Source organism: Cupressus sempervirens, chromosome 8 (genome assembly GCF_028749045.1).
Source record: "Cupressus sempervirens isolate cs-2001-9-10 chromosome 8, ASM2874904v1, whole genome shotgun sequence".
Lineage (NCBI taxonomy): Eukaryota > Viridiplantae > Streptophyta > Pinopsida > Cupressales > Cupressaceae > Cupressus > Cupressus sempervirens.
Window position 1 is genome coordinate 369613974 of NC_143125.1, and position 72089 is coordinate 369686062.

Here is a 72089-nt window from a genome sequence, read left to right on the forward strand (position 1 = left end):
CATTTTCAGTTTTTGTTCACATTCTGTGAAAGATGGTGCTAGCTCATGAGAAGAGCGATTGTGCGGGACTAGCGTTTCAGCAGTAGATAATGTGTTGATAGACATGGAGTTGTCGCCGGGGACAACCACTTCAGTACCATTAAAAGGGAACTTAATGCACTGATGGTATGTAGAGGGTACTGCTTGCATATCATGAATCCATGGTCGTCCCAACAACAAGTTGTATGCAAGTGGTATGTCTAAGACTTGGAAAATGACATTCTTCTCAACTGGACCAACTCTGATTGGAAGTACAATTAGACCTTTAGAAGGCCTTTCAACCTCATCATAGGCCTTTATAGTGATCTTGCGCTTAGGATCGATGGCAAATTCAGACATGCCCAATTGTTGGATTACATTGAACGAAATGATATTTAACCCTGCACCATTGTCTATCAAGACTCGACGAACACGGGTACGAAAGATTTGAACTTCGACATGAAGAGCAAGGTTATGGGGATGACTAAGAGCTCGGTCATCTTCTTCAGAAAAGGTGAGATAGTGGGGCGAGGAGATGTGGTTCACCATAGCTTGGAATTGTTCCGCATCAATATCTGTGGGAACATTGGCAGAACGTAAAGCTTTCTCAAGGATATCCCTGTGCAAAGGAGATAACTCTAGTAACTCAAAAATGGAGATTTGTGCTTGTGTGCATTGCAGTTGGCTAACAAGATCATAGTTGGAGATCTTGGAAGTAATTGGTTTCTTAGATGATGAAGCATTTTTAGGATCATTAGCAACTTTTAGGACAACCTTAGATTGCCCCCTAGTGACAACGTTAAGTGGTTCACCCTGAGAAGATGAAGACTTAGCCACTTGGAGTACCACCTTGGGTCTAGTATCAGTATGATCTTGAGGAGTGGATCGTGTCCTTAAGACCACTCTTGGTCGTTCATCTTTAGCGTCATAATTTGGCCAGTTGTCATTGTTGGAGCTTGCCATACATATGTATTCAACAGGCTCAAGCATGCTTATAACATTATCAGTGTTAGTGTAAGCATAACTAATTTTGGCGTCATGATTCTTTTTGGCAGCTACCCTTGAGGTCTCACCCTTTTCGTATTCAGGTAATGGTTTTTGGAAAGCCTTATGATCAGTATTCTTAACAAGGCCATCTGTAACAACTTTTCCAGCTTCGATGAGGTCTTGAATTACATCTTTGAGTTTGAAGCAATTCTCTGTGTTATGTCCTTTACTTTGGTGATAGCTACAAGTATGATCTTCTCTCCACCATGGGGGTCTAACAGGTGGATCGTAAGGACGTGAGTTGTCTGGTAAGGTAACCAATTTGTTTGCAATTAAGGTTTTTAAAACCACTTCATAAGGTTCGACCATAGGTGTGTAAACACGTCGCTTCTTCACAAATTTAGAGCCTTTGTCAAAGGGTTGTGGTTTTGAACCTTCTTGTTGCTTTGCTGCATAGATGGCATTGGAAAGGTTAAACACAGGCTCCTTAGTCTTAGGAGTGTCCCACTCTAAACCATTCTATCCAAACGATTCCATGAGTTGGAATGCTTGGATGCCGGCTTAGAGCTCCCTATCCACGGAGTGCAAGAGAGTATATTTTAAGAATAAAAAGGCTCTCAGATGAGCCTTAGAGATACTCTTCTTGCTAGTAAACCATGCAATGGGAGGTTCCAAAGACAAGATGCAAGAATGCAAATGTCCCAAGGAGTTCCTCAAGGATGCAATGCAAATGAAGATTAAGCTAGAATGAGAATGTCAAATGCAGCTATGCTAAAACATGTATGAGAGTGTTACAATACCCTTATTAAGCTATGTGAGATTAAGCTACATGTAAAAATGAAAGCTAAGCTAAGATGCTATGGTATGAGAGAATGTAGACAAGAAATAGAAGTTCTCCACAAAGCTCCAAAGAAACCTGTTAGAAAACCTGCAGCATAACAATATTCAAAAAATGGATATGATTGAGGGGGAAAGCTCTCTCCCTTTTAAAGATGTATGGACGGTGGAGATCAAGATGAAGATGGTGGATGATCAACGGTGGAATTCAAAAATAGGAGTGATCCATGTGCACACACAAATCAACCAATAGAATTTAAGTTGACTTGTCACATAAGACAAAAGTCACAAAGCCTTTTCTTTTAATTGCAAAATAGAAAAAGGACTTTATGTGTGCACTTTAAGTGGGTTAGAAGAATGGGGTCTTTTATTTAATTAAAAGGGGACATGTTCTTTTAATCAAATAATAAACTTAGGATAGCATAGTCAAACTATAGGTTATAATCAAATAAATTGATTATTAGCAATTTGGCTTAGGTAAGTGATTAAATTAATTTAGCCAAAATGTTGAAAAGGGGGCTAATAGTCTAGATGACCATTTTTAGGTGATTACACCTTCTACCAAGAAGGTAGTCATGTTGCACAACCAATCATTTTGGTTTTCATTCTCTTTTGGTTGCTTGCCTTGTATTAAGAGAGCAACATCCTTAGGTGTCTTAAAATATGAGACCATTTTCTCATGAAATCCTTTGCCTCTCACAAGCTTGGTGATTTTAATATCAATGTCATATTCCATGACCTTGGTGATCCATCCAACTCTCTTTTCGTTGATATCCTTGTTCAGAAGGAACTCCTTTACACCTGCATGTGGAACTAAGAGTTGGACCTTGTTATGGGATAGAAGATGTATGAACTTTTTGAGAGCCCTTACAAAAAAAAGAACTTTCTTCTCTACATGGTTATATATACTCTTATAATCTTAATCCCTTTACTAAAGAAAGTAATGTACTACTCCAAATTCTCTTTATTTAACTATGTTAAAACAACTAATATACTTTATTCTCCTCTGAGAGAGTAGATGATGAAATCCCTATCAAAGTTGGGATTGACAAGAGTTGGAGCAGGTGTAATTTATTTCTTGGTCTCCTCAAGATTAGCCTTCCCTTCTTGGTCCAAGTGAGCATCATATTCTTCTTCAACATGGTTGCGAGAAGTTTCATTGTAGAAGCGAGATTAGGGATGAACCTTCTCACAAAGTTGATCCTACCAAGAAAACTTTGCAATCCTTTCTTGTGGTTGGTAAGTGGGAGAGAGAGAATTGCTTCCACCCTTTCTAGATCTATCGTTAGCCCATCTCTTGAAACAATGTGTCTTAGGAGCTTTCCTTGATCAGTGGAAAACACACACTTTTTTATATTTAGAGACACATCATACTCCCTACATTTGATGAACACTTGCCTCAAATGATCAAAATGATCTGTTGCATGCTTTGAATATACAATTATATTGTCAAGATATATCAACACAAAGGTTTTCAATACACCCTTAAAAGCCATCTCCATTGATTTTTGGAATGTAGCACCTATATTGGTTAGTCCAAATGGCATTTTACAATAGGCATAATTACCCTATTTAGTAGTGAAGGTTGTTTTTTATTGGTCTGAATCCTAAACTAAGACTTGGTTATAGCCTGAAAAGCCATATAAGAAGAAAACCTCTCTGAGTCACTAACCTTGGATAGAATTTGTTCCATACAAGGAAGGTGATGGTGAGCTTTAAGGGAAGCCTTATTAAGGTCCCTAAAATCTACACATAATCTAATTTCTCTATTCTTCTTTCTAACATGAACAAGATTAGTTAGTCATGAAGAGTGCTTAATACGAAAAATGATTTTGGCTTCTATAAGTTTGAATAGCTCATTTCTCATTAAGGGTTCAATCTTGGGATTGATCGATCTTTTCTTTTGTCTAACAGGATTTGCATCATGGTTTAAATCTATAGAATGCTAAAATAATCTTGGGTCAAAACCTTTTAAGTCTTCATATGTAGCACCTATATTGGCTAGTCCAAATGGCATTTTACAATAGGCATAAGTACCCTATTTAGTAGTGAAGGTTGTTTTGTATTGGTCTGACTCCTAAACTAAGACTTGGTTATAGCCTGAAAAGCCATATAAGAAGAAAACCTCTTTGAGTCACTAACCCTGGATAGAATTTGTTCCATAGAAGGAAGGGGATGGTGAGCTTTAAGGGAAGCCTTATTAAGGTCCCTAAAATCTACACATAATCTAATTTTTCTATTCTTCTTTCTAACATGAACAAGATTAGTTAGCCATGAAGAGTGCTTAATAGGAAAAATGATATTGGCTTCTATAAGTTTGGATAGCTCATTTCTCATTAAGGGTTCAATCTTAGGATTTTTCGATCTTTGCTTTTGTCTAACAAGATTTGTATCATGGTTTAAATCTATAGAATGCTAAAATAATCTTGGGTCAAAACCTTTTAAGTCTTCATACGTCCAAGCAATAACATTACTAAATTCTTGACATAAATTAATGAAAACTTCTTGTTCAATCTCAATGCATACCTTTCCCAAGTTAAGAGTCTCCCCATTAGCAATGGTGACAAGCATATAGTCATCCCTCCTTTAATCAAGTTTGAGCCTCTACTTCTTACGTGATCATCATAATTAAATATGCCCTCTAAAGTGACTAGACCTTTAGGCAACTTGTTGGAATTAAGGTTCACGATCTAATATCCATACTGACTTTATAGCTTAGACTAATTTTTAGCAGAGAACTATACTTCATTTTGCAAATAATTAACAATTTGTAAATCAGAATCAAATACTTGCCAATTCGTGTAATTATCTAGGACAACAGGCCTTACAACAAGTTTGATCTATTGTTCCTTTGTATCAGCAACACTTTTCGGTATATCATAGTGAGCACCAATTGCTACAAGTCTATCGGCATGCTTGTTTTTATTTCTAGGAACACTTTGAATATCAAATGCTTGGAAGCCCTCAAGTAGATCCAAAACTCTATGCTTATATGATTTGAGAAGGTTGTTCTTCTTGACATTCTAATTTCTAATTTGATTTACGACCAACTTTTTATCCCCAAATACTTTCAAGAGCTTTATACCTCTTATTTGCACAAGTTGGAGACCTTGGATCAAGGCTTCATACTCAAGCACATTGTTAGTACAACTGAATTGGAGTCTAAATGAAAAGTAATATTTCTCCAAACTAGGGGAAACAAGCATTACACCAGCACCTTAACCATTTTGGTTCCTTGACCCATCAAAGAACATATTCCACAATCCATTTGTATCTTCTTTTGCTTTTATGAGATTGGGAATAGGAGCACCCTCTTCAAATATACAATAAGTTCCAAGGCTCGTCTCTTCAGCTTCTTATATTGGATCAATTTGGAAAGCATTAGCCCATTCATCTAAAATATAATCAGGAAATTCTATTAAGAGAGTAGCATGATCATGAGTTATGCATTCCTCATCCTCTTCATGGATTGTGCAATTCATATTTATGGGGCTAGGAGTATAAGTCTCTATGTGATTAAGGGCTAATGGTTCTGACTTTATGGAAGCCTTTGTTTCATATCTAGTCCTAAAGAACATGTAGGACCAATCAAACACAATATAACCACCAATTTGTGTAGTAAAATCCCTAGATAGGCAAATAACAAAAGGTGGAGGAAGCTCAACGACTGATATGTCTTGTATAATAGTACAACTAAGACATGCATGTAATGCCATCTCTATATTTTTAAACACTCCTATTGTTGGAATAGAGCTACCATCCAATTGAACAACTCCCTTAGACATTGGTTCATATTTAATACCAAGAAGATCAACTATACACCTGGGCATCACTGAGTTGCTAGCTCTGGAGTCTATCATACAATTGCGAACCAATTTATCTCCTATAATCAAAGAGAGATAAAAGGGGGAGGCTTAATCTTCTTACTTGCCTCTTTTTCTCTTGTAGGTTGCACAAAGCTTGTTGCTCCATCCATGGTAGTTGGTTCGTCCACTCTGCACTTTGATAGTCTTTAATTATTGTTTTAACAATTCCAATTGAGACAACATTGTAAGATCATCCCACGTAGGAACACTGATATTGATCCTCTTCATTTGATTTACAATGTTGAGAGGAGTGTATGTTGACTTGGCTGGAAACTTGGTGACTACAGGGTTTGGTATATGGATGGGAGCAAGATGTGGCTCTTTACTCTTCTTGTTGTTCTAATTTTGCAATGGAGCATCAATATTGTGTAGTACATTTGCACTTATGGCAAGTAGGACAACCTTTGCAGCCTGATTTGATGAAGAGGATGGTGCCTCCTCTACTTCTCTCATTTTGCTTCTAGTGTTGTGAGCTATTCCATCATTACTGTCATGATTTACATGGCAGTAATCTTCAGGATGATAATTCATGAAAGTGTAGTCCCTTACTATTGGGATTGAAAACAAATAATGGGTTGATTAGCATCATATTGATGCACTCCTTTTTGCTCTTGTGTAACCAAAGCTTGAGAAGGTTCCACTTTGTGGCATATACATTGCTCATATGAAAAGTTACAAATTGAACAATATCCTTGTTCTTGAGCCAAATTATTTTGAGCAACTACTGTCCTTACTGAATTTGCAATTGTATTTGCAGGGGATGCATTACCCATTAGTCTATTTTGGTTAAATGGGGCTTGACCATAGTTTGGCTGCCTATTGAATGGATGATTTTGATGATTGGGCTAAAAGGGCCTAATACCTTGAGCTTGTTGTCTCTCCAAAGTCACCAATTTGTTGTTCATTTTTTGCATCATTTCATTTTGATCATGAAATCCTTTATCCATATCATAATTATGATCCTTAATTTTATCCATATTTTGCATCATTTTTTGCATCATGGCCTTAATTTCATCCATCCCATTTGAAGATGTCGAAGCTGAAGGAGCAACAACAAGGGGTTGCCATGTAGTTGTAGTTGGGATGGGAGCCATTGTAGGTTGGTGTGTAGGCATGTCAAGAAACAATGGCGTTGGAGGCTTTGGAGCTAGCTCCCCACTTTGGATCAAAGTATTTTATGCCATTATGGAAAATTCATATGCAACTGGTAGAGCATTTCCTCCCAAGGTCTGTAGTGTGGTAACAATTTTTCTATTGAAAGCTCTAAGCTAATGCAATAAAGCATTACCAGGGAGAGGCTTTACTATAGCAGGAATTTTATCCCATGTTTTTTGAAATCTATAGTTAAAATTAGTCATGCATTCATGGGGTACTCTTTTAATTGTAGTTAGTTGCTCCATAAGTGATAGATGATCACTCTTATCTTTGAAATGCTCACACAATCTTTCCCCTAACTCATCCTAGTTCTAGATAGAGTTATGTGGCAATTCTCTAGACCATTTTAAGGCTATTCCCTTCAGTAATGAAGCTAATAGTCTAATAACAACATCACCTCTATAATACCATGTATATTGCAGATATTTGAAACTTCCTGAATATGTTCTATTGGGGAAATTGAAGTTTCACTAGTAAAATCTGGTAGACTTTTAAGAGCAAATACTGGGATATCATGTCTTTGAGCTAAAAAAAGAGGTTTTTCATCATTGAAGGTAGCAACCACATGATTTCTAGGGAGGTCCACGTGGAATAGTGATCTATTCAAAAGAAATGATGGTACCCTAGGTTGTGATCTATCTATTGGAGGAGTAGAAAGGGATCTAGAAGGTGTATGCACTACTTTTAAACTACTAACTAATGATAGATAAAGTCTACTTCTCTTTCTTCTAAGATTTGGAAATGAAAGCTCGGTAAACTGAAAATTACCTCTAGAAGATGCCCTTGTGTGAACCTTGGGCATGAATTGTAGCAATTATAGTATGAAAACCAAGATGTAGAGATGGAATTAGCATGTGCTTGAATGTGAGCCTCTTGAAGGTTGTAATGCTAAGAGCAACACTATCTTCTCAGCATTGAAGTTAAAGTCCTTATTTTGACACCAGCAAACCAATAGACTTTGTAGTAAGCTTGAATGTAGTCTCACCGAGCATGCCAAAAATGATTGACACAAAAGTCTGTACCCTCACCCGATGTGTTATCCCCAAGCAACCCTGTGTAACATGGAAACAATCTCAAAAGTATGGGACTTTGTAATCATAGATTGAATCTCTAGAGAAGCCAACTTCCTCATAATCTACGTGCACCTAACTAAGACTTAGAAGGAAAAATGAGAAGGCAACACAATTTAAAATGTTGAAGGGGAAAAGCGGTGATGTACCGAATATATGTTGATCTACTTTTTTCCAAAAATTGCACTAGAATCCAATAGGATTCACAAGACATACCACTATCTGTATTCTTTCAATCTTAACACCATACAAAAGCCAAGAAATAACATAAACATGAAAGGAATACACATATTCACTTAACATATTAGTTAGTTAAAATGAACATATACATAAGGTGCTGCAATTATCAAAATACATCCGCAAAAATGAGGCATCCAAGGTTGCACAAATTTAACTAGTTGAGAATGGATGAGATAGCAAATATTTCTATTGAATAAGAAGCAAAAGCATTTACAGAGGATAAATCTACAAAAGATCAGAAAAAATATATCCCCAGAGTAACAACAAAACTTGCCTTTATAGGGTGCAAGCATAACCTAGATACAACCTTGAGTTAAAACTCCAACTAGGTGGAGTTGAGTTGTAGAGGAGGGCAATAACTGAGTATCAGAAGAAATATAATCATGAAGTGCAATAGTTGCTAGAAGTGACAAGTTGAGACCGAAATAAGTGCACCTAATCGCAAGAGATCAAATCACTGAAATTTGATCATTTCATGCATTAAAGAGGCATGGAGTTCAATGGCATTGTACCAATCAAGGCCCAAGAAGTAGTTGGGCATTGAAGAATTGGCCATGGACAAACAAAGTCGCTGAGAAGGATAATTTGTAGAGTTGACTGCGGTGGGGGGATCTGATTTTCCCAAAATTGAATGTTGGTTATTGATGAAGGTCTTCTCTCTAAAGCAGATGACCCAGATGTGACATGAATCTCCCAAATGATAGATAAAAACAAAACCATTAATGTAGATCCTCTCCTCAATATGGACGACTGAGATTTAGTGAGGAGACCCCCAAGATGTGTTGTATCTAATGGATGTTATGCCATTCCTGTCTTTGGAGTCTTGCAAAAACTCCACAGCATGAAGAAATGTTAGAATGGCGATGCATGGTAAGATCTCACATAATCCTAGGCTTTGGAGTCTCATAGAGGTTTTGTTGTGTGAGGAAACTTTGGAATGGAGACGCATGGCAACATCTTACACTTTCATGAAAATGGGCGGATAACTCATGATAATATGGGAGATGTCAAATCTGTAAGCCGATTAGCTCGACCAATAACAAATCAAGCTAACATGAAATGTTAGCCATTGACCTGGTGCAATGTTAACCCAAAACAAAGAATCCAACTTGCAAAAATTATCTCAAATCAATTATCAATGTCAGGCTAAATGGGGGGCACAAATGGCCAACACTTATCAAAACTGTTATTGAACATAATCTAAAGATAATTAATTCTTGCAAAGCTTATTTAGGCTTGATGGAAATAAGAGATAATGATAAAAAAGTAGGAATATCTTTGTTCATAATGATATGCATTGGGCATTAATTGGGAGAGTTCTGTAAATGTGAAGTCTAAGTGGGTGTGATCAATCAATTCCTCGAACTATACATTTCTTTGTTGTCTCTCTATATTCAAAGAGCTAAATATTTTTATAAATATGAATGTAATTGTATCCAAAAGTGAATAAAGTTATTTCCCGCTTACAGAGTGGATGTAGCCATTTATGGGGAACCACTATAAACTTGGTATTTATGTGTGTTGTTTTTATTATTTTTGTTGCTTTTTTATTTTAACAATAATAAACTGTCAACCAAACAAATATCAATATAATTTTGTGACTTTGACAAAATGGAGACTCCTTAGTCATTGAGTCAAAATCAAAGAGATATCAACACAAACTCATGTTATTTTTATTATTAAACTACATAAAATCCTCTAATATTAAAAAATTGAATATTTTCCCCTAATCATATAAGTTTTTTCCAATTTCATGATTTAATTTTCTCTCCACCATGTTCCATTGTTTCCTCCCCTTGAACTCTTATCCACTATCCCACCCACTTTTAAAAACAAAGCATAAATAAAAAATAAAATGCCTTCTGATGTGTGACCAACATGACATGTGGGTAGTAGGTATGATGATCTTGTTGTATTACCCCTTCACTAGTATTTTATTATTGGTTGAATACTCAAAACATTCTCATTTGAACCTCTAGTGACCAATTATCATGAGGAATCTCTCTCTCTCTCTCTCTCTCTCTCTCTCTCTCTCTCTCTCTCTCTCTCTCTCTCTCTCTCTCTCTCTCTCTCTCTCAAATGTAATTGGAGGATGTTGCTAATGATGCATCAGTTTCTCCTTCTCCCTCTCTATATATTGAGATATCAATCCCTCATTTTTTTTCTCCCTCTTTGATCATCTCTCCCTCTCTCCCTACTTATCTTTATACCTCTTTCCACATTCTTCTATATCCATTTAGGTCAATCTTTTCATTTCTCCCCCCTCTTTATCTCCACATCTCTCTCACTTACACACATAATTTGGTATCTCCTTCCCTAATTACATCTCTATATATCTATATCTCCCTTTATCTAGCACTTCTCTATCAACTTACATCTCTATATATAGGCCTCTCTACCTATATTTTAACATTCTTTTTTATCTCTTTGTTCCCCCCCTCTTATTGTATCCCTCTTTCGACATCTCTCCTCTCTCTATTCTAACTGTTCTCTGTACATCCCTTTCGTTCTCCATATTCATCTTCATCACTCTCTCTATTTCTATCCCTTGACTCTATATCTTCCTGATTCAAAGGTTTTTCTTTAATCACATTTGGATCCATGTAAGTCTATGGAAGGTTTATTTAAAGAAATGCCAACTTTATTGAGACTTCTTTTACACAAATTATTGGTATTAAATGATATTGAGAGGGTGGGGGGGGCGTGGGGGTGAATCAGTACAACAAGTAAGCTACTCTTTCAGACTACTGATCAAACATTACTTTCTAAAACATTAATCAAATTTAGACTTTTTTTACACAAATTATTGGCATTAAATGGTATTGAGAGGGTGGGGGGGAGGGGTGAATCAATACAACAAGCAAGCTACTACTTCAAACTATCGACCAAATGTTATTTTCTAAAACATTAATCAAATCGAGACTTTTTTTACACAAATTATAGATATTAAATGGTTTTGAGGGGGGGGGGGGGGGGGGGAGGGTGAATTAGTACAACAAGTAAGCTACTACTGGTCAAACATTACTTTCTAAAACATTAATCAAATCAAAACTTTTTTTACACAAATTATTCATATTAAATGGTATTGGGGGGGTGTGAATTAATACAACAAGCAATATACTTTCAAACTACTGGTCAAATGTTACTTTCTAAAACATTAATCAAATGATTACTATAATAAACAAACTTAAACCACGAGTCAATCACAGAAGCACAACACATAACACTAGCATTTTGGTATCGTGGAAAACCCCTATTAGAAGGTAACAATGGAGATGATACCCACAAATCTTTCACTTCAATTAAAAAGTTGTACTATTAGGAGCTTACAAATACCCTTTTTGGGGTCCACCCTATTAGGAGTGTTTTGTACACTATTAGGAGTAAAAGAAGATTTGTTAGGATCCACCTCAGTTAGAGGATTTGGAACTCTTTCCGAGAGTCCATCTTGGTAAAGGATTTACAATAAAAATACGGTTAAGGTCCACCCATTTAAGGGATTGCCTTCATTGTAACTATTAGGTGATAATGACTTGAATGATCTATTTGTAGCACTACTTTCCTATCAGATCCTTTCTATTTTGCTCACACTATAGCTTCTTTCTTCTCCATCTCCACTCCTTCACTTGTTGTAATCACATATTCTTTGCATTCACCTCTCAATGTCTCTACTCTATTTCTCTGTTCTCATTACTTCTCGTACTCATGACTCTCCTTCTTAAATCCATGCTTATTCTTTTTTTGCTTAATCTCAAACCTTCATTCACATTAAAAGGTTGTTGCACTCATAAGTCTTGTCTAATTCACATATTCATATGTTCTTAACACATTTTCGGTCACTACATTGAATGCCATTAGGTCTTCTTGTGCAATTCCCTAGAGTAGTCAAAATGTGTTTGATCTACACTTGCTTCATCTTGAATCTTCTCACCTATCTTGCTTCCATCCATTAATTGTCAAGTCAGTATTGCTTGATTAAGGAAAATTCATCATCACTTCTTTGTCTTCAACTGCATCAATCCTATTGATTATTGTTTTGTCACATATAACATATGAACATATTGACCAATCATGTTTTGACACATAGATTCTTGTTTACCTCTCATCATTATGAGTTTCTATCGCAATCTTGATTTATATAGACATCATTGAATATCCTCCTATGATTCCTCGTCTTAATTTATGCTTGCTCATGTCTTCTCCTTGATACATCAGTTGTGACTAAGTGTCATCGATCATCTACCTTGTAGCCAATCATCACCTCTTGTTAATGCCAAATGCCAACACCAACATCATTTTGAAACAACTAATTTTCCTTTGGGACTTTCGTTGCACAAACAACATCATTTGCTAAATAACTTGACTATTGACATCACACAAAACACAAATGTATAAAAAATAAACGCTTTTCCCCCTATTTTACTTTCCATACCTCCTTAAATACACACTCCACACCACTATGTAGCTTATTGATTAATAATAAAAATAAAAGAAAAACCATGATAGTAGATAGTTTAGTCTAATAATTGAAAACTCAAAATTCTTTATTGAAAAAAGGCTCCTCAAGTTAAAACCGCGACCTAGATGCTCAACATCACTAATCAAGAATTAAACCCACGTCCTCAATTTGTTAAGATGATAACTAAGAAAAAGAAAAAGAAAAAGACAAAGAAAAATAATCCCAAAAATCATTGACCGCGAGGTAGAGTGGGATTCTTTTTAACTTTAAAGGCGTATCATTATCCTCTTATCAAGATATATTCGAAAATATCGAAAAACAAGAATGTGCGTGTCAATTTTGGCAAAGAAAGCAATGAGGTGGACCCCGCTCTGTTCTATTCCATTCGCAAACGCGTCGTCAACGCGTTTGCCGTGTTCTCGTTTGTTTTTATGCTTCCTATATAGTTCCCCACAAACCTCCTGATTTCTAACCTTCGAGGCGCCAAATTTACATCGAGGGATATAGATTTTTCAGAGCGTTGTGATTTCCGGTAAGCAATTCCTACCTTACTTTCAAAATGTTATTCGCGCCGCTTTTCTTACCGTACCGTTCAGAATTCAAAATCGTGGCGATCGATTGTGCTTTTAACTCGAGAAATCCTATGAAACAAACTCGGAAATCATGCATCTGAAGAACTGTTGAATGGCATATGACAGACATCATATTAGAACAACAGCTGTTGAAAGGGCGGATGTATTGTTTTCAAAACCCTTGCGGATCGCGTGAATGTGTATGATATAGAATGGAAGCAATTCTCTCCGCTGCTATTTGTTTAAATTTGTTGGTTCCGTGTATGGAAAACCAACGTTTTATATGCTTAAAGAATCTAAATTAGAGGAGTTTATTGATTGTATGAAGGCTTCCTCTATTTCTGGAAGTCAGGTAAATAACTCATTCGTCAGATGTACAAATACTGCAATTTGTTTCGGTAATATTTAACAACTGAGGGTATATATCGCTAGATTCGTTCATAATGCAATTCGACCATCCTTCAAATGGGGTAATGCACTCAGAAAAATATTGATCTCTTATCGTTTTTGGTTCGCCTTGTACATCTTTGGAGGGCTTATTCTCTGCCATGCTCGCAAGTTGCACATTTGTTAGTTCCTCTGTTTGACATCTAGTTGTTTATTTCGATTTGATAGTTAAAGAGGAGACACATCATTGTACAGAGATGCCAAAAAATGGAGAGCTAATTTTAAAAATCTAGCTATTGGTGGTATGGTTCTGAGCTAACCGCATGCAAATTTGAAATTCCATAAGCCTATGCTCGGATCGTTCTTCAATACAAATCTCGATGTATTTCGAAATATTAGTAATTCGTGGTGGTCAGTGGAACAAAACCAAGGGAAAATTTGAAGGTTGGCTATTCCATCATGATTTCAAACAAATCCTTGCCGCCCTTGCTCGTGTTGGGTTCTCTTTAAATGTTTCGAAATCAGCTGAAGCTAAGTCGTTGGTGGAGGATTCCATTTGGTTTCTATTTCATCCCTAAATATATTCGTCTGATAAGTGGGTTAACTCATAAAAAAATTGGATTTGGCTAAAGGAAACATACATTTTATTGGATTAGGTTTTTATAATGAATGCAATCCTGAAATCATAACAGAATGGATAACAGCAAGCTCTCAGAGTTGCCAAACGACCCCTATTAATTTTGAAAGAGAGTCTACATGACATGCATCTGATTAGAATGAAACCTCAAACTCTATCTCGCCCCGTAGCATATTTGATTGCGTCTATGGTATAACGCAACTTGTGCAACTGCTGAAATATCAGTCGCAGAAAAATGGCATGACGCAGCATCCTGTAAGACAAATACACTTGGAACTTTACAGAGGACAACCATGTAGGAAATCTGAGAAATAGAATACCAAACCATGTGCATAACTGCTTTTTTGTTTGCCTTGGAATCAGATTACCATTCACAATATATACTAAAGTGAACTTCTTATTGTAGAGGGGTTCGAATCCGTCATGTTTGCGTGTTGCACTAGAGTTTTTTTCCCTTTGTTTGACATCTAGTTGTCCTTTTAGGCGCTTGTAGATAAAACTAACTGGCACTTTGGTCTGAGATCTATCTTTTGTTTTGGTGGATACCTTTTCGATAGATGTAAGTCTTATTATCAGTGTGGGAAATGTAATTGAAGTTAATAGTAGTATATACGTGAGTTTAATTTAGTGTTGCTTGGTGGTATTATGATTGTGTTTTTTCTTCATTTGTTTGTTTTCTGTGATATTTTGAATGAATCGATGAAAATGATTTGCCAGGTAGATAGGGAGATCAAATTCTATTTTTAAGGAGATAGGTGATTCATGATGTTGAAATTTAACGGGCTGTCTAACTAATTTGACAGGTAGTCAAGATTTGATGTGCATCTGCTCTTAGTTCCGCTGTTGAACACTGTTTTGCCTTATAAGAGTTGAATCTGATTCCATCATTCTGTTACAGTAGCCGTTGAAAGAGAAGGAAGATAAGTGCCAAACACTGTGATAATTGTGCATCCTTGAAGCTCAACTTCGCTATAAGAAATATTATCAGTTATATTGGCTTGCACTAGTGACTAGCTCAGTAAAGAATGGGAGGAGGTAACAAAAAGCCAGAGGAGGGTGAATATGGGGACAAAGGACTCTTGTCAAATATAATGGGAGGTATGCATTCAGGTTATCCTCCTTCGGGATATCCTCCATCAGCCCCTCCTTCTGGATACCCTCCTTCAGGTTACCCTCCTTCAGGATACCCACCTTCAGGATATCCTGGTCCACAAGGTTATCCTCCACCTCAGCAAAATGCACCATATGGTTACCCTCCTCAACAAGGTGCACCACCTCCAGGATATCCTCCATATGGTGGCTATCCAGCGTCAGGTCATTCTTCAGGTCATCAACAGCCTGGTATGTTTGCTAAATGCTAGAGCTGAGATTTTAATTTTACTAATTTCTTTTAGAGGAAGCATTAGGATTTGATTTATTCTTGAAAGAGGAATGATATAATATGTATTTACTAAGTGGGATATAGGAGTCAAGGATAAAGACTTGACTTTTTCATATATGTACTATTTATTCGACAATATGTTTTTCTTTTTATAATTGATTTGAACATAGAATAAATAATTGAAATTAAGTATTGCATAAGTTTATGACAAATCTAGTTCATCTTTATCTGATAATCATATCTTTAGTGTGCCATTACAACCGGTGCTCTATAGGGCTAGAAATGTGTAAAGTTATTCTATAGATTAATTCAGCTAGAATTTAGATTTGCATAGAATTATAAGCATTGAAGATTTGAAATACTTTCGATTAGCTGCGATGATGTTTTTGTTTGACAGTCTCATCTGGTGCCAAGAGCCAAGCAGCAAGCATTGTCAGGGAAATACTAATAGCAACTCAAGGCATAAATTTTTGAATAAAGTACACAATATAATACATTTGGTGACAGTGATGTATTATTACATGAAAGATAACATCATGTCAACTAGCTGTTTACGTTTATTCATCTATAGATCTGTTATGGGCTTATTCATATGGTTAAATCTGATGATTTTCATATAATACAAATACATACTGAATTATCATCTGGAGAGTAACAGTCCAAAACGAATCTCAATTTATTTTCTGACACTCCGATTATAACTGTTATGCCTCAATATTCTATTCTAACTCATCCAATAAAGTTGAATGACATCTGCCCATTCCAATTCATTTTACACAACTAAAGTTCTTTGTTCTTTTCTTTCATCCATGACTGCATTTATATCTGATGGGGGATTTGTTTGTTTTTCATGTCTGGAGATTCATGAGAACATGGTGTTCAATAATCTGTCTCGAGAGATTTGTTGCATATTTCAAAGCAGATGTTTATTGAGTACGATGTCTTCTATAAGACAGCTTTTTAGGGGCCTTTCACAGTTTAATTTTGTCCACAGTAGAGCTAACGATACCATTGCATTTTCTATCATGTGTGCCAAGCTGTGATGGTCAATACTCTTAACTTGGCAATCCTGGCTATTTGTCGCTTGGTGCTGCATTGTAGGGTACAATTATGATCACTACCACCATTCCTTGTGGCACAACACCGATGTTGTTGTTTCATTTCTGTGGATTTATGGGCACATGAAGTTCTATAGTCTAGCTTGATAGCTTCTTCATTACATTTTTCAACATTATGCTGCAGATTGTAAAGCAGAGGCTTTGCTGGGCATAACATCCTCTACAAGACACATGATTAAGGTCCTTTCAACATAATATTTTGTACTGTACCTAGACATGCTATTCTATTATCTGTTGTCTGATGTCTTACCTTGACTGTGCTCAGCATTTGTGACTAAATGTTGCTTCTGTAGTGCCAGTATAGGACCAGGACTAATCCTCACTGCACCATAATTCTCTGTATCACTTATGATGCATCCATCTAGTCCTCTGATGACAGAAATTCTCATTTCAGCATTTTTGGCCTTTCTAATCCAATTTTGATGAGAAGACCATAACCCAGTAATTTGCCAACAAGGTTATAAAGTCTTCTTGCCACCCTTGCATCCCATTTGTGGGGATTGTTGGAATAGTAGAGGAGATTTCATGCCAATTTGTTCATAGGGTCATTGTACATACATCCCATTGATCTGTCATGTAGAACAACAGAAATAAGGTTTGTGACATTTATATTAGAACTCCTAGGAAAACATGTTTGAAGAGAAAGATGGTTGGCTTGAAGAAGAAACTCACTGATGTGTCCCTACCTTCAACAACTCCTTAAGGAAGTCCCTGAGACAGTCTGCTGAGCTGGCTTGGTCTGCAAACTTGTGATTGTAGTTGCGTCCCTTAGTTTCACTACCTTAGTTTGTCTTGTATGTTTTTGATTAAGGCAAAATAGGTTTTGAAGGGGCTCTGAAATCCTGTACAAAATAGAGCTAAAGATTTAAACCATTGCAGCCCATATGAAGAAACAAGACAAACAGAACAAGGCCAGCCAAGAACAAGAAGCCAGCCAACAAGAGACAGCAACAGAAGGATAAGAACCAAAGCATAGAAAACCAAAAAAACATAGAACCCAGACAACACGTGCCAACTATCCCATTTTCTTCAGAAGCTCAGCTGCCTCAAGCTCAAGCTCAAGCTCATCCATCCTTGCGACATATTGCTTGAGTTGCTTGACTTCACCAGTGGCAGCAGAGGCCATCTTCCTGGTGCTGGATCTTATTCTTTTACCTGGACCACCCTGGCTCTCATTGTGCTCTGTATCATGAACAATCTTAACAATTGCCTTCTCCTCTAGGGAACCTTCCAACTTGCTGACAAGAATTTTAACATGATCATTAGAAGCCTTCAAGATTTTGAAGCTCTGATCAGCAATGCCTTTGAGAGTGTCTTCCAATCTAGCAACCCTGCTATTCAATTCAAGAACTTTGGCCTCCAGCCTCTGAAAGGCAGCAATATCCATCACCGAACTCATAGCCACACCAGCCCTTGCCCCATCATCATTGTCCTTCTTACTATTAACTCTGCTCTCAAAGGCCTTCATCCTATCATTAATATCATTAATCTCATGAAAAGGCCCCTTAATGGCCTTGAAATTATCTAACATACCACTCCTAGCAGTAAGCAACACATCCATCCGAGGCTCTTTGCTGGAATCACTGAGAATAAGCATAGAAGGATCGATAAGCTCTCTGAGATCAACATTACCAGACTCCTCACCCCTCATGGCCAACTCCATATTTTCACTGACAATACCCAACTTCATGGTACTCATATCAATATTCCTCCACACAATTTTCTTCAGCATAGGAGGTTTCCTAATTGGGGAATTGGAAGGATGATTCATCATAGATCTTATGGTAGGCCTCAAGTGAGACTCTTTAACAATCTTCTTATCATTTTTGCTGGGGGTCTTTGACACAACCTTTTTCTATTTCTTATTCTTCATAACAAGGGAAGGGGAGGTCTTTGACTTTCTGCAACCTTCCGGTTCCTCTTCATCCATATCCATGTCATCCTCCTCCTCATTGTACTCCTTGTCTAATGAAATGACCATTATAGTGATCTTATGTTTTTTACTTTCCTCCTTAGCAGATTTCAAGGGACGTTTGGAGGAAGAACCCTTACCTTTACCCTTGGTAGTGATGGCCTCAGGGTCCTTAGAATGCATATCTTCATTGTCCTCAGTTTTAGAGAAATGATGTTGGGAAACATAATCATCATCCTTTGCCTCAGACTCACCGTTATCCTTAATTTGTTTTCCCATGGAGTGAGTTTTAAAATATTCATAAATTAAAAGCATCAGGCCATCATGTAGTGGAGTTTTAGTAATCACACCATCCCTAATCCCATGAATGCTGGCATTCATAGACGTATACAGGTAAAAAGGAATGGAAATCTTGATAGTATGCGTGAAGTGATTCAAAATAACGTAGTATGTCTTACCATCTTTAACCAGGGCCTCCTGCTCATCATCCTCTTTAGGGAACACCTCAATAGTGGCCTCAAAATCTTCTTGTCCTTGTAGAATTTCTTCCCAACTATGAGAATCCAAAGACCTCTAGATAGCTCTCGTTCCAGCTATTTAGAAAAATCTCGGTCACTTCAAGTTTTCCCCACGCAACGTCTCCATAAACATTAAACAGTGTAAGACCACCTTATGCAATATCTCCCATAGCTTTGTTCTTCTTTGCCATATCTCATAGTTGGGTGGCTCCCTGCATCTTCATTGGTTACCCATGCTTTTATTTTGCAACTCATACTCCAAAAATATAACATAGGGACATAGGGACAATTGCGATCAATAAATTGATTGTGAATAAAAATGAAGGAAATAGTGGTAAAAATCACTCACAAAATGTGCGAGCAAAAGGGGAAATCAATACACATCTCGTCCTTGCAATTCCTCATATACCTTGTAATCATTAATGCGTCACCTCTAGGTACGATCAACATCATTGAGAAATTTGCCTTTTTTACCATTGATCAAATCATTTTAATACTTGATATGAGCTCTATAGGGAGGGCCATATTGCCGTGCCACCTCATCTTGCTATTGAGTCTATCAACCATGTTAGCTAAGGAGTGAGTGACCATGTTGGACTCCTTATAAACATGGGAAATAAAATAGTTATCCATAGTGGTAAGGATGTCTTTAGTCCAAGAAGGTTTAAAAATTCTTTTCAAACAATTGATGATATTTTTTGAATCACCCTCCAGCCATAGATTGGAAACATCCATGTCCTTAGCCATTCTAGTAGCTTGAAGAGCCACCATCACCTCTGCATAGTGGTAAGTCTGCTTTCCTAAGGTAAGCGCCATTGTAGCAAGGCATTGGCCAAAATGATTTCTTAACACTCCCTCACACCTAGATAGCCTAGGATTTCCCTTAGTTGCCCTATCAAAATTAGCCTTGTACTAGTCAATAGGAGGAAAGAGCCACCTTCTGTCCCTTCTACTACAACCATTAGGGTTAGCCTTATGCATAGACTTAATCAATAGATTAAAGTTAGAGAATCAACCCACAAAACAAGTAAGGTTTTCCAAGATAGCATTGACTATCTTAAAGAAGACCACCTTGGGAGAAGAAGATTTGTCTCTAAAAATCCTGTTGTTGTGCTCTTTCCAAATCCCCCATAAAATGTAAGGAAGAGAAAGGAACCAAAATCTTTTAAAGTTAAGAAAAGGCCGAAAAGAAAGGGACTATTGGACAAAACAATCAGATAGGTTAGAGGGGAGAATACAAGGGAAATTTAGCTCACTAAAAAAGACACACACCAAATATCTCTGGAAAAAGGGCAATGAATAAAAAGATGACTAGTGGACTTAACATCAACACAGCACATGATCCACATATTAGGAAGATAGAAACCCCCTTTACACAAGTTATCAATAGTGAGGACTCTATTTTGAAGGAGGCTTCAAAAAAATATGTTAACTTGTGGGATTAGACCAGAGATCCATGCCTTCGCCCGACAAGGTGGGGAATTAGGGATAATAGACAAAGGTGATGAGATGAGGCCACAGAAAAAGACCCTAAAGGAGTAGCAACCTAAACAAGGGTATCTTGCCTACAACAATGACAATGGAAGACACAATAGACATCAGGGGCACCAACCAAGGAGAGATCTCACATAAATTCAGCCAAGCCCCATCTAGCCAGTAATTATCAACATGAGAAATGAGAACCAAATGTAGCCTTGCAAGCATCTCTCCACACATAAAAATCTTCATAATTAACTAGTTTGCTAATTGGAAGCCAATTGCCAACCTTGCATTTAACGTTCATCGAAGCGGTACCTCTAGCTTTCAAAATATTCTTTCGGATGGAGGAGTCATTCAAAATGTTATTAGAAGACAAAAACTCTTAAAAGGACAAATTGCTGTTGAGACATTTAGAGTCCAAAATATCTCTCCACTCTCCCTTATTATTAAATATTCTTTAGACTTGCTTAGCCACAAGGGCTTGATTAAAGTTTCTTATCTTTCTTATACCCAATCCTCCTCTATTCTTAGGATGGTAGCCCATATCCCAAGAAATAAGGGGAAGCGCTCTGTGTTCTTCAGTACCCGACCATAAGAGCCGCTTGTGGATTCTTTCAATAGCCTCCACAAATTTAGAAGGGATAAAGATCTGATGAGGGCATAAGTAGGGAGGTTCTAAAAGGTAGACTTTAGAAGTTGGAGTTTGCCAGCTTGACTCAGCGGAACTCCCTTCTAACTAGCTAGCTCCTTATTGAATTTATCAATTAGGCTACTCTAGAACGAGTTCGGGGGTTTCAACCCAAGAGGGAGCCCCAAGTAAGTAGTCGTCAGGTCCGCGATATTACAACCCAATATATCAGCAATGCGACCTTGTCTATCAAGGGGAGTGTTCATGAAGTACAAAGAGCTCTTATCCTAGTTAATCAGCTGACTAGAAGCCCTAGGATAGCATTTAAGTGCCGCTTTGATATTTCTGGCCTCCCTAATAGAAGCTGCCCCACCAAGAATAGTATTGTCAACAAATTGTTGATGAGAGAAGGCGGATCCCACAGAGGATGACTTAATCCCCTCCAAACCCTTAGAAGCAATACCAACAGCTATCATCCTCCCAATACATTCAGCAACGATAACAAAAAGGATAGGGGATAAAGGGTTGGCTTGCCTTAGTCCCCTAGAAGGCTTAAAGAATGGAGGAATGATTTTTCAATATCAAATTCCAATCTGAATTGTTTCCAATATTATGTAGGAATGCTTTTAAAATATCAAGTTCCGATCAGAATTGAATGTTTTGATCTTGCAAAGCCAAAATGGCCTACTTCTTTGTTAAGCAATTCAGTGGTGTTGATAAGATTATTGTAGTTGTGTTGAAGATGTCAACTTGGGTCTCACATCTTTGGTAAGCTTAAAATCAATGCCCAAATGAAGCATGATTTTTCATTGGTTGACAATCTAGAAAAGTTTTTTGATTTTCAGCTTGTTTACAAAAAATATTATTCATTAGCCACTATGAGGAGTACATGGAATATTAGCAATTTTGTGAAGATATTTTATGAACTTCCAAGATGTCCACGTTGGTCTCATGGTTGTGAAAAGCTCACAATCAATGTTCAATACAAACATTTTTTTCTTTGTTTGACACTTTTGAGAAATTTTTCAGGTTTTCTGCAAAAGTAACATGGCCTTTTAAGCACCACAAGGATGAATTTTTAGCAATTTTACAAAGGAAATATTTTGATTCTTAACAAATTTGATCATGCCCACATTGGTGGGAAGCTTACAATCAAGAACCAATACAAGTATTATAAAGTTTCTCATTGGTCGACTCTTGTGAGAAATTCTTCAGCTTAATGCCCAATATCAGCATTATTTGAATTTTTCAGTGGTTAACACATGTAAAATTTGTCAACTTGTATGTAAAAAAGGTATTATTTTTTCAAGCAACTTGAGGAAGAGTACATGAAGTCAACTTGTATGCAAAATGTGCTATATTTTTTTAAGCACTGTGAAGAAGAGTACATGAAGTCAACTTGTATGCAAAATGTGCTATATTTTTTTAAGCACTGTGAGGAAGAGTACATGAAGTTCTGTGTAATGTCCCCTTTTTGGGACATTAGAAAAGTTAAAGACATATTCATATAATATTAAAATTGACTTGGAGAGCGTGGACTCAGATTATAAAAGGTCAATTTAATAATTATAAAGTGGGCTAAAAATGACAAGGAGAGATAAGACGAAAAACCAGGAAGGGAGTCAAGGATGTTGTTGTAGTTCTTAGTTTGAGACTGGATGCAATTATAATTAGAGTTGTACAGTCTATAGGTGCAGTGATATTTCATAGATTTATATGGGATTCTAGGGATCTAGTTGATAGATGGGTTGTAGAGTGATACCTTGCTTCATAGTGTGGGTGGAAAGCTTCAGCTTTCAGTCAGTGTGAGTACGTAGCTCCTCGTGCCGATAGACAATGGACACAAACCCATTGTTTGTGGAGACATCACTTTAGGTGTCTTGTATGCGCTTACAGGTTCTTCTCTTAGTGTTCCTATCTGATTTTTAAACTATGTTTAAGATTGGATTTTGAATGTTGGTTATTGTATTGCTGTTGTATAATGCAATAACATGTTTTAAGGAATTTTGTGAGAGTATAATGGTTTTATATTGATTGTTTGTAACACATTTTTATATGCTTGAATCTTGAATATTATTTTGAGAAAGAATGGGTTAATATCTATTGGAGAATCTAGTGATTTCTATTGTTGTTTTGTAATACATTTGCCTATGTTTAAGTTCTGAATATATATTGAAGAAGGAATTGGGTCAATATCCGTTTGGGATATTTCAATGGTATTAGAGCTGTGCATCCTGCCATCTTGTGAGGTTATTGATTTTATCAAAATAAGATATGTTATTGTTGAAATACACACCTTATTGAGGACAAAACCCCTTAAGGAGATTGTGGAAACTGGATGTAGCCCCAGTTTCACTTCTAGTATTATTAGAATCAAGTACAAAGTGTGAAGGTTAAGATTTTATTTCAGTCAAGTCCTTCTAGTTCAATGGAGTTGTTTAGTATTGACGAGATGGATGGTGGAGCCGTTTGGTAGTCTTAAAGTCAATTCAAATACAACATTCAGTATAGGGGAGTAGCTTACGATAGCAGCCATTCAAAAGGCAACTCTGCAATAACCTCTGACTAATATGGAGATCAGCGGGCGACATTAGTAGAGTCAGGGAAGAAGTCTCAACCAAACCAAGAGGATACTAAGGGAAGTTAGGCTGCCCAGGCCAAAGTTGGTTGGTCTGGACGGACAACAGTGAATAGCTACAACATTGGATATGAAGGCAACTGGTAAGGGTGTGGGGTTATAGTGTGAGTAGCAGCAACAGACGTGGGTATTGGTGGTTAGGTGTCCAACATGGCAAGCATATCACCCACGAGCTAGTAAACCTTGTGAGTCATTGACAGAAAATAGCTAGAACACCATGTGCCTCCCTGCATACGGGACCACTTTAGAGTAGACCATGTGATTGTCATTCCCCCAGGGCAATAACTAGTGGAGTGCAGTCTGAAGAGTCTTAGCTTTTTGAAATCCAAGAAGTAGTGCATCAAATTACAATCTAGTCATTGCCTGTAAGGGGACATTTAAGCTTTCCAATTTGAGGTTAACAATTAGGTAGTTTGAATTACAATCTCAATTCAGAATTACAATCATAATTAGTATGCTGGAAGTGATGAGGTTAGAATTCATGGTTTGAAAAGTCAGTTGAAGAGTGGGGAAATGTCAACCTAGAAAATTAGTTAACAATATCTCAAGGCAACAAGCAAATTCAGCACAAAACATTTAGGACATTCCTTTGATATAAAATTATCCAAAATGCTACAGCAACGTTGTTAAAGATCTAGGCACATTGGTTTTCTTCATCCACCTTGATAATTTGAGGAATAAGTTAGAGGTAGCTAATGATGTAAAAAAAATAAAGGATCTTGATAAAATCATGAAAGGTACCATGAAGCTACAAGAGCAGTTAGCCCAAAAATTTGAATCTGATATAAGAGTGGAAATACTCAATATTTATAGAGAGTATAAAATTTTTTCCTACCCAAATTTCAAATGACTTATCATTTAGTGATTACATTGATTTTTACCCAAAGCAGCAAAATAAGACTGATATGGCAAAAAGGAAGTATTTGGAATTGGTTCAAGATCTCCTTGCAAAAGACCAGTGCAAAAAATTGTATGAAGAATTTTTAGCGGACTAAAATCATCTAATAGAGGGTTTTGAAAAAGAAGATCAATTAACTACCATTGGTTTACAGCTTTCCCATGATCACATAGAAGATGTTACACAGGGTGCAAGTTTCTACGTTGGTAATTTGTAGGTTGGCTTTGACAAGTAGGTTGATAAGGTTGGTTGCACATGAGGTAATAGTAGGTTGATGAGGTTGGTTGTACACGAGGTAATAGCAGGTTGGGGTCTTTGTATGATGAGCCTTTATATACTAATGATATATGACAACACTTTGGTCTTTGCATACAAATCAAGAGAACAAGGAAAGAAGGCCTATGATTTTGAGAGGTGTGATGAACCATTTATCTCTTATGCCCATGACATGAATTCAGAGGAACAATCCGAGATGATATTGCAAGACAATTAACCACTTCAACATGACAATAATGAAATGCATACTTTAAAGAGCCAGCTAAAGGTTAGTAAAGACATGTTTGTGGCATCTTTGGTACGTTATGACAACACTCACAAGATGGTTGAGGATCTCTACAGGAGGCTCAAAAGGGAGTGGAAGGAGATGGGCTTGTTGCTGATTTGTAGGTGATCAAAACAACTCTTGAAACTATGAAATCATATTATTTGTGTTTGCTTTCCGACAAGGATTATATTCTTAAGGTTGTTGGAATATATGTTGATCAGTGGAGTAAAGAAAAGAATAAGATTATGGAGCTCAAAAGGGAGCTTAAGGATGCTCGTGAGGCATTGGATGATACTCAATTTATTCTTCAAGAAGAAGAAATCAGTTCAGCATCATGAATCATTTTCAGGAACATGAGGGAAAAGAGAGGCAAAAGTTTTTCCAAGAGGTAATTGATGAACTTGGTAGCATTCAACAGACTTATGACTTGGACAACTATCCCAAAAGACCAAGTACCGAATCTTCAGATCACAGTCAGCTTACAGACAACTCCATGTTTGGAGTGGATGCTGATTGGATTTTCGATAATCCCCTTTTTGAGATAAATGAGGACACTCTTTTTGATTGTCATGAAGAGGATGATCTCGACTTGAGAATTTTGGATCCAGTTATAGTTTTTAGCGGCGAATCTTGGTCGTAGGATTGGTGTGGTGAATTGACTATGTTCGCTTGCCCTTTTTTCAGCCCAAATATGGTTCCCAATTTGAACCCATACAGGAGTTGGATGGATTTCATACATTAGCCATTGAATAGATCTTGGTGGAGAGTTGATGAGAGTCATGTTTCAATCACAAGGAATGGTTTTTCAGCTTCATTTTTATTCATAGTACCTATGTACTTAGAGGTTCTCCAGATTGATGATGACAGTATGGTATTTGATGCACCCATGGTGTTATTTTTAGCTTTTCAGCAGCTTGTTTCTTACATCATGTATTTAGGTCGGTTCATCATGATCTATTGGGTTATACATAGCTCCTGGATACATTTCTACTTCATCATATCAGTTGGTCATGACAACAAGGTTTGGGATCCAGGTGTTGACCATATGTATCTATGGCTTGTTGAGGATTTTGTTTTAGTTCTTCTCAGTTTGAGACTGGATGCGATGATAATCAGGGTTGTACAGTCTACAGGTGTAGCGATATTTCATAGATTTATACGGGGTCTAGGGATTCGGTTGATGGATGGGTTGAAGAGTGACACCTTGCTTTGCCATGTGGCGGGATTTGTTTTGAGGTTGGGCTACAGGCTACTTGCAGATTCATATGGGATCTTGGTACTAATTGTTTGACGACAAGCAATCTTGAGGAGGGAAGATTTGTAATGTCCCCTTTTTGGGACATTAGAAAAGGTAGACATTCATATAATATTAAAGTTGACTTGGAGAGCGTGGACTCAAATTATAAAAGGTCAATTTAATATTATAAAGTGGGTTAAAAATGTCAAGGAGAGATAAGAGAAAAAGCCAGGAAGGGAGTTGAAGAATCATAGCTGTGAGGATAAAAGGAGAAGAGGCTCATTTATTTAGGATACTTGATTTATGATTCAGATTTCAGTATCTCTCTTGCGAGAGTTATTCAGAAAGCTTTAGCTTTCAGCCTGTGTGAGGACATAGCCCCTCGTGTTGGCAGACAGTGGACGCAAACCCATTGTTTGTGGACACGTCACTTTAGGTGTCTTGTATGAACTCACAGGTTCTTCTCTTAGTGTTCCAGTTTGACTGTAAAACTGTGTTTAAGATTGGATTTTGAATGTTGGTTATTATATTGCTGTTGTATAATGTAATAACATGTTTTAAGGAATTTTATGAGAGTTTACTGGTTTTATACTGTTGGTTTGTAACACATTTTCATATGCTTGAATCTTGAATATTATTTTGAGAAAGAACGGGTTAATATCTATTGGAGAATCTAGTGGTGTCTATTGTTGTTTCGTAATACATCTGCCTATGTTTAAGCTCTGAATATATATTGAAGAAGGAATTGGGTCAATATCCGTTTGGGATGTTTCATTCCGACAATTACAAATAAAATTTGTGACCTCCACACACACCTACAAATTTGTGATACAATACTTGTGGCTTTTCTTCATCTATTTGCCAAGATAGAGTTTCTCACCATGCAAACATGCGAAGATATTGTAATGCCTACTTAGAGAAAAAGGCCAAACAAAGCCAAATTGTTCAGTGTAGAATCAATCCTTCATGCACAACATTGTGAACATCCAAAGACCCCAGCACTAAATTGGAAAGAGGAGTAGGGGAATAAATCAGTCTCTAATCCACAACAAATCTGAATGTCACAGGTATTAATTAACCGTAAAATACACATTAGATCAAGCCCAAGCAAATACATTAATCCATAAGCTACTTGTTCACATCTTTGCTATCCTTAACTTTGAGGAACAATAGTACCTTTTCTACACCCAGAGTATTGGATTGAAGCCAATTGTTTTGTGTTATCTTCGACGATAAGAATTAAATGAAACATCATCATGCAAGATGCAGTCAAATGCTGACCAAGGCTTAAAGGACATGCTCAAATCTAATCAGTAAAATGGCCCATCAAGAGGAATATATTAAGTTTCCTGCTAATGCACAGATTAGTATGAAGACAATCCTAAATCTAATACAAGCACCTATGATGTAGAGCCATTGGAGATGATGCAGGAGGATCTACATTTAGTAGGGACCTGGCAAAACAATGAATACCTTCTGCACTATTTGAATATGGTGAATGGTTACAATTGAAAATTTATGAGCGTTACTACAATTCAAGGGAATGTGGAAGAGAGCATCATTTATAATAAGGACCGTGATTAAGATTAAGGGGCAATAAAGGTCAGAAGAGTATCGTTTTTTTGAATGACTGTAGAATATAATTAGTATATTCATTAATAAATGAAAGGAAAATGAATTAACGGAAGGAGAGAGAGGAGGCCTATGTAAAAGTGTGGTCTGGCTGCATGAATTGAAGGAATCGTTGACAAACAAAAGAGTAGGCAACAAAGAAGGAAAGAAAGAGTGGTGTGAGTCTGAAAAGGGTATGATCTACCCAAAGGAGAGGGACTGCGTTGTGGTGAGAATTGGGGAAATGGGATAGAGGAGAGCATTCCTTCAGAGGACTGAAGGAAAATTTATGTGTAGGCACTGTGATAAGAGACACTGATGTTTTGAGAGAGGGCAAAGAGGGAGGCCATTTTTGTAATATAGAGTTTTCTTGTCTTGAAGTCTATGTATGTGTTTTCTGTTTATGTTGCAAACTTATTTAGTATTTGTGAAATCATAGATGGCAGAGAGCTCTTTGTATTGTTAAATGTCCTTTGTGTTGAATATGCTTGCAGCTGGAAGGGTGTGTTTTTCCATCGCATCAGGAGAAATTTTTAATTTTCACTTGGTAAACCAATATTTCTACGACTCTAATGACACACACATTGGTGGACTGCAACATGGTTTTGTAAAGTCAACAATTGAATGACTTCATCTCAAAGTTCCTTTTAATACCAAAGTTACTTTGGCATTTATCGAGCAATACTTGCAAGCTTGTGTTTGATATGCAAAAGATTTGGTTGCTCATGGTTTGGTCAAAGGCACTAAAGCCGTAGAGTAATCATGCATTGGTAGTGTGCCAAGTTGTGCATAGAGAAGTGGCAATGTGTTAATATGTTACAATTAGAATTAGGAATGCCAATGTGTAAGCAAAGATGTCCAGATGTTGTGTATGGTAGAATATCAGGTCAATTTTGGGTCTAGTATTGTTGAGGTTCTCCATTTCTGAAAAAATAACTCGTCACAGACCTATTGGGTGAGATCTAATGCTATATCTAAGAACCCGGTAGCCAAGGGATATGATCTGGCCAAGGCCTTTCTTCTCTAAAACTTGATTGTCTTAGTGCTAAGGAAACATTGTCCTTGGAATTTATGTATCAAATATCGATCATTGAACAATAATTTAAAATTATGAAGAATCAATCCACTGTTTGACATTGATAAATGTGTACATTTGCTTCAAGGTGTGCAATATTGCACCAAAACTGATATGAAGTTGGGCTGTTTGGAAGGCAACCATAAGAACTAAAGATGAATTGTATGAATGATTTGTATCCTTTTGCTTTAACTAATGTGCTAACATTGTTCATTGGTGCTGAATGTGACATATTCAAGCTCCTCCATTGTCGCTAGCTTATCCATTACCATTTACTTGGATGGTATTCATATTTTGCAAGAATTGAAAAGTACATGTATGTAAGATATATCTGTGTGTGCTTATGTATTTTTAAGTTCATATGTATATGTATGTGTATGTCTGTATATATACTTGTTACATGTATACACACATACACATATATAATGTATATATGAGGTACATAATAACACCTAGATACACACACACAAATATGTATAGAATCTATAGATACATAATAGCATCTATAGGCACACACAATCACATATGTATGTATATGTAGTATATACACAGTCATGCTTGCACTTGGTTCCTAAGGTGGATACAGAGATATGGATGCATGTTTTTATTCCGGATAGACAAATTAATTCGGAAGTATTCATCTAGCTTTTTGACTGTGAGGATTTTCATTATTTGTCTTGTTGGCCATTAAGCTACTATATACTTCATACTAAATCCTTTCAGTTCCTCTAAATAGAACAAAACTGTGCTCTCTCTTTGTCTTCTAAAAGAGCAACAGTTTATACCATTGTTTCTTTTGCCCATTCATTTAAACTATTATGTAGAACATGCTAAATGCTTTCATTTCCTCTAAATAAAAGAGCTTAACTGTGCTATCTCTCTGTCTTCTAAAAGAGCAACAGTTTATACAATTGTTTCTTTTGCCCATTCATTTAAACTATTATATAGTACATACTAAATCCTTCCAGTTCCTCTAAATAAAAGAGCATAACTGTGCTATCTCTCTGTCTTCTAAAAGAGCAACAGTTTTTACAATTGTTTCTTTTGCGCATTTATTCTGTTATTTAGTAATGTATCAGATTATTTTGTCCTCTGTGCTACCATCTTGGCCTGGTGGTGCAGGTCAAATCTCTACAGTTAATGGCTAACAAAGAGGTTGGTTAATGAGATTTTTGCATGAATTAAACTGGGACTTGCTAACTACTCACATAAAAAAATTAAAAAATGCTTTGACCGTTGATTAATGTTATTTTCAGGGCATGGCATGGGTGGATTTGGAGGTGTTCTAGCTGGAGGCGCAGCTGCTGCTGCAGCAGCTTATGGTGCTCACCAACTTGCTGGACACAGTGGACACAGTGGACATGGTGGATATGGTGGACTTGGCGGTTTTGGTGGACATGGTTATAAACCGCATGGTAAGTTTGGAAAGCATGGAAAGCATGGTGGCAAGTTTGGGAAACATGGAAAAGGTGGGAAACACGGAAAATTTAAGAAGTGGAAATGACTACATGGCTTTGGAAAGTTTAAGAAATGGAAGCATGGCTTTGGGAAATTTAAGAAATGGAAATGACTGTTTTAATAATATTCAATAAGTGTAGGGTGGGATGATAAATTTATGGATTTATTATTACCTAGTTTTAGAAATGGAATCTATTTTAACAAAAACAAAATGTTCTTTTAATTTACTGGAATGGTCGTCTTGGTTAATGAGATTGTTGAACTGACTTGTATATAATTACAGCATACATTAACAAGTTAGATATAATTATGATTGATTTGTTTTGTAAATTTTAAAAATCTGAGATCGTTCTTTTATTGAAAATAACTGAATGAGCTGCCGCTGAGCAAAAAGATTGCTGTTGCAGATCCGGTCTGGCACACAATCTAAATCTATGAAAAGGAATGTTTCCACAATTCTGTATGATTTTTTCTCATAAATGTTTTTTGAATAGCAACGAGTGATTTTTTCTTCGTTCTGATAATGGATAACTGAATGTAATGCAGACAATTCTCATATAGTTATATAGTTGATTCAGAAACACTTCCCATCCTTTTCATCTTTGAGTCAACATAGATGATATTTGAGTGTACTTTTTCTTCATTCTGATGATGGATAACTGAATGTAATGCAAGCAATTCTCTTATAGTTATATAGTTGATTCAGAAACATTTCCCGTCTTTCTCAGCTTCGTTGAATTAAAGACAATAACCGAGTGATCCTCTTTAAGAAAATTCTCACTCTTTAAGAATATGAGATCACTCTTTAAGAATATTCTCATATAGTTGATTCCAAAAACACTTGTCTTCATTGAATATTTCTTCAGATGATGTATATTGTTTGTGACACTTTCATCTTCATAGATTTTAATGGGCTATTCCTATTCATCTATTGAATTATTCTTCAGATGATGGATACTGACTGTGACAGTTTCTCATCTTCATAGATTGTAATGGGCTACCGTAGATCTGTGGTATTCATCTGTACTTTTGAAAGCATGCTAGAAAGACTTTATTGAGTTGCCCTTGAATTCTTACTGGATCAGTTTCTACACTCTGGCCTCCATAGGAGTTGGAAATTTATAGCTTGGCAATAAAAGAACTAGATGTAGCATTTGGCTTTCTAATAAAACAGGTTATACTTAAATACAACAGGGGGTATGTTATTTCTGATCCCAATGACTAGAAACGATCCGTTAACCGCTTTCAGACTAATAAATTTTGGAATCAATCCTGTGTGATGCCTGCCACAAGGCCTGCCTTAAACAGCTCAAGACAAAATGCACTGTTGATCAAAATTCAAAATCTCAAAACATTAAGTTATTTTTTCTTTATAATCAGCACAGTTTGTGATTGAAAACAGAAAAAAAAATGTTTTGGTGAATCTGGAAATCAGAAGTTTGACGATTTTTTATCCTTGACGCATTGTGTGGAGCGGGTGGCCTCATGATAATTTTTCAAGGGGGACTATAGGTTTATTTGGAATATACTCTTATAATAAAATAGGAGCTCCGACATTTTAGCCCCCTCAATTTGAATGGGTGAAATTGGGGTGGGGCTGGAAATAGCCCCACCAAGTTAAGGAAGAAATCTGCCACTTTTCAAAACCTACTATTTATTTTTCCACCAAAATGATATAATCCTGACAAAGAAATTTATGAAGAAATTTAATTATTACTTTTAAAATTTATAACACTACAAGCTTTTTAGGTCGAACTACTTTTTTAAGATACCCATGGGACCCACACATTAAGGTCTGATTGCTTAGTGGAATGGCGGGGGACTCTTAAAATCCGTTATACCTTCAGCTGTTGTTTCTGTTCACCAGGCAAACCCTTAAATGTTAAAGATCAGTTCCATAAACCGCAACAGTTAGCAGTCACTTTTTCAATTCCCGTTCATAGGCCAAATCAAATTCAAATCACAGTTGCCGCGCTACAGAAGTTTGAATAGACTCAACGAAAGTGGTACCGTGGCATCAAACAGGATAAGGATATTTCTGCAAACGAACAGAAGGGAACACTAGTAAAAAAAATGTGGAACCATAGAATAGGCACGTTAAAGACAGAAATGCCTCCAACTAATGCAGTATCGCAAATTGGAATTCTATTTAGTGCAGCATAAATAGAACCTTATGTGATGCGGTGTACTTATCCACGCTCTGATCGGCCAGCGTGGAGGACACCGATCTGTAACAGCCCATCTCGTCTCCCTGTCTCTCTTCATACGAACTACGCCAATTCATGAAAATCACTCAGAAAAACTCCTATCCAAATATTGCGCACGCTCAGAAATGTGTACCATAAAGTGGGGTGTAGTTAGAATTTATTTATAGTAAATTTTTAGTTTTATTCATGTCAAATTTGGCAATTATGATAGATAAACCTTCGCTTAAATTTTACATTGATTTAAAATATTATCTGAATTGTGTGCTTGCGTGTTCAGTTAACTGACTATGCTTTTGAAATAGGATTTTGAAATCTATTAATAAATATTCCTTTGAATAAATATGCTTTTGAAATGGGCCCTTGAGATCTATTATAGATTGCTAGAATAAATCTTAAGAATGTTAAAATAAATATTCTAGAATTTCAAATATACTTTTGAAACAGGCTCTTGGGATCTATTATAGATTGCTAGAATAAATCTTAAGAATGTTAAAATAAATATTCTACAATTTCAAATATACTTTTGAAACAAGTTCTTGAGATCTATTATAGATTGCTAGAATAAATCTTAAGAATGTTAAAATAAATATTGTATAATTTTTTTTAATGTTAAATCATATTATTATTAATTTATGTCAAGTAATATTATTATAAGGTGGTTGTTATTAAGATTTTTTATAGAAATTATATAGTTAATATAAAGTTTTACATTTAAATTTTTTTTTGTTAAAATAGATTTTGTAACTATTAAAGTATGCGTTTAAAAGAATAATTGTATTGAGTTGATGAATTGAACATATTTTAAGGCAAATTTATAAATTCTTAGTATCAAATTTATAACTATTAGAACAAGAGTCCTAATGCAAGAGTTCTTTCCTAATGTAAAGATGTAACTTTGAATTATTTTATGGTTTTTGAGTGATTGGAAATCATATTTTTTCTCACGCTTAGTTTATATAGCTGAATAGATTTTGCAATAATATAATCACCCAAAAATGGTCACCTAGACTATTAGCCCCCTTGTAGCATTTTGCTAAAATTATTAAATCATTTATCTTGATCAAATCTCAATTTTTTTATTTTTTATTTCAATTATATTCTATAGTTTGACCACTATATCCGAAGTTTTTATTTAATTAAAAGGAACATGTGCTCCTTTAATTAAATAAAAGTCTCATTTCATCTCTTATCCAAAGTTACATATAAAGTTGTTTTCCCATTTTAAAAATAAAATGAGTCTTTTTATGATTGGTGGAAATGATCTTACACACAGATCCCCACCTTTGATTAGATATTCTTGTTCTCATGATCTCTATCGTGCGTATTTCTTTAAAAGGGAGAACTGTCTCCTCATCTAAGGATCCATCTTCTTTGCATTAGTGTTATGTTGCAGGTTTTTTTATAGGTACTCTTGAAGCTTTCGAAGATCTTGTGGCTACACTCTCATTCATACATAACATAGTAGGTTAATCTCATATTGCATTGGCCTAGTTTCTTTAATGCAATAGAGTAGCACATTTAGCTTAATTAGGGGGCTTGTAACACTTTCATATTGTTAGTTTAGTTTGCAATCATTGCATCTTATATAGCTTAGTTGCATTTCTACATAACATTTTGAGGTAGTTCTTAGACACTAGTATCCTTGCTCTTGTCTTAGAGTCTCCCATTTCATGGTGTACTTGCAAGGGGTTGCATTTATTAAGTTCACATTAGAGCCATCTTATTGTTATTTGAATTCCTTCACACTCCATGAGTAGGGAGCTCTAGGTCGACATTCAGGGCTCTCAATCTATGAGGTCTCTCAAATAGGACTCAGAGAAGTGCACATATTTGTGTGTACAAATAGATTTTGTAGAAATGGATGTGTGCAACTTCGATTGCAATTGATTAACATTTCATAGTAATAATGCTATACAAAAAGACTCATCACAATTTTATTAATCATAAAATGTTGAGTTGAGCACCCACAGAGTAGATGAATATAATCCCATTATTTTCATTAATGTCATTCATTGTAATATTTGACAATCACATTTCTTTCAAATATTATCCTCTCGAGAAACATCATAGCCTTGAGACATAAGGACTCAAACACAAGCTTCCCATTATACAAAATTTTCAATTCTACAAACTTTGCAAGATCAAATTTCCTTTTCGCAGTTTTTTAATTTTTACAATTTGTAATTTCAAGACTATTGCCTTTACCAAATCTTTTTCATCTTTTGAAGTTTGATAAATTGAAGGCTTGGATAATGCATTGAAATAATTAACATCTTGGTCAGACATTCTTTATTGTTGATAACCAGTTTTTCAGAGGCACTCATAGGTGCACTAAAGCTAGAAGACATCCTTGCATTATTCCAATCCAACTCGGTAAAGTTGAAATTTATAGTAACACAAGTGTTAATCTCATTTTGGTTTTGACTAAGTAGTGAAAAAACACTTAATCATCATCTAGCATAGTTAGTTGGTCATCACCGCGATCGAGCTACTATTTAGGCTGAGTGCATATTGCATGCTGAGTGAATAGAGCGAACTGAGTGATTAGTGCGAGCTGAGTGAACAAAGTAGGCCGAGCATAAGTCTCCAGACAATACATGTCGAATAATATGAAAGTTAGTGTTGAGCAGTCAATATATGCCAAGTCACTCAAGTGCCGAGTAGACAGTGTATGCCAAACAGTTAGTGCATGTCAAGTGATTCATGTGCTGAGTAAACAACACGAGAACACAGTGAAGGCCAAGCATCAGAAGCCTATCGATGCTGTAAAACTAGTAAATGACAGTTGCTTGTAATGGCACAAACTCCTATGTAAACCATTTTTGGCTAACATAGACATAAATTTTCAATACTAATAAATAAGGATGGAGTCATATTATACATCCCTATGCAATACATGCAACCAATCATATTAAGGGAAGCATTAGGCAACAATAGCAATCAACCTGAGCTGTTGATTCTAACCTAATTTCATCTCCATGATAGTTATAAAATAAGTAAACCCTAAGGGGAACATAATGCATGAAGGAGAGTATCTTGTGCGAAAGAAGCATGGAGAAGATGGATAATTGAATGAGCAGTAGAGCAAAATTAGTTAAGAAGAACAGTTTAGTTCTGGAGACAAGCAGTGAAAGGTTAGAGAAGATATATTAGATCGAGAGGATTAATATAAAAACTGCAAAGAGCAGATCTAACATCTAGCAGATAGGTGCTAACTAAAGGATTAGGTTTTGAATCATTTTGACAGGTGATACAGGGTAAATCTCTTAACAGAGCAGTCCTAACAGGCTTTTGTAAATATCCTAACAGAGTGCTTCCTTAATTGTGAGTTTAAATCCTTTCGCCAAGGTGAAACCTAATAGTCTGAGTAAGCCTTTAACAGGGAACACCTCTCACAGGTAGATCATAATTTATGATCAAAACTTTGTAGCCATAATTGGCCACACTTTATTGCAGCAGTAGTGAAGATTTGTGGGTGTCATCCCCACCTTAGTTTTACCTTTTCGTTGGAGGGTTTTTGCGTAACCAAAATCTTGTGTTATGTGTTGATTTACTTTATGCTATTGATGTGATGCTTGCTTAAATATTTCAATTTACATGTTAAGTTATGAGATGGATGATGATGAAATGTTCTAGTGGTTAAAAGTTTTAAATACTGATTCAAGCCCCCCTCGCCCCCCCCGCCCTAGAATTTACTTTCCCATTGTTATTTCCAATAATTGGTATTAGAGTTGAGTTCTCTAGAAATGAAAGTTTGACAACTTAAGAAGTAAGATCTTGGAGATGGAAGTCTACAAATTGGGAAAGACTATTAAGAACTAGAAGATTGAAATACAACTTTCCCTAGATCAACTGAAGGAGGCAATAGATGAGCTGCAACAATTATTAAATAGAAGAAAGGATTTGGCCATTCAGCAACATGACACTCAATATCAAGAGATAGACACTACAAGATTGTTTGAAGAAAATAACTCCGAAGAGTTTGATGCAACAATTGCGGATATGATGGAAAAGAATGGTACCCTAAATGAAGAAGTCAAGAATTTGAAAAGGGAACAATAAACTCAATCAATATTGTTGTGTGAGATATTTGAACTGAAAAAGAAAGCTGAAGAAGGCAAAGTCATGATTGAAGAAGTCAAAATATTATTGGCAAACATACTTGAGGAGAAGTCATCAGATGTGCAAAAACTTACCAACACTAAATTGGATATGATGAACTAGTTGATGATTGCAAATCAATAGTTGAATAGAAACGACATTGAGATTGCAACCATGAAATCACAAAATGATCTATTGCAAGATGAGTTGAAAATAGAGAAGGAATTCATTGAAAGGTTTAATAAGCCTAGTGAAGCCATAGAGTACTTTGAACAACTGATGAACACACCAAGAACAAATGGTGATACTACCGGATTGGGATATTCTACTACTGAGGTAGGAGAATCATCTAAAAGTGGTGAACAAAGGAGTAATAAAGGAAAGATCAACAAACCCACTTGTCATCATTGTGAAAAATTAGGTCACACAACAAATGTTTGCAGAAGCAACACTAACAATCAAAACCTTGAGTAGAAATACAAGGGACATTGCTATAACTGCAAGAAGCAAGGACATTAGGCACATGAATGTAGGACAAAGACCATCAACACTCAAAAATTTGAAGGTTACTCTTACAACTATAAAAAGTATGGATACAAGGCATATGAATGCAGATCTAAACCTAAGTGGACATCAAACAAGAAAACAAAGGTACATCATCAAGGTAATTCTTATAATTGGGATTACAAGACAAAGTACAATTGTCACTATTGTGAAGATTACAGTCATATTCCTAAAAATTGCATAAGGACACACTTTAGAGGAAATTTCAACAGATGGTTGAATGATATTGTATGCTTTAGTTGTCTTAAGGTCGATCATGTAAGCAGAAACTGTCCAACTCGATCACTTGCATTGAGCAATGAGTCCAACAAAGGTAAAGGAAAGGTTGATACTAAGAAGGTGAAGATGTAGATGAACAAAACTTGGAGAAAGAAGGAAGATTGCAACACTTCAAGCCAAGATGAGGTCACTTTATCCAATGGATCAAGTGATCACATCACCCCCAACTAGGAAATCAAACGTATGTGTGGAACTTACACTTGTAATGTTATATTTTGTATTAGTTCCAAGTATTCAAGGAAAGAAAGGGTTTTGTTAGCATAAATCTAGATGCAACGAAGAGATTAGAAGGTCGAGACAATCTATCATTTTGATGTTTTCTGTCTTGTTGCTTAGTATTGAAAAATTGTAGTGACTGTCGAGTCATGAAAGTATTGTAGTTGTTGCCAAGCTTGCTATTTTAATCGAGCGTATTGAAAGCCTTATAGTAGCCGAGCTTACAACTGTATATGCCTTGAGCATTAATTGCAATGTTTTCAAGGTTATATAGTCATTTTTCGAGCCATTTTCACTTACCAAGTGATCACAGAGCAAGAAGGAAAATTGTGACGAGGATTTTAGCAACTACAAACAAGATTCTATTGCAACATGACACTATTCCATCTATTGAAAAGGTATTTAACTTGTGTCAAGTTACATTATTTCAAGTTTGCAAAACCCTAGATAGTGAAAATGACAATGAGTTTTTTGACAATAGATAGGGGAGTATATTGAGCAATTAGGTGAAAATTTTGATTTAGTAATGACTAGCTATTTTGAAGACTTTAAGAAGTCTATGAAGTAGAGATCAAGGATTCCTGTGTCTCTAATGGAACAACATTACCATGATGTTTTTTTCCTAGTAGATGCAAACTACATGTTTCCTAGTAGATACAAACTACACTTATATTCAAGCAACTATTCCAAGGGTCAGATGGCTGAAACACTTACCTTATGAGGTAAATGTTGATGAAGCATCTACAACCATCACTGCACTGTTGGCAGAAGAGATAGACAAGAATGCCACATCATCTGGAAATTATAAAGAAGCCAAGTCAAGGATCACCATAGACTTGCAAACTGAAGAAGAAGAAGTAGAAGAACAACAACAAGAAGAAGGCCAAGGATCTTTGCAGATTACACCAGGACAAGGTGAAGACCAAGGTGATGATGGAGAGAAAGCGTAGGAAGAGACCAAGGAAATTGAAAAGAAGACGAAAGCACAAAAGAAGAAAGTGCAGAAACCTAAGAAGACAACAAAGAAAACTGAACAGAAGCCAGCTGTACCATTGACAAGGTCTAGCACAAGGGCTGCCACTGTACAAGCTAAGGAAGCACAATATGCCAAAGCGAAAAGTAACGATGGCACAGCAAAGCCAAGCATGCCTAGTAAGAAACCAAGAAGGAAGTATAAGCCACAAGAGGAACCAGATTATGAGAAGACTGAATTAGATGACTTGAGTCAATTCAAAGTGGTAAGCCACAATCTTTCATCTGATATTGATAATCTATGTGAAAATGTTGAGAACAATGCAGATTTATTTGGACTTTCACACATTGATTTTGATAAGTTAGCTAAAGGAGACCAGAATAATGTTGAAATGTTGAAGTAGTTATTTATGAAATGATGGTTACTTTCAAGACCACTCCTTTAGAGATTACTAACTCTATTCCTAAAAGTCTATATGAGAGAGTTGAGAAGAAGTGGAAGTCCAATATGGCTACTTGAAAAACAGATAAAAGAAACAACTCTAGCTCAAGTAATGCATAGTCTAGATAAGAAGCAAATAGCCAAAGTTGTAGATAAGTACAAAGGGAGATTTGCACCTAAACACAAAGCTTTTCATATTCTGAAGAAGAAAATTGAAGAGGTGGTAAACCAGAGTACGTTACTTTGGAAATCAATTTATGATTTGACCACACATGCTATAGAGGAAAAAGACAATACTGGAGGAGAACAAACCGAGTTAGTGGAATAAAAAGATGGAGAGACTACACAAGTTGAGGAGGAGAAGGAAGAACCAGTTGATGAAACAGAAGATGGTATACACCAAGACACAAGTGTATATTTGCCTAACATTAGTACTCCATAGGGAGAGAAAGAGAGTTGATAGGACTTTGTGACTATGGAGGAAGTTCCTGATAACTCTACATAGAATGTCAATCCACTGAGTGATGATGAGATAAAGAAATTGTAAAAAGGATCCACCAATACAACAATTCCATGCACAAATCCTATATTGGTAAGGATTGATGAAATTCAAAAGGAAGAGATTGCATCCATAGGGGAGAAACAACAAGACACATCATGTACCTTCACTTGTTGCAAATACAAAGGCGAAAGAAAAAAATGATAAATCTCAAGACAAGGTTTTGGAGAGGAAAGATGAACTTACACATGAACCATCTTCAATGCCAACATTTTCCATTGAGATGAAAGATGCATAACCACTAGCTATATTACTACCTAATGTACATAGCTCAGGCCACACCATTGCAAATATCAGTGCCGAGTACTAGCTCACCAAAGAGTAGTGGAACCACATCACTGGAGGATGTGAATTTAGTTGAGGTGATTTTTTTACCATAGTTTAATCCAACAAAAATCACATTAGAAGAGATGGATATTTTACAAGAGGCTCTACAGAGGAAGTCAAAATAAGAAAAGCTCATAAGGGAGCATAAGCAAAAACAAGTTTCACATGAAATAAAAGATATTTTCATTGATGCTTTTAATCTTTTAGATTCATTGACAAATAAGCCAATCTTAGAGAAACTTGTACATATTGTTGATAAGGGTAAGTATGAAGACATAGAAACCAATGTAAAGCTATGGGAATGATCCGAGAGAAAATTTCACACTAAGGTCATGAATAAGATATCCAATGCAATAGCCCTGAGACAAGTTGCTTTGTCAACTAAAATGGACAGTGTGAAGAAAGTGTTGGAGAAGATTTACTCTGTGTACACTAAATTATGCAATGTTTTAGATTACGATAAAAACAAGTTTTGAAGGGACCCAAAACCCTTTACAAAAAACTAAAGATAATAAAAAAAGCACTACCAGGTTTAACAAGGACCTAAAACCTAAATTATGCAATGTTGAGCTCTTTACTCAAGAGACTCAACAAACAATTGACAGGGTGCAAGGAAATCTAAAGTCAACTGGATCTTCATTGAAAACATCTCTTGAAATTACTCAATTACATTTTTAGAGGCTAATGTTGACTCAGGGAAGGCTTGCCAAGTTGCAAGCAAAAGATGCAAATATAAAATCTACTCTTATCAACATCCAGTCAATGTTGACTCCACACATGGAAGTTCTATAGAAGGAATTAGCCTTTGAAAATATATTGACGAAGAAAGATTCTCATCTTTCTACACATGAAAGCTTAGTTGATTTGGCAACAAATCTAGAAATACAGATTCACTCACTTGATGCAATAAGAGAAAATTGGGATTCTACATTGGGAATCATAATGGAGGTACACAAGCCATTCTAGGATAAATCTAAAGTGAGTGTACATCCCTTGGTGAGATAAGTGTCACAAAAGGGGGATTTTGAGGATATAGTCAAGGCAAATATCTGCTCAGAAGGAGTCATAGAACATCAATGAAGTATTTACTCAGGGGGAGTAACATAATAAGGTAACAACAACATTTTGTTGCAAATTTTGAATGTTTGGAATTTTGTATAGAGACTAAGAAAAATATATACATTGTCTGACTTATGCATGAAGAAGGAATATATATGCCATGATAAAGTGTTTTTGCCACTCATGTCAAAAGGAGAGATTGTTAATCTCATTTTGGTTTTGATAAAGTAGTGACAAAACACTTAGTCATCATCTAGAATGGTTAGTTGGTCATCATTGCGAGTGGGTTGCTATTTAGGCCAAGTGCATAGTGCATGCCAAGTGAATAGAATGAGCCAAGTGATCAGTGTGAACCGAATGAACAAAACATGCCAAGCATAAGTCTCCAAACAATACATGCTGAGTAATATGGCAGTTAGTGCCGAGCACTAGTAGGTGCCGAGAAGTTAGTATATGATGATTCACTCAAGTGCCAAGAAAACATTGTATGTCAAACAATTAGCACATGCTGAGTGATCCAAGAATTGAGTAAACAACATGAGAACATAGTGAAGGTTGAGCATCAGAATCCTATTGATGTTGAGTAACCAGTCAATGACATAGATGTTTGTAATGGCACAAAATCTTATGTAAACTAATTTTGGCTGACATGAACATAAATTTTTAATATTAATAAATAAGGATGGAGTCATATTACACATCCATATGCAATACATGCAACCGATCATATTAAGGGAAGCATTAGGCGACAATAGCAATAAACCTAAGCCATTGATTCTAACCTAAATTTATCTCCATGATGCTTATAAAAGAAGTAAACCCTAAGGGGAACATAATGCATGAAGGAGGATACTAAGGAGAGTATCTTGTGTGAAAGAATCATGGAGAAGATGGATGATTGGATGAGCAAGAGATCATAATCAATTAAGAAGAATAGTTTAGTTATGAAGACAAGTAGTGAAAGGTAAGAGAAGATATATTAGATTAGGAGGATCAATATACAGACTGTAAAGAGGAGATATGACATCTAGCAGATAGGTGCTAATCGAAGGATCAGGTAGTGAATCATTTTGATAGGTGATACATGATAAATCTCTTAATAGAGTAGTCCTAACAGGCTTTTGTATTCTCCTAATATTGTGCTTACTTAATTGTGAGTTTAAATCCTTTAGTCAAGGTGAGACCTAACAGTCTTTGTAAGCCTCTAATAGGGTATACCTCTCACAAGGTAGATCATAGTTTATGATCAAAACTTTGTAGGCATAATGTTGTGATGTGGAGCCTAATCAGACTCAAAGTTTTATTTGATGTGGTTTCCCTCTAGATTATTTCCATGGGGGTTTGGGGGTAGTTCCCTTGTGGGGTCCTAGGGTAGTCCCCCAGGTGCTCACAGTACAGGGTGGGGTCGAGGGACAACGCCCCTACAGGGATTTTCAAGGGCAACGCCCCCAAAGCCAAAAATGACCTTATATTGTAAAAGGCATAAGCTACTATTGTTCTATTATTGTAGCCCTAATTTTGTAAGCGAGAAAAAAAATGTATAAAAAGGCTTAGGGTTAGGGATTTTCATAATGGGTGATGCAAAAATTGGTTCTTGCGATAGTATTGAGTTGTAAAGGACTATGGATTGCAATAGGTTGTAATCATTGGATCATAGTAATATTGGACTTGCTACTAGTGGACGTAGCCTAGGGACTGGGTGAACCACGTTATATCTTGGTGTCTTATGTTCTCTTATGTGCGATCTACTATTTTCTAATATTGGTTATATTTGCATGTAACTGTTATTTCTATCTGAGGTTAATCCTAACACATAATTGGCCACACTTTATTGCTTTAGTAGTGAAGACTTGTGGGTGTCATCCCCACCCCAATTTTACCTTCTCCTTGGAGGGTTTCTAGGTAACCAAAATCTTGTGTTATGTGTTGACTTACTTTATGCTATGGATGTGATGCATGCTGACATATTTTAGTTTACATGTTAAGTTATGAGATGGATGTTGTGAAATGTTTTAATGGTTAAAAGTTTTAAGTATTGATTCACACCCCCCCAAAACTTACTTTCCCATTGTTATTTCCAACAAAAAGTTGCACAAAGTGTAATATCTTCTCATTTAATGCAGAAGACTTGGGATATTAACTACAAAATTCTAGCAAAGACATACTTGTGAGTGGAAATCTTATGGCATTGAAGAGCACATTCTTTAGATTATCAAATGATCCTAAAATTTATGGAAACCCTTTCAATGAGGTTTGTAAAATTTGTAACTCTTTAAACTAGGATGGTGCTTGAAATCTAAGATAAAGTTGTGTAACAATCTTCTTGATTTAAAATATATATATTAGAGAACCATCCATGTTAGGAATATACAACTACATCATTATAGGGGATTTAGTTTTGGATAGAGAAGATCAAAATACATGCATAACATGACACAATACCTTCATTGCGAATGCAATAGAAAGAGAAACCGATACTTACAGGTTGAAGGTTTCAAAATCAACAACACAAACCTCACACATAGCCATGGTGTCTCTCGAAGTTTCTATAGTAGAGATCGTTGATTTCGTAGCATAACTTTTTCATGAGAGCATTATGTTGTTGTTTCTCATGTCATCCATAAGACATTGAAGGTCATCTACGATGTTTCAACTATTTACATTTTACCATGCAACCGTAATGGCACACATGCATGCAACTTGTATTGTTTACAAAATGCTAGTTGTGGAAGTCCATGCAAATGAAACGTTTCTTGCACCCATTCTATTTTTCTCTAATTTTCTCAGTGAGAAATAGAAAATACCATCGAGAAAAAATACCACAACCAATGAGAAAAAAGAAGAAGAAGAAGAAAATTATAGTTTAGTAAAAAAAATACATGGACAATAGGATAAATAGGACATGTTGCAATTTTGAAAGAGCTCAATTAATTTTAAAATTCATGTGAAAGGACTAATAAATATTTTGAAAATGTATTTAAAAACATATTATTACATTAATATGCATGTTTTGAAAAAGGTGGTAAATTTAGATGTTTAACTTATATTTTTTCTTATATGCATATGATACATTTAGAAATGTAAAGTTTTACATTTAATAATAAAAATATAGTAAAATTAAATATATGCTTTATATATAAATTTTGAAATTTTTATAAGCCTAGTTTATTTATCGTGTCAACTAGTATTGTTATAAGGGATGTTGCTATTAAGATTTTTAAAAAAATTTTATGTCGTTGTTATATATTTTAGAAATGTAAAGTTTTACATTTAATAATAAAATTGTTAAAATAGATTTTGTAACTATCAAAGTATATGTTTTAATTTCTTTTTTATATTGAGTTAATGAATTGAACATCTTTTAACACAAATTTATAAATTGTTAGAATCACTTTTGTAACTATCAAATAAATATTATAAAATTTATATTGCTTTAAAATATATTGTTACTTTATTATGCATGTTTTGAAAAAAGAAGGTAAATGTAGATGTTTAACTTATATTTTTTCTTATGTGTTGGAAGTCTTATTGGGATGATAAGATACTAGGGGGAGGGGGGTGTGAATTAGGATGTACAAAAATTTTCACTTCTTCAAACAAATAACTAATCAAATGTATTAACCTCTAATCCATCTCATATCTTAGATCATGAATCATGTAACCATAAATTATAATGTTGAAAATAGATCTAACTATTTATCACATCGATGAACATAAAGTAAATGTAAACACATAACACACAAGATTTGGTTACCCAGAAACCCTCCAAGGTGAAGGTAAAACTAGGGTGGGGAACGACACCTAAAAATCTTCACTACCACATCAATAAAGTGTGCTTGTTAAGGCTACAATGTTTCATCACTTCTGGTGATCTATCCTATGAGCAGTCTGCCCTGCTAAAAGCTTACAAGACTTATTCAGTCTAACTTGACTAAAAGATTTAAAACTTACAACAAAGTAAGCACTCTATTAAGAGATTTGAATAGGCCTATTAAAACCACTTTGTTAAGAGATTTACCCTGATTCACTTGTAAAAATGTCTTAGTACCTGATCCTTCGGTTAGTACTCTGATGTTAGGTTACAAATATTCTCTTTACTTATTTGATTTGATCTCCTTACCCAATATAGTCTATTATGCATATCACTGCTAGGTTGTTTTGTCTAAACTATCAAATACAACCTTCTTCACCTATACACTTGTCTCTTCACTCTCTCCTAATCCTTCTCGCACACACATGATCACACTTCAATTTAGGTTTAATACTCTTCTTAAATAAATAACTGGACAAGGTTCTAGATCATTGGTTAGTCTGCCTTCCTAGGGATTGACGTCCTCTGAAAAAATGTGTAATTACCTTCTTAGTTGTATCTACAATATGTAAATCAAGTGTAGAAGACATCCCAAATGGTTTACATAAGTGTTTGTGCCATCACAAACACATATGTCAGAATTGGTTTACTCAACACTTGGATACCCTGATGCTCAGTCTATACTGATATTCATGTTGTCCCTCGGCTTATGTATACTAGAGAATAGCTGTCTTACTCGACATAAACTAACTTTTCTTCGCTTGATATCTTCTATCTTTATTCAACTTAAACTATCACTTGGTCCACACTGGGGTGCTTGACAACCTAAGACTTTCTCAGCTCGTACTATAATATAAACAAGTCCATAATCATTGACTTTCATTAAGTGGCTTCGTCGCAGTGATGACTGATCATTGCTGCCTAGGAGATGACTAAGTGTTTGACACTAATAGTTAACACAACATGGAGATAAAAAATCTCCCCCTTTGATATTAGTGGTAAAAATATTTTTTCATGACTGACCATTCCATTCAAAATTATGAAATAACACTCCCCCTTAGACTGTGACACAATTTACAACATATATACATGTAGTGCCTGCCCCTGGTTCACATTTTTCTGCTAGCATTGTCAATATTTTTTAGGCTGATTTTATGCATTGATTAGTTTTAGAGATACTAGATTTGCAACATTGTGATATTATCTCATGTCTTGGATTACAAATATATTTGTTATAATTGCTTAGTTGATTTCATTTCACGTGTTGTTAATGATGTCTTGATGATTCCTAATTAGTAAATGTGTTTTCTTTCATAACAATGTTAACATGATGTCTTTAATGATTATTATGTTGTATTGATAGAGATGCATTATTCTACTTGAGCATTTGATCTTAGATTTGTGATTTTTATGATACTTACCCCATACTTGCATGTGTATGGTGAGTGTGTTTGTTTTATCTTTCTGTCTGATGTGTTTGATGTGGTTAAGGGAGGGAGTCTTAGTCACCTGTTAGTCAAGATCTACACGATGAACCACTCCCTACCATTGCCTGTTTAGTTTAGATATATATTATATACATGTACATGCTCATCTTTTATGCAGGATGCAGGTACCGAGCATCGACTTCCCTGATTGCTAGGATGAGCGTGCTCAATTAAATATACTCAAATGGTGAGAATGGGAAGATAATGATCAAGTCCAATCCCAACCATAGCCTAAAATACTTGTCCTGAAAGGAGGACTCGTAACAGATTGTCTACCCTTTTTAAAAACCCGTGAGTCTTTTTGTTCATATGTTGTTTTATGAGTCTTTGATAAATTTTCTAGTAATTAAGTCTAATTAAAAGATTAAATTAATGATTTAATTTAATAGAAATTATTATGACATTCTAATATTTAATTATATTTAATTAATTGAGAAATTAATTAAATAAAAGGAATTGAATTCGAAGATAAAAGTTATGAGAATAAATTTAGAATGTGATGATATTTATTTAATTTAATAATAATATATTTAGAGTTCATTTTAAAGTAAATGCTAAATATTATTATTATGTAAGTTAATAAATATTTATCAAATTAAACGTTCAAAAAATAAAAATTAAGAAGTGAAAAGATATTAAATTATGAAAAAGATTTAAGTTCGCATGAATGAGTTTAAAATATAGGAAATTAATTAAAAGATAAAATATGTGAACTTAATAAAAATATTTTAGAGTGTGCATGAGATTTAAAAAGTTAATAAATTAATTTAAAGCGAAGTCAAGTGGAAATTAAATAAAGTAATTTAATAATTCATTTGTCTTAATTAAAAGCAAATTAATTGTGCATGAAAGAATTAATTAAATAAAATAATTATAATTTTAGAGTTGTGGAGACAGAAACCCTAAAAGGTAATTAAAGTTTATATTAGAGGTATTCGGGTCTTTATTGGACACACAAGTTTGAAGGGACATGCAAGTTTGAGGAAACACACAAGTTTGAAGAGAAAATCAGAGGGTTTGGAAAAGAAGGGAAGTTTTTCGTAGCTTGAAGGATTTTGCTTGCAGTAGGCTTCTTCATCTAGCTGTCAGAGGTTAGCATCAAATCTAGGTAGGATCTTGTGGTTTAATTGTATAGTAGTTTTCGCTTTTCAAACTTCTGTCTGCTCCGTGTCTTTTGCATGTGTTGTTTTTTTGGTATGCAAATATTTGTTCTTGATTGAGAAATATCTATACATGGACTTAGATGGATACGTAGCTGAGTTTACTTTAGAGGGTTGTATTTTAAATGAATAAGATTTAATAAGAAATCAAGCAAATACGATAATCTATTGGATTTTGAAATCGGGTTTGAGATTTAGAAGATAAACGTTTGTTTTTTTAATAGATTTTAAGAACGAAGATTAATTTGGAGAATATTTTGAAATAAAAAGAAAATTTTGAATTAGAAATTTGAAAGGTTAAACTTAGTTTTCTTCTAAGAGTAATAATGTAATATATATATATATATATACACACACACACACACACACCTAAATTTGTCCAAAACCCATTTCCTGACCAATTAAATAAATATTTATTGTTTATTTAATTCCCCTACCTTTAATTAAATAAATTTGCATTTATTTAATTACATTTGCATTACCTTGATTTAAATAAACTAAGGTTTATTTAAATCCTAACCAATTCCCACTTGCATCTAACCCTTTTCACTTCAATTAAGTATGTCATTTACTTAATTAATTCCCTCCTAATCCCACTAGGAATTAAATATTACATTTAATCCTATTTGAGCACATGGATCCTACATTTAACCCTCACCTAACCTCACTAGCCTACCTAACCCATCATGCTAAACCTACCCACTTCCTTAATCATGCTTTCTTTTCCTAATCACCTAGCTAATCACCTCTTAATCCTAAGTGTGTTCTCACACATGTGTGAGAGATGTTCACACTTCCCTCATCCCTCATGTCTTGCATGCCTCTTGCACACTTGTCGTCTTGCATGAGAGTTAAGGTGTCTCACACATGTGTGAGAAGCCATGCCTTCTCACACCTCTTGCACACTTGTCCTCTTGCATGAGAGTCAAGTTGTCTCACACATGTGTGAGAATGCTTCTCACACCTCATTGATCATGTCACCATCAAAGGTTGCTCACACATGTGTGAGCATAGTGCCCCCTTTGAATGGTCAAAACCCTAATCCATGTGGAGTCTACTTGGCCTCCACCTCATTGACACCTCATCGATCCTAAGAGATCTTAGCCCTCCATCTTGCATTCAATCTTAACCGTTCGTTGCATCCATTTTCCTATAAATGGAGAGCCCTCTCCTCATTATCTACCTCATTGTTATGCTGCAGGAATAGTGAGCAACCACATCCCACAACAATGTGAAATCATCAATCACTTGATGGTTTCATGAGGTTTGCATAGTGATATTTTGAATGCTTTTATGCTCTTGTTTGTTTCATGTTGCTTATTTACATGTCTTCTTTCATATTTTGAGGTTTTGCATGATAATGTAGGAATGTGCATTAGTTGCTTAGTGTTATTCCTTAGTTACATTTTTATGCAACACAATATATATATATATATATATATATATATATATATATATATATATATATATATATATATATATATATATATATATATATATATATATATATATATATATATATAAAATTGTGGAGTTGTTGAAATGTATTTCATAATTTTTAAATAAATTAAAAATTACAAAATAATTCTTAAGTTTTACATATGATAATATATATAACTCATATTAAATCAAAAATGAAATTTAAAAATAAATAAATAAATAAATAAATAAATAAATAAATAAATAAATATAAGCAATACTATTTGGGTGGGCGGGGTTATACCCCACCGCACCCCTCTTACCATACAACTGACGTCGCTACAGTACGTGACAGGCCTCTATCAGTCGCACGACATATTTATGAGACAATGATTTTAAATTGCTTTATAAGAATTGACTTGTATTGTTATATATGTTAAATTTTTAAGATTATAAAGTTGTTAATTAGTATAGTTAAATTTAATTTGTATTTAAATTTAGATCATTAATTATTAATAAAATTATTAATATGTTATAATTATTTATTAAATGAATTAAAGATTATTAAATATTAATTATTAACGAGTTGTAATTAAAAATGATTAAATATTAATAATTTTAATTATTCATTTTAATAATGGATTTTGTTTATCAGTAATTATTAATTTTGGAAAATTATTAATGATTGGTAATATAGTTAGGTCTTGTATAATTTTAATTAATTTAATTAAAATTAGTTTAATTGAATTTAATTAATGATTAATGTTGTTACTACATTATTATTAACAATAAAATTGATTTTAAATAATGTAGTATTATTTAAATATCAATGATTATTATTTTAATAATTTAAATAAATGATTACTCCTTGATTAATTTGAAAAAAATTACTTAAATCAAATAGGGGTAGTTGCATAATTATTTAAATATAGAATTGGGTTAATTGTAAGGATTAATTGCAAAAAAATTATTACTTGAAAATGTATATTGAACACAAAATTGAAACTTTACTTGTAACCCTAATATGTATTTTCAAAATCAAACCCAAACTATGAACTATACTGTTTTGCTTGTATTGTCTATGTTTTTGGATTTTGGGGTTGTTTAGATCTTGACTAGTCTAGGATGTACACCAGAGGCTTTGATGGATTTCTTTTATACCATGTATGTGGCTGGATGTCATGATGTGTTTTGTGATTCAAATTGAGATTATATTTATGAGATTTACTTGTGGAGCATTTATGTGTTCTTGGATGGGAGAACCATCTTATTATCAGGTTGCCTGTTAAGGAACTGAGTTTGATTATTATGGGTGTTGTGGTATGGGACACAATTGTATTTTATGTTCTTAGAAGAGGTTGTCTAGGTACATGACTTTGGGAGTGGCTTGTAGTAGGGGTCCGAGACCCAAAGTGGTCAGTACCAGGGTAACCTAATGCAAGTTATGTAATAAGTGATAATCTAATAATTAAAATTCTCTGGGGCAAACACACTCAAAAGATAAGTTAGAGATATTTGATCCACCCATGCCTTGAGTGCTTGTATAGACTGAGGATGGGAATGGGATGATTAGCTCATCTTCTTGAGAGGGCTTTCTGGTTTCCACATGTGTCATGTTGAGGGTCTGGGGTTCAGAGTAACCAGTCCAGGGTAACTCAACGTTTGAGGGTCCGAGGTCTATTGAGAGAATAGTCTAGGGTAACTCAAGCAGCCATGTAATGACACTCCCTAGTATGTAGCCTGAGTCTCCTTTGTAGATTTTGTGTACCTCTGGTGGTGTAATTATTGTTGGATGTGTTTATTGTGGTTATTTTCTTTCATTGATGATGATTGCTGATTCATGGATGATGTACTTTTGACATGTGGTTCTTGACTTGAGGTGAATTTCTTTCGTTGATTTTGTCTTATGATCTTGGTATTCGATTTATACTTGGTTCATGTATGATGTTTGGTTATGAGGTGTTGGTATTGGATTGAGTGTTCCTTATTTTTGGATTATCTTATCTTCTTGAGTAGCGTGTGTTACCTTTGAGGTAGTTTTGGCTATTAGGGATTCCTTGCCTAGGAATGTTTTATGTTTGATTAGCCGTATGAGGACCGTTCATTATCTTCCCTGCACGGTGGGAGTGGAAACCTGACTAGGTAACCATGCGGTTGGGAGGTAGTGTCTTCTTACCATTTGGGTTCCCCTTACATTGCCAGCTATTGGATGTTTGTTGCAGAAGATGTACCTTTATCATTCATATTTCTTATCTTTGAGATTTCTATTCAGTTGATGTATATATGTTATCATGTATTTTGATGTATTGTACCTATTCACACATACCCTATGACATGTGCAGTGGATGTTATTAATTGGATGTACTTTTATTGTATTAGTTATACTTATGTTTTGCTTATGCGATTATGTGTTTATTATTTCTTATGATCATGAGACATTGTACTTGGAACTTAAACTAATAAATTTAAACTTCTTAAATGTGACTCAATGTAAAGGAACCCTTGAGGAATTGAAACTATATCTGTAATTGCTAGTGTGTATTTGATGTGTATTTTCATATTGCTTCCGCATTAATGTTATCTTGCTGTTGTTCAAAATTTAAAAAAAATATAGTAGTTCAGTAAACATTATAACATGTTAGGTTTATTTCTCTTGGGTTCTCGAGTGGGGTGTTACAATACATATCTCATAAAATGAGTGTGAGTGTAATATTACTCATACCTTATTTCCAACTTTTTTCTAATTCCCCCCTTTAATATATGACATGATTATTATTTCCCCCTTACTTTTTGCACTCATAGCTTGAGGATTGTAGAGGTCAATTTGTACTTGTCCAATTTTTTTTATTTTTTATTTTTTATTTTTATGAATATGAAAAATAATATCCAAAACATGATCTCAAATGGATCTAACAAATGCTAAAAATTGGATCTTGATCTATAGCTAAGCAACTATATCCAATAGATTGTCTACTATAAAGAAATGTAGATCTCTTTGAACTAAACCATTTGTAGATAAAAGTTCTTACTACATCATCTCCAAATGAGGTAGAAACATGGATTGTACAGGAGCAATTTGGTTCTAATGTTGCAATCCTTAGCCATTAACTTGGCTAACCTTCCTGAGAAAAAATTAGTCTATTGAAATGAATAGAGCTTGAACTTCTGTCCGTGCTCAAAGAATGTTCGAATAACGTCAAATCTGCTTGAAGTTTATCAATAGATTGTTGATTCTCCTTGGTGAAGAACTCAACATCACAATTTTTTTGTACAAAGAATAAGCTTTCTGCAAAAATCCTTCTATGGTATTTACAAGATTTGAAAGTTCAACCCTTTTTATTTCTCTCTGTTGAAACTTTCTACAAATCTTTGTGCTCAAATTTCTTTCTTGACCATTCCATTAATTTTTCGTTGGCCTCAATATCATCCTTGTTGAATTTTTTAAAAATATGAACTAGTTGATCTATTATTGGTTTTTGCTCATTTACAATATGAATTTCAAATGCATCAACAAAAATGTCTTTTATTTCGTGCAATACTTTCCTTTTTTGTTATTCTCTTCTTAACTCCTCTTGCTTAGTCTTTCTCTTCAATAATTGTTGCAATGTTTACATTTTCTCAAAGGTTATTGTCTCAAGGCCATAGTTGGGAATGAAAATGACCTCATCTAATGTCACTGGCTTGCCAAGTGATTTTTTTTCATCTTCTTAGACCTTGGTGTGCTGACACTTAATAATGTAATCTTTAATGGTGTCACTTCAACACTCGATCTCTGCATCTCTTGGCTCACTGTAGAAATTTGCTTCTAAGTATATTTTACCGGCTGGTGAGGTGTGTCAGTTGATGTTTCAGTAGATGTTGGCACAATACTTGACAATTGCACTAGTGCTTGTATTGCCTCTTGTTCACTTGACTTTTGAGGCTCCTCATTTTTTTGTTTCTTGACCTCCTTTGCTCCCTCAATGTGAGGTCCTAAGGCATTATGTGCATTTTTATATTCTTGCTCTAGCTTTCCTCCTTCCTTTTCAATGACAAGATTGGCTGCAGGTGATGGATATTGAAGCACAATGATAGCTTTGCCCTGTTCTTCGACACTTACAACTTGTTAATTCTTCTCCTCAATTGTGACTGAAGTTATTTGAAAACCATCAGTTGTAGAGGTCAAATTTGGAGCATTATCAATCCGTGGGTAATCCTAAATTTGTATCAATACTGGACTGATGCATGGAAGAGGAGTGTTTGAGGTGACACCAATGAATGATGCATTTTTAAGTTCTTCCTCAGTCAAGGCATTAAGATTTTATCATGCTTCATCATCAAGAATGTCTTCAATAGTGGCAACATCTTGTTGTTCACTCTCCTCTACCATTCTTCTAATGTGCCCTCCAAATTATCTAGCTCATCATAATCTTCTTGATTATCCAATTCAACTTCTACTTCTTCTTCTTCTTCTTTCTCTTTTGCTGCTATAGGAGGTAACAACCCAAATGCCTTTTTCCACACTAATGTGCTTCCTTGCACTACCTTTTCTATTTTATTTTTCAAAATTTTATAGGCCCTTGTCTTGGGCACAAAATTCTTTGCAAAATCTCATAGGATTAATTTTTGTATGCCTTTATTTGGTTCAATAGCTACAGGTTATGTTTCTTTGGATCCTTTTCATGTAATTCTTCTTTGAGGTGCACACGTAGGGGTGTAACATTCTTCTTCAAATCCCTCTTTACCTTAGGCTCAACTATCACTATATTCTTCTACCATGATTTTGTCTTCTCTAGCTTTCTTTTTCTATTTAGTTACTTCACATAGTCTTACTAATTGGATTTGATGTTCTCTTTTCAATCCTTTGACTTTGTCATTCAAAATGTTTTTATTCTCCAATAGGTCTGCCAATTTTGCATGACTTTCCCTAAAATTTCCATCTTCAAGTACTCCTTCAATGTCTTCTTCATATAGAGTATCATTTTATTGGATAGCCAAGTCCTTTCTCTTTAAGGATTTCTTCAACTCCTCTCTTGGTTCAAGTTGCTATAGTATGATCTCAATGTCAAGCTTATGATTTTCAATGATCTTCCCAACTTATAAATCTCCATCTCCAAGATCTCAAATCTCAAGCTATTAGAATTCTTCTAAGAGAATAGATCTTTGATAACAATTTCTGGAAGTGTTATTGGGATGATAGGATACTGAGCGAGGGATGGGGGGTGAATTTGGATCTACAAAATTTTTCACTTCTTGAAACCAATAACTAATCAAATGTATTCACCTCTAGTCCATCTCATACCTTAGATCATGAATCATATAACCATAAACTATAATGCTAAAAATAGATCTAACTATTTATCACATGTTAGCATGAATGCTGATGATACTACATTGGGGCAATATCCTAAGCATTGAAGAATATTTATATCTTGCATTCATGACTATGTTTGTCATTGATGTCAACATAGCAGTGTTTCTATAGAAGATGGAAGAATAGCAATTAGTGATCTTATGTTGCACAGTAAATGAGTAAGGGTTAAGTGATGCACAATTATGGAAATGTTCCTAGATGTGTCCTGATGACGTGGTTGAGAGGACGAAGTCTAAATCACAAATGTACAACAATTGTGTATGATTTACTATGAGAAACATAGAAATAAAGTGAGGTGATATGTAGTCAACCAGTGATAGAGGATAGGTAGGTGATGATGTTAGCAAGTGCATAAGACCTAGAGTCACTATGTAAAGTTTTGTATAGACTGTGAAATGACAATGCTATTACAATTGTAATTAATTAATATCTTATTTTAATTAATTGGTAAAGCCTTAAGGCCAACTCAAGGAATTATTGTGAAGATATGGTATAAAGGAAAGATGTTTTTATTTATTGTAAGAAGAGAGTTGAAGTATTGAGATCATTGTTCAAGTGCAAATTGTGAAAAGGAGCAGAGTATTGATTGAATGCATGTAAGCAATCTAAGGGATTATTGGATGTGTAGTTCATGATCTATTTACAAGATTAGAAGGATAAGAAGTCCGATTGACAGGACAAAGAAAGAGGAAGAAAGTTCAATTTAGTTCTATTATTCTACAAGGAATAATACAGAGATCATTTGGAAAATGGGTTCATTTGTCTGACCCTCAAAGCTGTTTGGGCAGTGGGTCCAACTATCTTCCACCACTCCTAACAGAGTTGGCACAACTCCTAATAGGGATTCAAAGTCTCCTAACAGGGTCTATCCTTTAACAAGGAATATTTATATTAGTACATCATCTTGTGGGTATCATCCCCACCATGGTTTTCCCTTTGATCAAGGGTTTCCTTAGTTATCATATTTGGTGTTATTGTATATGAGTATCTTGTTGTGGTTTCAGTTTACATTACTCATATGGTTAAGATTATTAAAGTTGTTATTGATGATATTATTCATATAACTGATTCATTCCCCCCCTCTCAGTTATATTAGTGGACTATATATTCTAACAATTAGTACCAAAGCATAAGGTCCTTGAAGATTAAGCTTAACAAATTTGGGAGATCAATGGCTAATCTTTTTAGAAGGATAGTCCTAGATTTGATGGGCCCAACTATGATAGTTGGAAGGAAAAGATGAAGACTCATCTATTGTGCATGGGTCTGAGATATTGGATCTTGACTAAGGGAAAGAAGAAAATCATTGAAGAATCTAAGCTAGAAGATTGCAATGAGGAAGAAAGAGATATCTTCACGTGTAACATGAGAGCAAGAGAAGCTCTATTATTAGACCTTCCAGAGAATGAGTACAATAAGGTAAAGTCTCTTGAAACATCTCATGAAATTTGGAAAGCATTAGAATCTACTTTTGAAGGTGATGATCAAGCTAAAATAATTAGGTTACAAAGTTAGATATGTGCATGTCAAGATGTTAAAATGATGGAAGATGAATTGGTAAGAAGTTATGTAGGTAGAATATCAAAAATGGTTGCAAGAATTTGATCTTATTGTGGAACCAAAGATGATGATGAAGTCATATAGAAGATTTTGAAAAGTTTTCCACCACCTTTCAAGCTAATTATGTAGATGATACAACTAGTGATGCCTTGTACTAAAGATTTCACCAAGGAAATCTTTCTTGGTAGATTGGAATGAATAGTAGTAGATCTAAGATAGTTTGGTGAACTTGCAAGAGTTGAAACAACCTTTAGTGCCCTAAACATTCGACCTAATTTGACAAGAAGTGCAAGAACCCATGGAGATTTTGCCAGCAACATTAGAGCTGATGAGGACAAGAAGATTGAGGAAGGAATAACCCTTCTAGTGAGAAGAGAAAAATATGGTAAGAAAATCTTTAAATGTTGGACTTGTAATGAATTTGCTCATTATGCATCTAAATGTCCTAAGGGAGAGAAAAAGTATAAAAGAAAATTTAATCCTAGAATAGACAGAGATAAAAATTATTTATATGCAAATGAGGATGAAGAATCTGATGAAAAAGGCTAGAGTGAAAGTGATGATGAATTGGGATTTGTGGCTATCAAGGAAGATGATTTTGGCAGAGAAATTAGAGAAGAAAGATCTCTAGTTACCCAAGTGGAAAAGGAATTTGATTGGATAATTGACACTGGTTGTTCACATACATGACTAGTGATATGAACAAGTTTCTTAAGTTCAAGAATCATGATGGAGGAATTATTAGATTTGGTAACAATGTAGCCTGTCATATTACAAGAATTGGATCCATTACTCTTGATGGTAAAACTAACATTGTTGATGGATTGAAGCATAACTTGTTGAGTGTTGGACAGTTGGTGGAAAAAGGTTATCGGTTGTAGTTTACTGAGAAGACATGCACTATCAAAGATAGAGATAGTAAGATGATTGGAACTAGCACTAGATCTAGAGATAATGTATTTCAATTGAATCCTACTAAGATGACATGTTTGGTAGCAAAAGTTGATAACAGTTGGTTATGACATAGAATCTTTTATCATATAAACTTTGATAATGTCATGAAGGTTAGTAGTACATTTGCAATGAGAGATCTGCCTAAGATTATTAAGCCTAGTAACATTGTATGCAAGGAATTTATTTTGGTTAAGTAGAGGAAAGTGCCTTTTCCTAGCAAGAAGTTCTCTACTACAAAAAATTGGAGATTGTTCACACAGATCTGAGTGTTCCTACAAGAACTAGAGCATTCTATGGTGAAAGGTATTTATGATTTTTGTTGATGATTTCCATAGAATGATGTGGGTAACATTTCTTAAAGAGAAATCAAAAGCTTTTGAGAAGTTTACGATATTTAAGAATAGATTTGAGAATGAATCTAGTGTTAAGATTAAATGTTTGAGATCTAATAGAGGAGAAGAATTTACCTCTAGAGAATTTAATATGTTCTATCAAGAAAATGGAATCAAAAGACAACTATCTACACCTAGAACACTTGAGAAAAATAGGATTGCTAAGAGAAGAAATAAATCTATAGCAGAGGTAGCTAGAGTGATGCTATTTGAGAATGATGTTTCTAAGACATTCTGGAGAGAAGTAGTGAATACAATAGTGTATACTCTAAACAAAGTACATATTAGAAAAGGTATGAACAAGACACCTTATGAACTATGGTTTGGTCATTCACCATTAGTCAAATATTTTAAAATCTTTGAGAGAAAATGTTATATTAAGAGAGACGATGACATTGGTAAGTTTGATCCAAGAAGCAATGAAGGTATGTTTCTTGGCTATTCTTTGAAAGGTAAGACTTACCAATGCTTTAAATATAGAACTAAGACAATAGTTGAGTGTACAAATGTAAGAATTGATGATAAGTTTGGAACCAAAGAAAAGATGATAGATTATAATTCAGATGAAGAATTGGATAACTTCGGAGCTATTAGACAAGATATTGACATTCTCCTTAAGACTAAAAATGACTTGCAGAATGATGTACAAATTATTGAACAAGGAGAAGAGCAGAGATCTAAAACTAAAGAAGAGATAAGATTTGAGATGTCAACTTCTACCCCTAACAAAAATCTAACAAAGAATTACCCTCCTAGGCAGATAATTGGAAGTAAGGACAAAGAAGTAATGACAAGGAACATAGTAAATGAGGAGATATGTTTGATATCTCAAGTTGAAGCAATGTGCGTAGATGACGCATTCAAAGATAATCACTGGATCCAAGAAATGAAGGAAGAATTGGATCAAATAATAAAGGATGACGATACATGGGAATTGGTTCCTAGACCAAAAGAAAAGAATGTGATAGGAACTAAATGGGTTTTTAGGAATAAGATGATCAAGAAAGGAGAATTTGTGAGAAACAAGGCTAGACTTGTTTGTAAAGGTTATTCACAATAAGAAGGTATTGATTATGAGGAAACATATGCACCTATAGAAAGAATGGAAGAAGTAAGGATGTTCCTAGCTTATGTAGCGAACAAGAAATTCAAGGTTTATCAGATGGATGTCAAGTTTGCATTTCTGAATGGAGAACTAGAAGAAGAAGTCTGTATTGAGTAGCTTGAAGGTTTTCCTTTATTAGAAGACAAAGACATGGTATGCAGATTGAGGAAATCTTTTTATGGTCTGAAGAAAGCACTAAGAACTTGGTATACGAGGTTGGACAATTACTTGGAAAAGCTTGGATTTGCCAAAGGTATGGCTGAGAGTAACTTGTATCTAAAAGAAATTGAAGATAGTTTATTAATCATTATAATATTTGTTGATTACATAATTTTGGAGGCAATGATGAAGCCAATGATAAATTTGCTAAAGATATGAAGAATGAATTTTAAATGAGAATGATAAAAGAAATATAGTTTCTCCTAGGATTGTAGATTGCACAATGATGATGGTATATTTATCTCACAAACTAAGTACCTGAAAGACTTGTTGAAAAGGTTTGGTCTTGAAAGTTATAAACTTATTGCTACCCCCATGATAACTAGTCATAAGTTACCTAGAAAAGATGAAACACCCATAGTAGAACATAAGGAGTATAGATCAATAATTGGAGGTTTGCAGTATCTGACTCACATAAGACTAGATATAGAAAATGTATTTGGGATAATAGCTAGATTTTAAGTTGATCCTAAAGAATATTATTTTGCAACTGTAAAGAGAATATTCAAATATCTAAAAGGGACATCTAACTATGGAATTTGGTATGATAGATCAAATGATTTCACACTTTGTGCACATACTATGCCAATTGGGCAAGTAGTATGAATGATAGAAAGAGCACCAGTAGTGAGGCATTATTTCTTGGAGGAAGATTAGTTTCTTGGTTAAGAAATAAGTAATATTGTATCTCACAAAGTACAGCTGAGGTAGAGTATGTTGTAGCAACAAATAACTATAATCAAGTTATGTGGATGAAGAAAATGTTGAAGGATATAAAATTGAGATTGAAGATCTCGTTATCATTTACTATGATAACACAAGTATAGTGAGTATGTATAAGAATCATGTATTTCATTCTAAGAGAAATCATATATCAATTAAGTATCATGTGTTGAGAGAGAAAGTATTAGAAAATGACATCAAATTAGAGTATGTAAGTATCAAAGATCAAATTAAAAATATCTTTACAATGCCCTTTCCTAAAGATACATTTGAGTACTTAAGAGGTATGCTTGGGATTATGTCCTGTCCTACTTCTAAGTAGTCGATGCAAAGAGTACACTAGTCCAGTGGGGCAGAGCACTATTATTTGATTGGATTGTATGATGATGCTTCCTATATGGGGGAGTATTTGGTATGTACTGAGTCATCAAGGACTCTTGGAATATGGTATTGAGTAGTGTCTCTGGACACTCGAGCTGGTTAATGACTTTGAGCAGTTGATTAATAATTGGTATTGTGATTGAAACCTTTGACATTGATGTCAATGGAGGAGAGAAGGCATGAAAAATGTATCCTAATGCATAGAGGAGAGTGTGCACGAGAAGTACTCCTAAGCAATGGGGGAGAGATAGCTTTCAGAGAGATTTAGAAAGATTCATGTATCATGCAGGAATATGTAGTAGCAAAAGTTTACTTGGTATTCTTGGAACTTAGACAGTTTTTCATCTATGTTGCCATCAATGCCAAAGGGGGAGATTGTTAGAATGAATGCTGATGATACTACATTGTAGGAGTATCCTAACCATTTGAGAATATTTATATGTGTCATTCATGTCTGTGTTTGTCATTGATGTCAACATAGAAGTGTTTTTGTAGAAGCTAGAAGAATAACAGTCAGAGATCTTAAGTAGCTCAGTAATTAAGTAAGAGTTAAGTGATGTGCAATTGTGAACATGTTCCTGGATGTGTCCTGATGACATGATTAAGAGGACAAAGTCTAAATCAAATATGTACAATAGTTGTGTATGATTTACTATGAGAAACCCAAAAATAAAGTATCTATTTGGTAGTTTTTGATGTTTGCATTATATCATTTGGCCAAGATATAAGGAGGTGATGTACAATCACCTAGTGATAGAGGAAAATTAGGTGATGATGTCAGCAAGTGCACAAGACCTGGAGTCACATGAGTAAAGTTTTGTATAGATTGTGAGCTGATAATGCTATTGTAATTGTAATTAGATATATATCTTATTTTAATTAATTGGGAAAGCCTTAAGTTCGACTCAAGGAATTCTTATGAAGATATAGTATAAAGGAAATATGTTTTTCTTTATGATAAGAAGAGAGTTGAATTATTGAGATAGTTTTTCAAGTGCAAATTGTGAAAAAGAGTAGAGTATTAATTGAATGTGTGTAAGAGATCCAAGGGATTATTGGATGTGTAGTTTGTGATTTGGGCAGTGGGTCCAGCTATCTTCCATAACTCCTAACAAGGTTGGAATCTCTTAACAAGGATTTAACATCTCCTAATAGGGACTCATATGCATTGAATGTTGTAACCGACTCCTAACAGGGTCTATCCTCTAACACATAATATTTATATTAGTACATCATCTTGTGGGTACCATCCCCACTAGGGTTTTCCCTCTGATCAAGGGTTTCCCTAGTTAACATATCTAGTGTTATTTTGTATGAGTATCTTGTTGTGGTTTTAGTTTACATTACTCATATGGTTAAGATTGTTTAAAGTTGTTATTGGTGATATTATTCCTATAAGTAATTCAACACCCCCCCCAATTATATGAGTGGACTATATATTATAACAATCCATGAACATAAAGTAAGTGTAAACACATAACACAGAAGATGTGGTTACCCAAAAACCCTCCAAGGTGAAGGTAAAACTGGGGTGGGGATGACACCCACAAATCTTCACTACTGCAGCAATAAAGTGTGCCTATTAAGGCTACAATGTTTGATCACTTTTAGTGATCTACCCTATGAGGGGTTTGCCTTGCTATGAGTTTACAAGAATTATTTAGTCTACCTTGATTAAAGGATTTAAAAAATCACAATTATGTAAGAACTCTATTAGGAGATTTGAACAAGCTTGTTAAAACTACCCTTTTAAGAGATTTACCCTGATACACTTGTAAAAATGTCTTATTACTTGATCCTTCACTTAACACTTTGATTCTAGGTTACAAATATTCTCTTACATAATTTGATTTGATCTCCTTATTTGATATACTCTATTATGATCTTTACTGCTAGGTTTCTCTATCTTATCTCTACTTTTGAATTATCAAACATAACCTTCCTTCACCTATACACTTGTCTCTTTGCTCTCTCTTGATCCTCTTCACACTCACATAATCACACTATGATTTAGGTTTAGTACCCTTCTTAGTTAGACAACTGAAGAAGGTTCTAGACCATTATCAACAATCTTGATCTCTCCCTTTTTTCGCTTAGACCTTCAAATTTTCTAATTGGTTAGTCTTCCTTCCTAGGGATTGATGTCCTCTGAAAAAACATGTAATTATCTTCGTAGATGTCTCTACAATTTGTAAATTAATTGTAGAAGTCATCCAAAATAGTTTACATAAGTTTTTGTACCATCACAAACACATGTCAAAACTAGTTTACTCGACACTTGAATACCCTGATGCTTTGTCCATACTGTTATTCATGTTGCCCTCAACTTCTGTATAGTTAACAATAATTCTCTTACTTGACATAAACTAGCTTTTCTTGACTCAAAATCTTCTATCTTTACTCGACATAAACTATCACTTGGTCCACACTAGGGTGCTCGACAACCTAAGACTTGCCCAGGTTGTGCTAGAATATAAACAACTCCATAATCATGTGGCCTTCATTGTGTGGCTCGGTCATAGTGATGACCACCCAATGTTGCCTAGGAAATGACTAAGTGTTTGATACTGATAGTTAACACAACACAAAGATCAACATTATCTGCATATGACGTATTTAAAAATGTAAAGTTTAACATTTGATAATAAAATATAGTAAATATAAGTTTTATATATAAACTTGTGAAAATTTAATAAGACTATTTTATTTACTTTTTTTCTTAAAAAAATAAATTTAGAAATTCAAAGTATAATTTTTCATTTGAGATGTATTTTGTAAATATAAAGTTTCATATTTAATGAATAGTTCTATAAATGATCAAATAAATATTTCTTTAAATAATAATATATACTTCTTAAACATATTGTTCAACTGATAATAAAATTCATCTATGATTGCACAAGATACAATTTTTTAATTAAATCCTTAACAATAGTTTTTTTTTATTAAATTCACTACTGGATACGTAGGGAAGAACCAAATACATGACACTTTAATTTTTTGAGAATGTAATTATGTTTAATTACAATGGTTAATATATTTATATACAATCTCCTAAAATCTTGCCATTAAAAATGTAATATTGAGGGAGCTCCGAAAAATAATAATCCTATAAGACCAAATGAATTGAACCAATAATATTTGAGATAAATTAGTTTAAGAATTAATTCAATTGATAAAAAAAGCTTTAGAAATATTGAAATGGAGAAAAAACACTTGAGTGTAATTGGTTGATATGCACAAAAGAAATTCACTAATCATGCAAAGTGAGTACAATAGTACAAGCCTACAATAAGTACAATAAGCATTAGGTTATTTAATATTTTTTCTAACTTAAATTTATATATTTTATTTGGGATAAATCCCATGTATCTAAGTCAAATATATGGATCTAGTTGAGTTTGTTATCTCAAATTTATCACCACTGAATGCATGAATCTTTTTTTGTGATGTTTGCTTTAATGCCCCCACCAGGGAACCCTAAATAAATTAACCTATAATGTCATTTTTTTTGAAAGATTAAATCAAAAAGATATAACATAGCGGAAGCAATAACTCACATACATACATAAGAAATACAATAACAACTACATCTCTCAAGGGTTCCATGGGGTTGAACCACATACATAAGTTTTATTAAGATTAAATCTGATACAAAACAAAGTGCACATCATAGGATAACCGTAAGCACAAAATCAAATGTAATAATATACAAGTACATAAGATACCAAATGGCATAACCCAACATGCATAAGCATCCTCTGTACAGGTCACATGGTGTGAAATGCAAAAAGAATATACATCATGATAAGGTACAACATACCATAGGATCTCAAATAATCAAAGTATAGTAAATCATAATATGACCATAGAACAAAATCATAAGATCATAGGAATGGAACAACTACACATGTACATCTAGCAATGGCATCCAACTGTCATATCTCAATGGTATAAGAAACACTACCACCCAACCTCATGGAACCTAAATGATATCAAGTCACAAATAGATAAAAATCCAAAATTTAAATAATAAGAATCTAGGTCAAAGAATCCTGATAGCAATCTATCTCAAAGGTACCAAGTACATAAGTAACATCTAATTCTAGAGGTAACAAAGACACGTAGGAAACCTAATATGCAGGCAAGTATCACGAAACGAGCCAACTCTAAGGTTACCTTGGAAGCCTCTCTAGACTCGTGATAATTGAGAAATTAATTAAATAAAAAGAATTAAATTTGAGGATAAATCTATAAGTTTAAATTTGGAACGTGATAATATTTAGTTAATTTAATAATATATTTAGAGTGCATTTTTAAATAAATGTTAAATAATATTATTATTTAAATTAATAAATAGTTATCAAAAATTAATGTTAAAAAATAAATTTAGAAGTGGGAAAAGAAATTAATTTATTAGGAGTTTCATGAATGCATGAGACTAAATTAAATAAATTAACTTAAAGGAGGTAAAGTAAAAATTAAATAAAGTAATTTAATTAATTATTGTATGTGCATGGAAAAGATAAAAGAAAGACAAATAAAAGTTAAATAAGAGTTAAAAGGTTGTGAGCAAAGAGTTCTCTGGGGTGAATGCACAATTAGTGCCCTGATTTTAGGGAGAGAGCTCCTTATCACAATTTGGGGGTTCATTTTCAACGGATTGTGAATTTTGGAGAAGGAAGAAATTTTCTGAAAGGAGAAAGTTCTGAAAGGGGAATTATTCTCTACAGATTTTTGGGGCGTAGTGAATTAGCATAAGTGTCCAGGTAGACGCTTGTGAAATTTGCATAATTTAAATTCGTTCTTTTCTTTCCTGTCTTCTTCGTGTTTGTTAGATGATTGTCTGGATAAATCTTGTGAAGAATATATCATAATTGGTTCTAGACATTTGGAAATTATCCTGTATATGGAACATTTTTATTTGTTCAATATAATTTTCCTTCCAGTAGATTCTAGATTGAGAAATTTATCGGGAAGGGTTTGAATTTTTAATTGCGAAAATCTTCTTGGAGAAAATTAAACCAAAAAGAAAAAAATGGGTACACTATTTTCATCCATCAGATCAATTCTTGGATTTGATATTAAAAAAAAGTATATATGATCATTTAAAATAAATTTGATATACCAGTTTTTGGTTATGTGAAAGAAAAATTTCAATAAATTCATACACGTATACCAAGAAAGCGTTTATGTTAAAACATTTAAAAAAAAACAAATTATATATTGATTGGGGAGGTGGGTAGTCACATCCCACCCCCCTGCCATAGCACTATCCACGACAGTGGACTATTGATAGCCTTAAAGGCTGCGCGGCAGGCCACTACCGTGGCAGAGTTGCCGTAGCCTCCCTTTAAAAGGGACGACATCTGTTTTACAGCGCCCAAATCAAATTAAAAGAAACTCAGGCACATGTGAATTCAACTTTTTTATTATAAAGTTTTTAAATTTTATTAAGTTAATTTAATTAAATATATATATATATATATATATATATATATATATATATATATATATATATATATATATATATATATATATATATATATATATATATATATATATATATATATATATATAATTATAATATATTTTAAATATTATGTTAATTAATATTGTTATTTAAAAGTTTTTGAATTTATAATATTAATAAATTACATTTAATATAGTTGTTGATTTATTTAAAATAAATTTAATAAATATTAATTAAATATTGTTAAATGAACATTAGCTTATCAAAATAAAACTTGATTTAATTAATATGAGCATTAATTAGCAAGATAGGGAAACTTTTAAGATGATTAATTCGATTTCAGCAAAGTTATGATTCAACAAGAATCTTACCTTAGCAAACTTGAAAGAAATATAATATTTACCCTTTAGTAAATTTAGAAAATTGATTTTCAAATTTTGGGGTAAATCTTTATTTTACTTAAACAAATACTTGAGTTGATTATAAGATAATCGAGGATATATATCTTACTTGATTACAACTCTGAAATGAAAACTGAACCTCATATTTGGCTTAACCATGTGATTGTAAAAACAAACCCAAGCATGTATTTGTATCTTGTTTTCTTCATGTTATTTGTGTTTTGGGGTTGACTAGATTGTTGACTAGTTATAGGATGTCTACCAAAGGCTCGGGGGTTTGTGAGTGTGGTATCATGTTGACTCGATCTCGATCATTATTGCTCAACCATGTATGTGATGGTATGCTTATGATGAGTATGTTTTTATTGTTGATTATTATGTTTCAATGTCTTTGTGGGATAGTAGGGTATATGCTATGAGATACCTAATTTAACCATTTTGAGTCATTGATTAGTATTGTTGGGATTCTTTCTGGTTGTTCGTTGAGAACCGATGGATACTATGATTTAACTTTGTCATGTTCTGATTGCTCGTTGGGAACTGATGGTTATTGTGACTTATCTTGTTTCTTTCTAGTTGCTTGTAGAGAACTAATGTGATTATTATGATTATCTTTATGATGCTTCCCAGTCACTTGTATAGGACTGAGGTGATGTTACTATGATTCTGTGATTTCATGAGCTTAGGGTAGGTTATCTATATGCAGTGTCAGGAAGTGGCTTGCAATGGGGGCCGGGAACCTTAAGTGGTCCTGGGGGTAACCCATTGTAAGTTGTTTATTAAGTAATAACTTTACACTAAATACTAACTTAAATGAACCTAACAAGAGATAATTATATGTTCTCGCACATGTCTTGAGTGCTAGTACAAACTAGGATGGGAGTAGAGAGAACACATGGTTATGACCTTGTATTTCATAGTATGCCTTGTCGGTATGAAAGGATACTAGTAGCCGTAGGGATCACTAGGGACTCGGGAGTCCTAAGGGACTGCTCGAGTAACTCTGAATGTGATTTGTGTGATGACACTTTCTCGCTTACATAGTAGATTCCTACGTGTCTTTATGTGCCTCTAGGTCTAGATGTCAATCTATGTTGGAACCTTTGAGTTAGTATACTTTTAGGATTCCTAGACTTAGAGAGTATCTGTGTTATGTGATTTGATATCCTATTTGGGACTTGAGACTATCTCCTCAGCACCATGGGAGTGGGCCATTTAGGTTCCATGGGGTCGGGTGGTAGTGCTTTTTCACTCTTACCATTGAGATCCATCCATAGTCACCGTGGCTAGAGCATTCCTTGTTGGAATTTACCTTCATTCTATTCATGGATCATTGTGATGGATGGTTATATTTTATGATGGATGTTGTATCATTCTATGATGGATGTTGTATCTTTTAATGTATGGATGTATTATGTATGGTGGATGATTTCATTTATTTTATTGTTTGTATCATGGATCCGAAGAGGATGATGTATTTCTATTTTTACATATGTATATTCTTTTAAGCCTTTCATACCTTGTGACATGTACAGTGGATGAATGAGCATTCCAAATTAATTTGCCAAGGGCCATTCTGAACAAATGTATATTAAATGGACATTGGACTTTTCATTATTCTTTCATATGGATGTGGTATTTGATGGACTTAGTTTTAGATTAGATTTAAATGTGATTCAATGTCATGGGATCCTTAAGGAATGTAATTTGTTATGTATGCTTTTAGTTGAACGTATGTTATTGCTTCCGCTATTATGTGTTTGATGTGAATGGTTTATCTTTCATGTTTATTAAAAAAAAAAATGCTATCCAAACTTAGTAAAACTTTAGGTTATTTCTTTTGGATCCCTTGGCAGGGCATTACATTTGGTATCAGAGCCCAAGTTTCTACATTGGGAGCTCTGGGTATATTGAAACACCATTAGTGTGGAACTAGTTGAACTGAAAGAGAGCTTAAATTGTTAGTTGTATATTTTTCATACTTCAACACTTAGACTTCAAACTGAAAATGACACTTTTACTATTTTCAAAATGTGTATCTTATATATATATATATATGATTTACAGTATTATGAATTATGGTTGTTATAGTATTCTGTATCTTGGATATTATTGTAGGACGGTATCTGGGATTAGTTCTTTCATTAGAGGTCGTAGCCTTGGTCATGGTAGAGGCCGTGGATGAGGCAGAGCTATTAGTGTACATGAATCTATCCACGAGAGCCCCATTCAGGAAGAGAATAGGGAAGAGCATAGTAGTGAGCATTGGGAAGGGAATAGGGAAGAGCATGTCAGTGAGCATCAGGAAGAGAACCATAGAGAGGAGCATGCTAACTCTGAGGAGGTTGATCTGAGGAAAATGATGCGAACCATCATTGATCACCTACCTCTTGTTCATAATCAGGATAGAGCACATCAATCAAGACATGAGCATAGACATAAGTCTAGGAGCCCTCAGAGGGATCGACATAGATCCATTGTATCTTCTTAGATGAAGGACCTTCAGAGGTCTAAGATCAAGTCCTTTAATGGGCAGGGTTTTGGATATGTAGCTGAGCAGTGGCTTATTGCCCTTGACAAGATTTTTGCTATGCAGGACTTTAACAGTAATGTCAAAGTGAGGTTTGTTATTACCAACTTGGAGTACTTTGGGGCCACTTGGTGGACAATTGAGGAAAAGAAGTTGGGATTAAACATGAACAGTGTCACATGGGAGTTATTCTTGGAGAGCTTCCATGAGTGATTCCTACCAGAGGAATGGAAGCAACATAGATTAGATGAGTTCCATAACCTGAGATAGTTCACTATGACCATTGTAGAGTATGAGCACAAGTTCTATGAGCTCATGCAATTTTTGAGATTCAGTGATAGCCCAACACAGTTGGCACAACATTTCATTAGAGGCTTGAACAATTGTTTAGTTGGGGGTGTTAAGGTATTTGAGCCTAAAACCCTCAAGGATGTGGTACATTGAGCCATCCTTGTAGAGCAGAGTGTCAACCTTGGACATGGCAGTTTTGTGGGTGCACCTATAGCAGTAGGATCTAAGGGCAACCACAACTCAAGTGGGAACAAGAAGCCTCCTTTTCCTAATGGGAATAAGTCTTAGTAGCCATCACAGTAGCAGAAGGGATCTTACCCTCAGGCACAGAGTGGTGGTGGTGGTTCTGACTCTAGGAACAATCGCAATGCTCAATGCAATAAATGGAATCAACAAGCTCAACTTGCATAGAGTAGTTAGTCTTTTGCTATTAGGGATAGCCACTAGTGGTCAAATGCACCACCTATAGGGAGAGGATTTGGAAAAGGCACAGGATGTTATATGTGTGGGTAGATTGGACACATTGTAGATCATTGTCCACATCGAGCACCTTAGTATTCAAGGCCTAGGCCAACAACATCTGAGCCTACAGTCGAAGATGTAGGAAGAGCTCATAGAGTATATGCAGCGGTAGATCACTGTTAGGTAGACCATCAGGGGACAATAGTTGAGACTACATGAGCTATCTGAGGTACAAATCTCTCTGTATTATTTGATTCAGATGCCATAGATTCTTTTATTTCACCATCTCTAGTTGTTAAGTGTAAGCTGGAAGTGGTTAAGAAAGATCATGGTTGGCAAGTGAAACTAGCCTCAAGGGCTAAAGTTTCCATAGATTTTGTAGTTCATAAGTGTGGGCTTAGCATAGGAGGGTTTGAGACTTCAATTGACCTTCAAGTTATTCCTCTTGGCTCCTACAATGTGGTCTTAGGTATGGATTGGCTTGGCTCTCATAGAGCTAGTATAGATTGCAAGAGAAGACCATTATGTTTCAAGATGACCAAGGGAAGGATGTAGAGATTGTGGGGATACCGAGATCTATATCTCTATGGATGTCTTCTACTATGCAATTAAAGTGGAGCTTTCGTAAGGGATATTAGGTATTTTCTATTACAGTAAATGATCTATTACGGTAAATGAGCTAGATGAAGAAGATCCTATGAGGACAACTCTAGATCACCCTATTTTATAGGAGTATGCAGATGTCTTTCCAAGTGAGATTTTTGGCATGCCCCCGAAGAGAGACATTGATTTTAGCATTGAGATCACTCTAGGAGTGAAACCTATCTCTAGAGCTCCTTACCATATGACCACTCAGGAATTGAGTGAGTTATGCGTACAATGAGAGGAAATTTTGGCCAAGGGTAGTATCTGACCTACTGTATCACCATGGGGAGCTCCAGTGCTCTTCATGAAGAAGAAGGATGGTTCTTTGCACCTTTGCATTGATTATAGATAGTTGAACAAGGTGACAATAAAGAGTAGGTATCCTCTACCGAGGATTGATGATTTATTTGATCAGATCAAGGGAGCTACAGTGTTCTCCAAGATCAACCTTAAGTTAGGATACCATTAGCTTTGCATCAAGGAAGTTGACATTCATAAGACCGCCTTTCGAACTAGCTATGAGCATTATGAGTTCATAGTGGTACCCTTTGGGCTGATGAATGCTCCATCAATTTTCATGAGCTTGATGAATGAAGTGTTCTATTCTTATCTTGACAGATTTGTACTTGTGTTCCTTGATGATATACTGATATATTCTAAGTCCCAAAAGGAGCATGAGGAACATTTGCATTTGGTTTTGTAGTGCTTGAGAGATAATAAACTTTATGCCAATGCGGTGAAGTGTGATTTCTTTCAATTAGAGATACAATATTTAAGGCATGTCATATCAGGTGAGGGTATCTCTGTAGACCCCACAAAGATCTAGGAAATAGTAGATTGGCTTGCACCCACTACTATGTCAGAGATTCATAGTTTCATGGATCTAGCTGGTTATTATCATAGATTCGTCTAAAACTTCTCCAGAATAGCACATCCTATTACCTCCCTTCATAGGAAAGGAAAGAAGTTTCTATGGACGGATAAATGCGAGGAAGCATTCCGAAAGCTCAAGGAGCTTTTGACTAGTGCATCGATCTTAGCAATACTTGATCTAGTAGGTGATTTCATGGTTTGTACAGATGCTTCCCTTGAGGGGATTGGAGCAGTTTTGATGCAGAATGGACGGGTGATTGCATATGAATTGCACAAACTCAAGGATCATGAATTGAATTATCCTATGCATGATCTTGAGTTAGTAGCGGTAGTTCATGCCTTAGTGAGATGGAGACATTTTTTGTTAGGGCATAGATTTGAACTACATAGTGACCATCGTAGTTTTCAATACATATTTACGCAGCCTAATCTGAATGCTAGGTAGAGGTGTTGGATGGAGTTTTTATGTGAGTATGACCTCGAGGTGAAGTATATACAAGGGGAAGGAGAACGTAGTAGCAGATGCTTTGAGTTGCAAGAAACATGTGATATCATCTATGACTCTTAGTGTTGATTTGAGGAGTCAGATACTTCAAGCACTCTCTACCAATTCTTGGTATCAGGAGGTGTGTAGTGAGATAGATTCAGGGAGACAAGGAAGATTTTCAGACTATGTCCTAGATTTAGATGGCCTTTTGAAACATTCAGGAAGGATTTATGTGCCATTGTTGAATGAGCTTTGCACATTGATCCTATCAGAGGCCCATCATGCACCTTACTCGACACATCTAGGTGTTAAGAAGATGCATGTAGACTTGCAACGTTTATTCTATTGGTCTAGGATGAAGTGCGACATTGCTGATTTTGTGGCTAGATGTCTTGAGTGTTAGAGAGTTAAGGAAGAACACCAGCATCCAGCAGGACTTTTGCAGCCGAATCTCATTCCTTCATGGAATGAGACATCATCTCTATGGACTTCATAGTAGGATTACCTATGACTTCTCATCACCATGATGTTATCATGATCATTGTTGATCGGTTGACTAAGGTGGCACATTTTTCACCAATCAAATCTTCCTACACTATAGCTTTTGTAGCCAATGTCTTCATGCACGACATCATGAGACTACATGGTATTCCCTAAAAATCATTTTGGATAGGGATATTTTTTTCACTTTTGCATTTTGGACATCAATATAGCATGATCTTGGAGCACAATTGAATTTTAGTTTGACATATCACCCAGAGACAGATGGATAGATAAAGAGAGTGAATCAGGTTCTGGAGGATATGTTGAGGATGTATGTGATGGATAGGTAGACTCATTGGGAGGACTACCTCTATGTAGTGGAGTTTGCTTACAACAACAGGTATCACAATTCTATTGGCATGGCACCTT

The 72089-nt window shown here is 34.8% G+C and overlaps 1 protein-coding gene across 2 annotated transcripts; it reads left to right on the forward strand.

Annotated features, from left to right (window-relative positions):
• Positions 1-13102: 13102 nt before the first annotated feature.
• Positions 13103-31064, forward strand: LOC149542853 (uncharacterized). Of its 2 annotated transcripts, none has more exons than XM_089797751.1 (3): positions 13103-13556; positions 15032-15569; positions 30524-31064. In XM_089797751.1, exons 2-3 carry the CDS (start codon positions 15254-15256, stop codon positions 30769-30771), a joined length of 564 nt encoding a protein of 187 aa, XP_089653877.1. In that variant the 5' UTR covers positions 13103-13556; positions 15032-15253; the 3' UTR covers positions 30772-31064. The 2 variants fall into 2 exon arrangements, with proteins under 2 accessions (XP_089653877.1, XP_089653876.1); XM_089797750.1 differs by having other exon boundaries at positions 13103-13164.
• Positions 31065-72089: the final 41025 nt, after the last annotated feature.

Bases quoted from the DNA above. Each gene is read 5' to 3' on its own strand.
- LOC149542853 (XM_089797751.1), top strand. From the start codon at position 15,254: ATGGGAGGAGGTAACAAAAAGCCAGAGGAGGGTGAATATGGGGACAAA. The intron at 15,570-30,523 runs GTATGTTTGCTA...TGTTATTTTCAG, and splicing joins TTCAGGTCATCAACAGCCTG to GGCATGGCATGGGTGGATTT.